The sequence below is a fragment of the Salvelinus fontinalis genome, chromosome 42 (assembly GCF_029448725.1).
Source record: "Salvelinus fontinalis isolate EN_2023a chromosome 42, ASM2944872v1, whole genome shotgun sequence".
NCBI classification, from domain to species: domain Eukaryota; kingdom Metazoa; phylum Chordata; class Actinopteri; order Salmoniformes; family Salmonidae; genus Salvelinus; species Salvelinus fontinalis.
The window spans coordinates 11,704,351-11,776,439 of record NC_074706.1 but is presented as its reverse complement, the minus strand read 5'-3'; the positions used below and the strand labels follow the sequence as shown (position 1 = coordinate 11,776,439).

Genomic DNA, 72,089 nt, shown 5'->3' with positions numbered 1-72,089 from the left:
TGTTCTCAACTAGCCTACCTGGTTAAATAAAGGTGAAATAAAAATAAAATACTTTCAAAACATACTAGTTCAAGTCTTACCAGATATGTGTCTGCACTGCACAGTAATACAGTTCCAACCCAGCACTGACACCTGACTCAACTAATCAACTCCTCATTTTAGTTGAATCAGGTGTGTTTTGAGGTAGGCTAGAACAGCCTTTCTTAAGCCATTTCCCGGGCGCTGCAAGGCATTTCATATTTACTGTATTCCAACACTTTGCACACCTTAACTGTTGCTGGATGTGCTAGTGTTAGGGTATATCAAATATATGGAACAACTGATGGACCCTTACTGGGTCGACAAAAAGGCTGTGCTAGAACACATGAAGATTATTAAGAATTATAAACGGGGTGGTTCGAGCCCTGAATGCTGATTGGCTGACAGCCGTGGTATATCAGACCGTATACCATGGGCATAACAAAACATAGATTTTTACTGCTCTAATTACGTTGGTAACCAGTTTATATCATCAATAAGGCACCTCGAGGGTATGTGATATGTGGCCAATATACCACGGTTAAGGGCTGTATCTAGGTTGTACTCCGCAATGCGTCGTGCATAAGAACAGCTCTTAGCTGTGGTATATTGGCCATATACAGTGGGGCAAAAAAGTATTTAGTCAGCCACCAATTGTACAAGTTCTCCCACTTAAAAATATGAGAGAGGCCTGTAATTTTCATCATAGGTACACTTCAACTATGACAGACAAAATGAGAAGAAAAAAATCCAGAAGATCACATTGTAGGATTTTTAAGGAATTTATTTGCAAATTATGGTGGAAAATAAGTATTTGGTCACCTACAAACAAGCAAGATTTCTGGCTCACAGACCTGTAACTTCTTCTTTAAGAGGCTCTTCTGTCCTCAACTCGTTACCTGTATTAATGGCACCTGTTTGAACTTGTTATGAGTATAAAAGTCACCTGTCCACAAGCTCAAACAGTCACACTCCAAACTCCACTATGGCCAAGACCAAAGAGCTGTCAAAGGACACCAGAAACAAAATTGTAGACCTGCAGCAGGCTGGGAAGACTGAATCTGCAATAGGTAAGCAGCTTGGTTTGAAGAAATCAACTGTGGGAGCAATTATTAGGAAATGGAAGACATACAAGACCACTGATAATCTCCCTCGATCTGGGGCTCCACGCAAGATCTCACCCCGTGGGGTCAAAATGATCACAAGAACGGTGAGCAAAAAAAACAAAGAATGGTGAGTTGCATCCAAAGAACACCATACCTACTGTGAAGCATGGGGGTGGAAACATCATGCTTTGGGGCTGTTTTTCTGCAAAGGGACCAGGACGACTGATCCGTGTAAAGGAAAGAATTAATCTCAGTATCGTGAGATTTTGAGTGAAAACCTCCTTCCATCAGCAAGGGCATTGAAGATGAAACGTGGCTGGGTCTTTCAGCATGACAATGATCCCAAACACACCGCCCGGGCAACGAAGGAGTGGCTTCGTAAGAAGCATTTCAAGGTCCTGGAGTGGCCTAGCCAGTCTCCAGATCTCAACCCCATAGAACATCTTTGGAGGGAGTTGAAAGTCCGTGTTGCCCAGCAACAGCCCCAAAACATCACTGCTCTAGAGGAGATCTGCATGGAGGAATGGGCCAAAATACCAGCATACCAACCTTGTGAAGACTTACAGAAAACGTTTGACCTCTGTCATTGCCAACAAAGGGTATATAACAAAGTATTGAGAAACGTTTGTTATTGACCAAATACTTATTTTCCACCATAATTTGCAAATAAATTCATAAAAAAACCTACAATGTGATTTTCTGGATTTGTAACGGCAGATTACCTCCTCTTCGTCTGAAGAGGAGGTGTAGCAGGGATCGGACCAAGACGCAGCGTGGTTAGTGTTCATCATGTTTAAAAACTTCTTCTGGCTGCAAGCCCTAAGTCGGGATCAATATGACAACAGCCAGCTCAAAGTGCAGGGCGCGAAATTCAAAATATATATTTTTTAAATATTTAACTTTCACACATTAATGAAACTGAAACTGAACACTTTAAATTACAAAACAACAAATGTGAAAAACCGAAACAGTCCTATCTGGTGCATAGACACAAAGACAAAAAACAACCACCCACAAAACCCCAACACAAAACAGGCTACCTAAATATGGTTCCCAATCAGAGACAATGACTAACACCTTCCTCTGATTGAGAACCATATCAGGCCAAACATAGAAACAGGAAAACTAGACACACAACATAGAACGTCCTGACCAACACTAAAACAAAGAAAACACAAAAGAACTATGGTCAGAACGTGACAGGATTTTTTTTTCTCATTTTGTCTGTCGTAGTTGAAGTGTACCTATGATGAAAATTACAGGCCTCTCTCATCTTTTTAAGTGGGAGAACTTGCACAATTGGTGGCTGACTAAATACTTTTTTGCCCCACTGTATGTCTTACATATTCCAACCTGAGGATTCTACTGTTAAGATATTCACAGACAGCGGCCCCAAACCCCTTTATCATGCAAAACCCGGGAGTTTTTCTCCTGCGCTGCGTATGAGAGAATGGCTTAAAGATAAGGCTAGCACTCTGTCAAATTGAACAGGCCCTGAGTGGTACAGCCCTGCCAGGATATGCAATGGAAGAACTTGTGTGCGCCGGCGCAGTGATTTGAAGGCCCTAAGAATCGCTTCAATTGCATATAGCCCCGACTCCAAAGTGACAATTTTAGAATGTGAACAATTTGATAGTACAAATGCGACGAAGTCTGTCAGTTCACATGTATTTTCCAAAGCCTGGAGGATGTAAACGCTTTTATGCCAGTGTTTAGCTTTAAATGGATTGATTACCCTATATTCATAACCCTGATGAATAAGCTGGACAGTCTTTTCCATAATCATGAACAATTACGGCACTGGCCGCGTCTATCCTTAAGACATACCCAGGATCTACATGCCAGACGTTTGATCTATCCCTGGAGTGAAAACTTACAGAGCCTTGACGGAGTGTGTGTGGGATATCTTGCGAGTAAGAGAGCCTGTCTTGACGCGGGTGAATTGGAGACGGATGGGGGTCAGGGCTAACCGGCCCCTTTATCTGTAATAAATGAATAGTAAAATTGTTTTTGATTAATTATAAGATGTTTTAAAAAGGTCTGTACTAAATATTATGAATTAAATAAATGGTTTTAAAGAGGTATCTCACCTTTAACGAAGGGGCTCTGTCTTTTAGATCTATCATCATGCATGTCTCGGAGAAAAATAATTTCGGACAAGACGTGTGCAGGTGTGCGTGTGCGGGAATGTAGGTGTGTGTGTTTCAAAACAAAAGGGGGTGGGGGTGTGTGTCTCTGCATGGGGCGTTTGAAACCAAAAAGATGTGTGGGGGCTGTTTTAGAATTGGGTGTGCGTCTCTTAAAATGGGCACTTTCGATTCATTAACACACATGACTTTCAAATACGTATTTATTTCACCCCCAAGGACGTAGGGTGCTAAAAAGTCAAACAACCCCGGCAGAATATATCTTGTCTAGACAACCTCCTACGGTTTAATACATATGTTATTTATTGTCACGTTCCTGACCTTGTTTTCCTTTTGTATAGTTGTGTTTAGTGGGTCAGGATGTGAGCTGGGTGGGCAGTCTGTGTTGTTTGTTCTATGTTAAGTGTCAGTGTTATTTGACCTTGTATGGCTCTCAATCAGAGGCAGGTGGTTGACGTTTTCCTCTGATTGAGAACCATATATAGGTAGGTTGTTTCACATTGTTTGTTGTGGGTGGTTGTCTTCCGTGTCTGTGTATATTGCACCACACGGGACTGTTTCAGTTTGTCGTTCGTGTATGTAGTCTGTTCCTGTTCGTGCGTTCTTCGTATATTGTGAGTTCTCAAGTCCAGGTCTGTCTACATCGTTTATTTGTTTTGTAGGTTGTTGAAGTGTTTTTCGTCTTTCGTCTTTACTTCAATAAACATCATTATGTCCACATTCCACGCTGCGCTTTGGTCCAATCCCTACTCCTCCTCTTCAGACGAAGAGGAGGAGAATGACCGTTACAGAACCACCCACCTAACAAGGATCAAGCAGCGTGAGAGGAACCAGCAGCAGCGGCCAACAAACCAGGACTCGTGGACTTGGGAGGAAATATTGGACGGAAAGGGACCCTGGGCTCAAACAGGGGAATATCGCCGCTCTTTTGAAGAGAGGGAGGCAGCTAAAGCCCAGGAGCGGTGGTATGAGGAGGCAGCAAGGAGACGTGGCTGGAAACCCGAAAAGAAACCCCAAAAATGTCTTGGGGGGGGGGCTAAAAGGGAGTGTGGCGAAGTCAGGTAGGAAACCTGCGCCTACTCCCTGTACTTACCGTGGAGAGCGAGAGTACGGGCAGACACCGTGTTATGCAGTAGAGTGCATGGTGTCTCCTGTACGTGTGCATAGCCCGGTGCGGTACATACCAGCTCCTCGTATCGGCCGGGCCAGATTGAGGATTGAGCCGGATGTCATGAAGCCGGCCCAACGCATCTGGCCACCAGTGCGTCTCCTCGGGCCGGCTTACATGGCACCAGCCTTACGCATGGTGTCCCCGGTTCGCCTACATAGCCCGGTGCGGGTTATTCCACCTCCCCGCACTGGTCGGGCGACGGGGAGCATACAACCAGGTAAGGTTGGGCAGGCTCAGTGCTCAAGGGAGCCAGTACGCCTGCACGGTCCGGTATTTCCGGCGCCACCTCCCCACCCCAGCCCAGTACCACCAGTGCCTACACCACGCACCAAGCCTCCTGTGCGTCTCCAGAGCCCTGTTCCTCCTCCACGCACTAGCCCTATGGTGCGTGTCTCCAGCCCATTACCACCAGTGCCTACACCATGCACCAAGCCTCCTGTGCGCCTCCAGAGTCCTGTGCGTCCTGTTGCTGCTCCCCGCACTAGCCTGAAGGTGCATATCCTTAGCCCGGTACCTCCAGTTCCGGCAACACGCACCAGGCCTACAGTGCGTCTCAGCCGGCCAGAGGCTGCCGTCTGACCAGCGGCGCCTGAACTGCCCGTCTGCCCAACGGCGCCTGAACTGCCCGTCTGCCCAGCGGCGACTGAACTGCACGTCTGCCCAGCGGCGCCTGAACTGCCCGTCTGCCCAACGCCGTCTGAACTGCCCGTCTGCCCAACGGCGCCTGAACTGCCCGTCTGCCCAACTCCGTCTGAACTGTCCGTCTGCCAAGCGCCGCATGAACTGCCCGTCTGCCATGAGCCTTCAGAGCCGCCCATCTGCCATGAGCCGCTAGAGCCGTCCGCCAGACAGGAGCCGCTAGAGCCGTCCGCCAGACAGGAGCCGCTAGAGCCGTCCGCCGGACAGGAGCCGCTAGAGCCTTCCGCCGGACAGGAGCAGCCAGAGCCTTCCGCCGCACAGAAGCAGCCAGACCCTTCCGCCAGACAGGGGCAGCCAGAGCCTTCCGCCAGACAGGAGCAGCCAGAGCCGTCCGCCAGACAGGATCAGCCAGAGCCGTCCGCCAGCCATGACCAGCCAGAGCCGTCCGCCAGCCATGACCAGCCAGAGCCGTCCGCCAGCCATGACCAGCCAGAGCCGTCAGCCAGCCATGACCAGCCAGAGCCGTCAGCCAGCCATGACCAGCCAGAGCCGTCAGCCAGCCATGACCAGCCAGAGCCGTCAGCCAGCCATGACCAGCCAGAGCCGTCAGCCAGCCATGACCAGCCAGAGCCGTCAGCCAGCCATGACCAGCCAGAGCCGTCAGCCAGTCCGGAGCTGTCCCTCAGTCCGGAGCTTCCCCTCAGTCCGGAACTGCCCCTTATCCCGGTGCTGTCCATTATCCCGGTGATGCCGTACCATATATAGGTAGGTTGTTTCACATTGTTTGTTGTGGGTGGTTGTCTTCCGTGTCTGTGTATGTTGCACCACACGGAACTGTTTCGGTTTGTCGTTTGTGTATGTAGTCTGTTCCTGTTCGTGCGTTCTTCGTATATTGTGAGTTCTCAAGTCCAGGTCTGTCTACATCGTTTATTTGTTTTGTAGGTTGTTGAAGTGTTTTTCATCTTTCGTCTTTACTTTAATAAACATCATTATGTCCACATTCCACGCTGCGCTTTGGTCCAATCCCTACTCCTCCTCTTCAGACGAAGGGGAGGAGAATGACCGTTACATTTATAATCAGCCCATATACAAACGGCCCCCACCCAGGACTATAAATTTATATTGGACACCCCCCACGCTGCTACCCATGATGTTGTAGGAAATCAAAAGGAAATACAGGCAGACAGAATATGTCGAGACAAACACCTGTGGTTTTGGTGTCTCTAAACATTCAGAGGCAATATATGGCCATTTTTTTTGCATACAGGATGTCGCCCGAAAAAACGTCACCCCCGCTCTGTAAGATCATTACAGAATATCTCTCCTTTGAGCCAAGACCGCAGAGCGAGGCTAGTGAAACAGATACTATCCCATCTGTACGAACGACTAAAAGCGCAACTCCAGACACCAGGCCAACAGCCCAGAACAGCTAAAAGATCATCCGTGAATCCGTCCTAATGGAGCTTTCTGAAGGTGAGTTAGTGAAAATAACTCAGTGAAAATTATATATTAGATTTGAAGGCTAGGTATTTTCAGGGAATGATATGGATATTATTGATATTATTGTAATATTAAACCAGCGTGATATGTTTTTTTAAACCGGGGGCAATGATTTTTTAGGTAATGTGTCAAATGCACGTATTCTTATAATATAAAATGTATATATATTTCGTATAAATACCTGTTAATATTATCTAATGTGTGTAGGGTATACATCCTTTACGCAGTTGGTCAGGGGAATAAATGATCTGGAACAGCCTTTGTTAGAAGGGGGTTCAGAGGAGCAAAACGCATGCAGACAGTCCCCATCACATTATTGTAGACGTAAGTCCAAGAATAAAATACGTAAGAATATTTATACATTAAAAACAAAAAGTGTGCAAAAAAAGTCAAGAAAAAGAAAAAAGTCAAGAGCCCCCGGTTTCCGCGATTCGTCAGAACAGCCCTCGTCAAAAAAGCCGAGGTAATTTAATTATGTATTGTTAATATATAGTATTATACCTGAAATGTATTTTACATTTTTTATCTAACATATTTTATGTTTAATAACCTATTTTGTATGTATTATTTTCTTTCAGACTCCTCCCCGGCGTATTAAGGCACAGACCTAGAGCACGCAGAGGATTTCGGCTCACCGGACATTCACAATAAAACATCGAAACCGGAGGATTTCACCGTTTTAAATGACATTTCAGAGGTAGACGACCTGTTATTATGGGAAGCGGCCAACCTTCTTGATTCCTCCAATTCTTTGGTGGAAACACCGAACCTGAAATAGAACAAGCTAGGTTTTTCACAGCCTTTTCCAGGGCTCTAAAATCCCGAAAGGTTTTGCTCCACAAACAAATGGGGGGTTTACTCGAACGACAATACAGTCAGGATCTATCCTTCTGGCATAGAACAATGCCACGTTTGTTAAACAGCAAGCCGATTAAAAAACGCAAATACAGGCGCTAAAAACATATATGTAACATGTATCCTTCCAGAATACCACAAGAACACACATCATTAATTATCCAAATGGCTGAGCCAACAGACATAATTGAGACAGTTGAAAACCTGTTATCCCAGATACCGCCCGAACTCCAAGCTATAATTAACCAGATGAATGAGGCTGGGGTAACAGACATAATACCGATAGATGAAACCCTGTTATCCCAGATACCACCAAAATAATTAATCGTATGAATGAGTCAGGGGCGACCGATGAAAACCGGTTATCCCAGATTCCTGAAGCCCTCATATCGTTAATTACCCAGATGAATGAGAGCCTAAGATCTTCTACACCGGACCCCCCACAAACCCCGCCATTAACGCCCATGTCCGAAGTCTGAAACGCAATACGATGTTTTTGAGGAATTGGAAAAATGTCTAATAAATCAGGAGGGAGATGGTATTGATAGAAGTGTCCGGGTTGTGCACCGAAATAAATTCTGCAATACAGAGATTCGACAGTTTTTCAATTTCACATGGGTGAATCAGAATCTTGACTATGCAGTGTTTATGTAATGATATTGGATACTCTGAACGAACTGTTAGACAGGGTAAGAGATTATGGTGAACCTCGTGATGTCTTACAGTTGGAAATTTGTGGAGATAGCCTGTATAACACTGTATCTCTTATTTTACCCAATGGCGAAGCAGACCTTGAACAATTTATAGCCCTGCTGGAACGACTTGATCAGTCAAATGTATCCATCATAGCCGATAGGACCCTCGAGCTTGTAGTGCAAATAATACGTCAACACCTGGGTGGCGGGGGTCAGAGAAGGAAACTAGATAGCCTAATGCAATCAGAAATCATATGCAATAAAAGGGCATACCTCATAAATGTTCACAATCCAGGTAATAAGCTATGCTTTGCAATAGGCCTAGCGCATTTACTCAACCCTGGATGTACGGATCTAGCGGCGTTACACAAGGCTAGAGAGCTCCAAAACGGCCGTGGGTCTAGGTATACAGGATGCGGTGGCTTTCTCGGACATAGTCAAATTTGAAAACTTCTGGAACATCAAGATTGTGGTTTTGTACCACAGTAGAGCTAATGCAGCTCTCTTGAAATTCCAAAACAATCCCCAACCTCATCCTCAGATTCTGTACTTTTATGTGCAAAACGCCCACTATTATGCTATTACTAACATCACAGCGTTTATAGGCGCACCATATGTGTGTCCATCCTGCCATACCGGTTACACCCGAAAGGGGGGGGAAGGCACTCGTGCCATTATAACTGTTCAGTATGTCTGGCTGAAACTTGTCCAATGCAGCCCTTAAACCTGACACCCTGTGCGGATTGTCACTGCACATGTCGTTCGGCCTACTGTTACAAAAACACAAAATTGAAACATGGCACCCCAAGGCCTGTAAATCTGTAAGCAGTTGTGACATTAACTTCTTTGGGATAGGGGGGCGCTGTTTTCACTTTGGGAAAAAATCGTGCCCAATTTAAACGGCCTCGTACTCTATTCTAGATCGTACAATATTCATATTATTATTACTATTGGATAGAAAACACTCTCAAGTTTCTAAAACCATTTGAATTATATCTGTGAGTAAAACAGAACTCATTTTGCAGCAAACTTCCTGTCAGGAAGTGAAAAATCTGAAATCGAGGCTCTGTTCCAGGGCCTTCCTATTCATTTGCTTGAAATCTATGGATATACATGCACTTCATAGATCTGAGGTCGAATAAGAGCTCTTGGAATGACGTGACCACTATTTCCTTTATTCCGCAAGGCGCGGGAAGGAACCCTGGATTGCCTTCTGAAAAGCTTTCGTTATAGACGGCTAATATCTCCGGCTTTGATTTTATTTGATACATGTAATAATATCATCGTAAAGTATGTTTTTTCAATATAGTTTTATCAGATTATTGAAAGTTTATCGGGAGTTTTGGCTTTTTCTGTTCTCTGCGTTTGGTGAAGATGGACAGCTTCGCGCCACTTGGCTAGCTTTGGTTGCTAATTCGACAGGAGAAAAGGACATTCTAAAACCAAACAACGATTGTTCTGGACAAAGGACCCCTTGTACAAGATTCTGATGGAAGCTCAGCAAAAGTAGGAACCATTTATGATGTTATTTCGTATTTCTGCGGAAAATGTTTAGTACTATTTTCCGCCCTCATTGCAGGCGCTGTCTCGCTATAACGTAAGCTGTATGTCGTACTAAAGTTAGTTTTAGAATTCTAACATGGCGATTGTATTAAGAACTAGTGTATCTTTCATTTGCTGTACAACATGTATTTTTTAGTAAAGTTTATGATGAGTTATTTGGTCGGATTAGGTGAGTGTCAGAAATATACCCGGAGATTCTGGGAAAAAGTTGCTACGTTTTCACAATGTATAACCACGGATTTCAGCTCTAAATGTGCACATTTTCGAACAAAACATAAGTGTATTGTATAACCTGATGTTATAGGACTGTCATCTGATGAAGTTTGTCAAGGTTAGTGAAAAATTATATATCTTTTGCTGTTTTTTTGCGATCGCTAACTTTTGCTGCTGATAAATGGGTTGTGTTTTTGGCTATTGTGGTAAGCTAATATAATGCTATATTGTGTTTTCGCTGTAAAATACTTAAAAAATCAGAAATATTGGCTGGATTCACAAGATGTCTTTATCTTGGCCAGGTCGCAGTTGCAAATGAGAACTTGTTCTCAACTAGCCTACCTGGTTAAATAAAGGTGAAATAAAAATAAAATAAAAATAAATGTTTATCTTTCATTTGCTGTACACCATGTATTTTTCATAAATGTTTTATGATGAGTATTTAGGTATTTCACGTTGGTCTCTGTAATTGTTCTAGCTGCTTTGGTGATATTTGTGATTGTAGCTGCAATGTAAAACTATCATTTATACCTGAAATATGCACATTTTTCGAACAAAACATAGATTTATTGTATAACATGTTATAAGACTGTCATCTGAGGAAGTTGTTTCTTGGTTAGTGACTAATTCTATCTCTATTTTGGGGTTTTCAAAATGGTTGGAGTACCATTCAATGGTTGGAGTACTTGGCCCAGGATAAAGACATTTTTATTCAACATGCTTTGAATAGGGGTGAGAAGGCATTTGGGACTTATCATGTAGATGGATACACACAGATTGACGGTGTTGAGACAGTGTTTGAGTACAACGGTTGTTTCTTCCACGGGTGTAAATCTTGCTTTGTGCCCCAGGCCATGTGTGTCCTAACCCAAAATACTTTTGGGGAAATGTACCAAGAGTTTCAAGACAAATTGGATTCTTTACAGGCTACTTACGGGTTAAAAGTGAATGTGATGTGGGAGCATGAATGGATCGCACTCAAAAAGTCTGATCCTCATGTTCGAGACTTCCTTTCCAGCTTTGACACACCAGAACCCTTGGAACCACGACAGGCCTTGTATGGAGGCCGTACCAATGCTTTGACGTTGAGGTATGTAGCGCAACCCAACGAGACAATAGGATATGTAGATTTTACATCCCTTTATCCTCATGTAATGAGTTCCTCCTGCTATCCTATGGGGCATCCTGAAATTATTCACCGCGACTTTGACTTACACCAAAACTATTTTGGTCTGATCAAAGTAACTGTCTACCCTCCTAGGGGTTTGTTTATACCAGTGTTGCCTTACAAGGGACCTCAATGAAAACTTTTCCTTCCCCTTTGTCGCACCTGCAGTGAAAACAACAACCAGGAAAACCCTTGTGATCACTCAGATCAAGAAAGAGCCCTGACAGATGTATGGGTCACAGTTGAATTCTCTAAGGCTCTAGAGATGGGTTATCGTGTGGCCAAAATCTTTGAAGTGTGGAACTTTTCCAGGAAATCAGACACTCTTTTTAAAGAGTACATCAAGACCTTCTTGAGATGCAAGCAAATGGCTTCAGGCTATCCTGCATTGGTCACAGATCAAGAAAGCAAAGACAAGTACATTCAAGACTATCACGACAGAGAAGGCATACTTCTTGACCCTGACAGAATAGAGGTCAACAAAATCAAAAGAAATGTGTCGAAATTGTACTTAAACTCGCTTTGGGGGAAGCTTTCGCAAAGATGCAATATGCTAACAACGTTGATCATTAAAGACACCGAAGAATTTTTGGAATTTGTTTTTTCGGACCAATACGAAATTTCACATTTTTCATTCTTGAGTCAAGACATTGCCCTGGTGCAATGGAGGCGTAACAAGAGTGGGTTCTACCCCCGGGTAATGTAAATGTGTTTCTTGCAGCATTTACCATGGCCTATGGCCGACTTGAACTGTACACCCTCATGGAGCAGCTTCAGAGGCGGGTTCTTTACCACGACACAGACTCTGTGGTCTATGTAAGCAAACAGGGTGATTGGAACCCCCCACTTAGCAACTATCTGGGTGGTTTAATAACAAGTGAACTCAAAGATGGTGACCATATCACAGAATGGTCCTCCTGTGGTCCCAAAAGCTATGCTTTTAGGACTAAAGACAATCACGTGGTGTTGAAAGCCAAAGGCATGACTCAAAACTATGAAAATGCCCCGCGTGTAAACTTGGAATCAATCACACGTTTGGTCGAGGGGTTCATAAACGACCGGAATAGTGACTTGGAAATTTTGAGTTCCTACAAAAAATTGTTAGGGATAAAAAGGGCTTCCATCTAAGGAATGCCCCACTTACTAAAAGGTTCAGGGTTGTCTATGACAAGAGACTGCTTTTACCTGACAGGACCACATTGCCCTTTGGCTACTGACTTATGCTACAAGCCCCAGTGTGTCTTAAAGCTTAAGATATAATGACTGCTGTAGAAGGTTTTGACCCCCGGTTGCAACTACCATTTTCGGCCTTAATCGCAGGCCCATACAATAGTGGTAAAACTTGTTTTGTAAAAAGTAGTTTAGAGAATTCTGAACATGTGTTATCTCAAAAGCCTGATAATATTGTGTGGTGTTATTCGTGTTATCAACCTTTGTATGATGAATTGTTGAAGAAAATAAAAATCAAGTTTGTTGAAGGAATAACTAAATCCCTGTCTGATGATGAACTTCTCCCTCCTCATAAAAACAATCTGCTGGTTTTGGAGGATATGCTATTTGCAGGTAGCGAACATCCCGAAATTGCACAAGCTTTTACCCAATATACCCATCATAGAAACCTGTCCGTGCTTTACTTGGTGTAGAATGTGTTTCACCAAGGTAAAAATAGTCGTACCTTTAGTTTGAACGCCAATTACATGGTTTTGTTCAAAAACCCTAGAGACATACTACAAATTAACACTCTAGCTCAGCAGATGTACCCGGGAAGGAAATGCTACTTTATGGAGAGCTATGAGGACGCTACCAAAGCGCCATTTTCTTATTTAATTGTGGATTTAAAAGCAAATACTCCAGAACACCTGAGGCTACGAACCGGTCTGTTCCCATGGGAGTGGCCGGCTGCGTACATTCCTAAAAAGTAACCGCTATGTCTCTTCTTCAGGCTGCAGGGTGAATATTGAAAAAACTGGAAAATATGCGCACATTTTCAAACGGCCTCTTAAGAATTTTTTGATCTTCCAATATGCATATATTTACTATTATTGGATAGAAAACAGTCTATAGTTTCTAAAAACGTTTGAATTATTTCTCTAAGTTGAACAGAACTATTTTTACAGCCCATTTCCTATCCAGAATTGAGATTTCCAAAATGCTATGTCTCTCTTTAAGACTATATAAGGTCATGTCACTTAGGACCGTAGAAACACGTCACACGCCTTCATCTGGGTGTAATGCGGAAGTGAGAGTTGAAAGGAGTCGAATATCTCTTCCAGAGACTGAATACCACACCTTCTTGTGAGACCTGCGCAGTTTAATTTTTTTTCCGGTCGCGAGTCAGAACCTGGACTCGGCTCCTGTAATACGCTCGTTTAAGGTGAATTGGACCTCTGCCTACGATATTATTTGATACATGTCACAAAATCATCCTAAAGTATGTTTTTTCAATATACTTTAATTATATTATTGCAATTTATTCTGGACTTTAGGCGTGATGCTTTGGAAGAATTTTTTGAAGAAAGACAGATTAGCGCCGCACGGCCGTTGTGCTTGCTAACCAAAGAGGGAAATATTTCGTTCTGGAACCCAACTAAAGACTGTACTGGACATTGGACCCCGTTACAACATTCTGATGGAAAATCAAAAAAGATAAGGACCCAATTTGGGATGCTTTTTCATATATCTGTCGAACTGTGCTATGCTAGCGCTTGACTAGAATCAATGCTGCCGTATGCTAGCTAATGTTGTAAGCTAATATAACGATATATTGTGTTTTCGCTGTAAAACACTTCAAAAATATTGGCTCTATTCACGGAAATATTGGCTCTATTCACACGATATTGGTCTTTCATTAGCTATCCACCATATGTTTTTCTGAAATGTTTTATGAGGTGTAATTAGTAGTTGACGTTGGTGTCTGTATTTTCTCTGGCTACTCCCGTCTGATTTCAGACTGTAGCTATGCTGTAGCAATGATGGGAGCAGTAATGTAAAACTGATTCATAGCTAAAATATGCACATTTTATGAACAAAACATAGATTTATTGTGTAACATGTTATAGGACTGTCATCTGAGGTAGTTTTTTCTAGCTTCTTTAGGTTGGTTTTAGGTTATTTCGGTTGGCTTGTGCATGCTACTTGAATCATAATTCATACATCATAATCATAATCATACGTGTCTGTCCACTTTTGTATTTGGTGGTGAGCTAACATAAATATATGTGGTGTTTTCTCTGTAAAACATTTAAAAAAATCGGACATGTTGGCTGGATTGACAAGATGTTTATCTTTCAAATGCTGTATTGGACTTGTTAATGTGTGAAAGTTAAATATTTTAAAAAAATAGCTTTTGAATTTCGCGCCCTGCACATGAGCTGGATGTTGTCATATTTTTACCGGCGTCGGGACAGCCCGCCTAACAGGTTAAAAAGAAACCTGCCCCTCTTGAGAAGCCCAGTTGGGGCTACAGCTAAAGAACGGAAGGCCATCTTGGGTCACTGTTCTTCAGATCTCATATTATACCTATGTGAGATTGCCGTGTATAGCCGTGGCCCTTCATCACCAGCCTTATTTCTGCCAGACGTGGGGGTTGAACACAGAGTGTGATGGCCAATAAAATGTACTTGGTGCCTCAACAAGAGTTGGATAGACTTAAAAAACAAATGCAGGGTCCTGAAAATATCAGACAAACAGCGGGAAATGATTTGGATACGGCCATGAAGGATATTTTCAACCGGAAAGGATTGAACCCTTATGATAAGGTCCAAAAATACACAAACCTATTGCAAAGGTATTTGACTCTGGTAAAACAAGGTGAGAGAGAGACCAACCATTTAACGCTTTCCCTACCGGACCCTTTAAAAGATGACGTGCCTAGCGAGAGCCAAGCCCCTGTAATGCCTGTACCTGCGATCTTACCGGCTGAAGATCAAATACCTGTTGAAGATAAAGTTATGCATGACATGTTGACACATGTTCCGGCACGTAACAGGAAAAATGTTAGATACATTATGAACAAGATAAAAGACTCAAAGGGTACCGCTACTTGGAATGACTAAGGAGAGTTTATCCTTCAGGGCACTGTTGTCAAGGGTTCACATGCTTGATTTGCTTAAAAGTACCACGGCTGCCCACAAGGTTGCTGATGACAGAAGACCTCCCGGGTGGCGTCAGTTTCTTAAGGCCCTGGCAATCCTCAACATTCCCCTCTCAGGTGTACCCAACTTCATCAACAGATTCAAGCTTTAAAACAAAAACCTTCAACGAGATACAGCACCCCTAAAGATGCCCCAACAACCCCTCCCCCCTATGAAAGGGATGATGATAACTAATTTACCCCCCTGAACGTCTTTGGACCTTTTCCCAATCCCGATCTCTCAGGGTGGTTAGACTTTTGAATGACTATGATTAAATTCAAAAACATTTTTTTGAAAAAATAGGCAATTTAACTTTTGTGTCATTCTTGAAACATTTGACGTGAGCATACACGGTTACACGGTCTTAAAGGACACATTTGAACACTTTTGATATTTTCTAACAACACAAACTACAACATTATCATTACTTCTTAAATCATCATTATAAAGAGACATAACATCTTCAAAAGAAACTCCCCGGGCTCTTTGGCATAGGTAGAATACACAGTGTTGATCACATGTAGTGGAAAGGCTATCTTGCACTTGTTTGATGCTGTAGTATATCTTTGATCCGTTTTTGGTCAAAAACTCTTTAATAGATTTGGGGAAATGTGAAAAACCGGGGGGAAAGCCGTAGGAATCAAAAAAAGTTGAGACTTTTCTTCCTCCTTCGTCTTCTAATGTCACAGCTAGCCAATGTTCCCCCGGCATGTGTTTAGGATGGGTATTGACAATAAACATGGACGGCCGCTCCGGCCATTTCTCAGTGGGTAATTCATCACAAGCCAACACTCCACAAAATTGTTTTCCAATCACTCGGCTCATGAGCCCTTCCAACTCTTGGGTATTCATGTCTTTGCTCAAAGATCCTTAATAATAATCCACTAAGACCTTCGGGCATTCACTTCCAAGATTGAATCAGAGCATGCATAAACAATCATGCTAACTGTACAGGCTAAAGGTGTACGAAAATGCATTTCCAGCCTGAGGTTACCTTGGGACACCACAGACAGATTTCCTGAGGTGCCATCATCAGGTGATAAATTGAAAGCATACAATGTGTAACCCTCTGCAAAATCATTTCTGTCAATAGGTAAAGAGAGATCTTTTAGATGCCTCCCTGTAGCCAGGAATAGATTGTAAAATTCTCGCACAGATATGTTGTTATTAAATTGTGGTTGGAAAGCCTTAGCAGGGACCTGACGTCCGTCCTGACAGAGAGCTACATACTCTGCAATGAAGTGTTGAAAATTAAATGGGTTTTTATCTAAGCTGCCCATATTAGAGGCGTGATCAACCAAACCTATAACCATGTATCGGGGTAAAGGGCCTAGAAAAAGGTTTTCTTGACTGCAGATTCTACTGCCCACAGGTATGCTAAAGGTTTTCATGGTAATTCTTTGGAGAGGGCCTGTGAGTGACCCAGACAAACTGTCGGAGATACAGACACGTTTTTAATAAAAAGCGTTGCCCCCAACACTTTTAAACTAAAGTCACCGTCCTGGACAGACATCAGACAAAACTCATCCTTGGCCCTGGTTAATTTTAGTCTTAAATCAACCGAATTTAAGAGTAAACGTTCTAGAAAGAAAATGTCAGAGTGTATAGGCCCTAGCAAATGAAACTCTCGAGATTCGGCACTGTCACGGTCGTGTGGAGGATTGACGGACCAAAACGCAGCAGTAGGAAAATAAGCCATCTCTTTTATTGATGACGACGGCAAAACGAAAACAAAACACTTACAAAACTAACAAAACAAACAAACGACCGTGAAGCTAATAACGTAGTGCACATACAGGCTACAAACGTATAACATAGACAATTACCCACATCACATGAAAGCCTATGGCTACCCTAAATATGGCTCCCAATCAGAGACAACAGAAATCAGCTGTCTCTAATTGGGAACTCATTCAGGCAACCATAGACTCTCCTAGACAACTAAACCAACATAGACAACGCTAGACACATGCACTCAACACAAACCTATACACTACACCCAACACCCCCTTTACCATATAATCACCCAAAACCAACAAAACACAAACATTCCCCATGTCACACCCTGACCTAACTAAAATAATAAAGAAAAATAAAGAATACTAAGGCCAGGGCGTGACATAACCCCCCCCTTAAGGTGCGAACTCCGGGCGCACCATTACACAGTCTAGGGGAGGGTCTGGGTGGGCTTCCTTCCACGGTGGCGGCTCCGGCACTGGTCGTGGTCCCCACCCCACCACAGTCACTAACCGCCTCCTTAGCTTCCTCCAAATGACCCCCCTCCACATTAACCCCACTGAATTAAGGGGCAGTTCCGGACTAAGGGGCAGCTCCGGACTAAGGGGCAGCTCCGGACTAAGGGGCAGCTCCGGACTAAGGGGCAGTACCAGGGTAAGGGGCAGCACCAGGGTAAGGGAGAGCACCAGGATAAGGGGCAGCACCAGGATCAGGGGCAGCTCCGGACTGAGGAACGGCAGCTCCGGACTGAGGGACTGCAGCTCCGGACTGAGGGACGGCCCATGGCTGGCTGACAGATCTGGCTGCTCATGACTGGCTGACGGATCTGGCTGCTCATGGCTGGCTGACGGATCTGGCTGCTCATGGCTGGCTGACGGATCTGGCTGCTCATGGCTGGCTGACGGATCTGGCTGCTCATGGCTGGCTGACGGATCTGGCTGCTCATGGCTGGCTGACGGATCTGGCTGCTCATGGCTAGCTGACGGATCTGGCTGCTCATGGCTAGCGAACGGATCTTGCTGCTCATGGCTAGCTGACGGATCTGGCTGCTCATGGCTAACTGACGGATCTGGCTGCTCATGGCTGGCTGACGGATCTGGCTGCTCATGGCTGGCTGACGGATCTGGCTGCTCATGGCTGGCTGACGGATCTGGCTGCTCATGGCTAGCTGACGGATCTGGCTGCTCATGGCTGGCTGACGGATCTGGCTGCTCATGGCTGGCTGACGGATCTGGCTGCTCATGGCTGGCTGACGGATCTGGCTGCTCATGGCTGGCTGACGGATCTGGCTGCTCATGGCTGGCTGACGGATCTGGCTGCTCATGGCTGGCTGACGGATCTAGACGCTCATGGCTCACTGACGGCTCTGGCAGATCCTGTCTGGTTGGCGGCTCTGGCAGATCCTGTCTGGTTGGCGGCTCTGGCAGATCCTGTCTGGTTGGCGGCTTTGGCAGATCCTGTCTGGTTGGCGGCTCTGGCAGATCCTGTCTGGTTGGCGGCTCTGGCAGATCCTGACTGACGACTGGCTCTAGCGGCTCCTGACTGACTATCGGCTCTGACGGCTCGGAACAGACGGGCGGCTCAAATGGCTCGGGACAGACGGATGGCTCAGACGGCGCTGGGGAGACGGATGGCTCAGATGGCGCTGAGGAGACGGATGGCTCAGATGGCGCTGGGGAGACGGATGGCTCAGATGGCGCTGGGGAGACGGATGGCTCAGATGGCGCTGCGGAGACGGATGGCTCAGACTGCTCCTGTCTGGCGGAAGGCTCTGGCTGCTCCTGTCTGGCGGAAGGCTCTGTAGGCTCATGGCAGACGGGCAGCTTTGCAGGCTCATGGCAGACAGGCAGTTCATGCGCCGTTGGGCAGACGACAGACTCTGGCCGGCTGAGGCGCACTGTAGGCCTGGTGCGTGGTGCCGGAACTGGTGGTACCGGGCTGGGGACACGCATCTCAGGGCTAGTGCGGGGAGCAGGAACAGGGCATACTGGACCCTGGGAGCGCACATTAGGCCTAGTGCGTGGTGCCGGAACTGGTGGTACCGGACTGGGGACACGCATCTCAGGGCTAGTGCGGGGAGCAGCAACAGGACGCACAGGACTCTGGGGACACACAGGAGGCTTGGTGCGTGGTTTATGCACTGGTGGTAAAGGGCTGGAGACACGCACCATAGGGCTAGTGCGTGGAGGAGGCACTGGTGGTACTGGGTAGGGGCGGGGAGGTGGCGCCGGAAATACCGGACCGTGCATGCGTACTGGCTCCCTTGAGCGCCGAGCCTGCCCAACCTTACCTGGTTGTATGCTCCCCGTCGCCTGACCAGTGCGGGGAGGTGGAATAACCCGCACCGGCCTATGTAGGCGAACCGGGGACACCATGCGTAAGGCTGGTGCCATGTACGCCGGCCCGAGGAGACGCACTGGTGACCAGATGCGTTGGGCCGGCTTCATGACATACGGCTCAACGCTCAGTCTAGCCCGGCCGATACGTGGAGCTGAAATGTACCGAACCGGGCTATGCACGCGTACAGGAGACACCGTGCGCTCTACTGCGTAACACGGTGTCTGCCCGTACTCTCGCTCTCCACGGTAAGTACAGGGAGTAGGCGCAGGTTTCCTACCTGACTTCGCCACACTCCCTTTAAGGCCCCCCCCAATAAATTTTTGGGTTGTACTCACGGGCTTCCAGCCTTGTCTCCGTGCTGCCTCCTCATATCGCCTCCTCTCGGCTTTAGCTGCCTCCAGCTCTTCACGAGGAAGGCGATATTCTCCCGGTTGTGCCCACGGCCCCTTACCATCCAGTATCTCCTCCCATGTCCAAGAATCCTGTGTAGGTGGGTCCTGTTGCCGCTTTACATGCCGCTTGGTCCTGTATTGGTGGGTAATTCTGTCACGGTCGTGTGGAGGATTGACGGATCAAAACGCAGCAGTAGGAAAATAAGCCATCTCTTTTATTGATGACGACGGCAAAACGAAAACAAAACACTTACAAAACTAACAAAACAAACAAACGACCGTGAAGCTAATAACGTAGTGCACATACAGGCTACAAACGTATAACATAGACAATTACCCACATCACATGAAAGCCTATGGCTACCCTAAATATGGCTCCCAATCAGAGACAACAGAAATCAGCTGTCTCTAATTGGGAACTCATTCAGGCAACCATAGACTCTCCTAGATAACTAAACCAACATAGACAACGCTAGACACATGCACTCAACACAAACCCATACACTACACCCAACACCCCCTTTACCATATAATCACCCAAAACCAACAAAACACAAACATTCCCCATGTCACACCCTGACCTAACTAAAATAATAAATAAAAACAAAGAATACTAAGGCCAGGGCGTGACAGGCACAGTAGCGAGCGCGTGCCTCCAGTCCTTTGTTTGCACTGGTGGAAGGGTCTGTCGATTCCATAGAGACTCCTGCAGTATCCTCGCTGAATTGTGTCTTGAGAGTGTCTTCGGAGTAGTTGAGTAAACACTCCATGATGGACCTATAAGGGTATGTGGCACTGCTTTGACAGATTAGGCGTTCACCCAAAGTCACATCCACTTGGGAGAAGACGGTGGCCACTGGGTAATTAATGAGACTCACTTTGGCATCGTCTGCAATATTAGTACCATCTCTTTTGGTCACTTTTAGACGTAAATGCACCAAGGTGTTGTTGAGGTCCAGATAGTTGTCACCGTGGCCTGGTATGAAATATTCTATAGGAACGTTGTCTGTAATGGCAGAGAGTGGTGCTATCTCCAGATAACTGGACCTATCTATTGAATGTTGGGTTAAGGGGGCCGTGAAAAGATCGAGCTCTGTCTTTATAGCTTCAGAGGACATGCGGTGTTGCTTGTTCTTTTAGAAAATACTTCAGAGTATTCCTTTTGTCGTTTTTGGTCCGGACCTCCTCACTTTACCACGTCTTTGATTTACTGAGTTTCTTTTAACGGTTAACCTCCACTTTTTAGGGGCAGGCCTGCGCCTTATACCCAGAGGTCTCTTTTTTGGTCTTCGAGACAACATCATAAGCCCCGAGCCTTCTTGATGCTCGGCATCTGGTGACGCCCTTCTGGTCATAGCATTGGCTACAACCTCACTTACTATATTTTTAGCCGCTGATTTTAAATGTGGTTTGGCTATGCTGAGGCCTCTCTTCATAAACGGTAAAACCATCCTAAAGAGGTTACGAAATATACCTCCTATCCTTGAACCGTACATGGTCGGGGATCCATAATAGCCGGGTAACCCATTACCCACTTGAGCAACATAGTATGAGACATAGCAGTTAGGGTCGAGATGTTGGTGGTCCATAACCCTTTTAATTTATTTGTATTATGTTTATAAAAATATATAATACTAATATTATATTATATATGTAGAGAGGTTTTGGTGGGTATAAAGTGGAGTTTTACAATCGTTTTACCATAAGTAAATTCGATGTTTTCGTTCTGATCCGTTTTAAGCTCAACCAGAATGTTTTTAATATATTTCTTGCTTATAGGTACGTAGTGTGGCTTGTCGTAGTTGACAGTGACTATATCTGTCACGTTCCTGACCTATTTATGTTAGTTGTTATGTGTGTTAGTTGGTCAGGACGTGAGGTTGGGTGGGCATTCTATGTTTTCTGTTTCTATGTTGGTTTTGGTTTGCCTGGTATGGCTCTTGATTAGAGGCAGGTGGTTTGCGTTTTCCTCTAATCAAGAGTCATATTTAGGTAGGGCATTCTCACTGTTTGTTTGTGGGTGATTGTCTCCTGTGTCCGTATGTTATGTTCGTACCACATGGGACTGTAGCGTTTGTTTGTTTCGTTTTCGTTTCGATGTCGTCTGTTTCCTGTACGTAAGTTTATGTTTAGTTATGTAAGTTTATGTTCAGGTCTCGTCAACGTCGTTTTGTTATTTTGTAGTTTTGAAAGTGTTTGTTTCGTTTCGTGTTGCCATCTTTATCGTTGTTATAATAAAGAGGGCTTATTTCCCACAAGCTGCGTTTTGGTCTGAAGATCCTTCTCTCCTCACCTCTTCCGAGGATGAGGAGAGCACAAGCCGTTACAATATCGCCATTCTTTCCATCTATATGAACTGTTCTCAGGAGAGGCACACAACTGTCTCCGACCCTTTGATAGGATATGATGTCGGTATACACAAATATGTTGTAAAATCCTGCATGTATATCCGCAGGGAATGGGAATAATTTATCTTTCACATACGTCCATTTATTGGGACCCATCCCCAACATGTAGGCTAAATTACCGCTGGTCTTTATACCCCCACCAGCATCCCCTGAGATGTGTACATGTTTATGTATAGGGTTGTAGATCAAGAGTATTTCCATATTGTTCTGGGTTAGGAGTTCATTAAACTCTGAGACAATCCTGACGACGGTTCTATAGAACCCTTTTTTAAGCTTAATAAATTTTGCAGGTTCCGATATCCTTTTGCAATAAAAATCACGGTCCTTATCCTTGATATTATACCAACTATGGGGGTATGTAATCTCGCTGAGACCTACTTCCCAGGCCTCTGATAACTCTATAGGATTTGGAAAATTGGTTGTATAATTCGAACTTTGGTTATTACGATATATATGTGCAGACACATTACTGGGGAGAGTCAGGTAGAAGCCGTTGTGTTCCATGATGCACTCCTGTGTACATGCGAATTATGTTGTATTTATCATGCATGAGTGTTTAAGTTAACCCCCGATGCCTCCACCACATCATGCTCTAATACCCAACTGTTGAATTTTTGGTGTCACGTTCCTGACCTGTTTTCTGTTGTTTGGTATGTGTTTAATTGGTCAGGGCGTGAGTTTTGGGTGGGTAGTCTATGTTATGTGTTTTCTATGTTGGGTTAATGGGTTGCCTGGTATGGCTCTCAATTAGAGGCAGGTGTTTGGCGTTTCCTCTGATTGAGAGTCATATTAAGGTAGGTTGTTTCACATTGTTTGTTGTGGGTGGTTGTCTTCCGTGTCAGTACATGTTACCACACGGGACTGTTTTCGGTTTGTCTGTTCCTGTTCGTGTGTTCTTCGTTGCATGTAAGTTCGTAAGTTTAGGTCTGTTTAGTTCGTTTTGTTATTTTGTTTTCTAAAGTGTTATTTTGTGTTTCGTCGTTTGTCTAATAAATCATTATGTCCACATACCTCGCTGCGTGTTGGTCTGATCCATGCTCCTCCTCATCCGAGGAGGAGGAATATGACGACGATCGTTACATTTGGGGACAGTTTTTCCAGCGGACCAGCACCAATTTTTTACCCTTTTCTCTCTTTTGATCCAGAATCTCCTCCACGTGAAAGACTTTGTCTTTACCCAACTGTACCTTCTGTAATTACTTTTCATAAAAAGATCCCTCTATAAGCTCCCTGTCATAATCTTTTAACTTGAAGACTGGGGGTATGCGCGGTAGACATTCGGTAACGGTGAACACCTCATCGCTGTAACCTTGCTCATATTTTTTGTCGAAAACACCCCTCAACTTGGATATACGCACCAAGTCCCCCACTATGAATTTAATTAAATTTTTCTTCTTAACGGCGAAGGGGGAACAAACCACACAGATTTTTAAAGACTTGAAAAGAGTTTTCAGAAGAGACCTCGGAGGGCTTCATCCGTATATTCTTATGGTAGCTGTTGTTGTACCCCTTTACTAAATCTTGAACTATATCGATATATCTATGCGTGTTGTGAGTTGGAAAATATCGCCACATCCGCTCCTTCAGAGTTCTGTTAAAGCATTCAACAACTGAAGTTTTCAAATCCGAGCATGTAGCAAAATGTACTATATTGTGCTTCTTCATGAGTTTCTGAAAAGTATTATTAAAAAAATATTTTCCGCCATCAGTCTGCATTTTCTTGGGGGCTCCTCCTTCCTTCAAGATAGAGTCAGATAGAGCCCCGCTCTTATTTTTTAAGACCCTTACAAATGCTATTTTAGAGAAAATATCTATAACTGTTAGCATGTAGCGATTTCCATCATTTTTATCTGCAAGGGCCTGCATGTCACATAGATCCGCTTGAAATTGGGACAAGGATGGAGTAGAAAAAAACTCTATTTCTTGGAAATTGTTTTCGTACAGGTTTATGTAGAGTATGAGCATCCTGCTCGGGTAACCACTCATTCACTTTAGCAGCGCTTAACCGGCTACCTGTTTCTTCGGCTATAGCTCTCTGTAAACGCTCCTTACCCCCATAAGACCCTGGGTTAGAGGGGGAATAATAAATGTTTTTCAACATCTGCTCCGCCATCCTTCTTGCCTCTCTGAGGTACAATAACGTTAATGAGCCCCTTTCAAATAACGACCACATTTCATTTTCATTTTTGAATTTTTATTTTTTGAAAACATCAAGTATTACGTATACAGACAATTCAGGATTCGTTGCAGGATACTTGTCCCCGTTTTCTCAACGATCCAAGCATGCAACACCTTGTATATTTGGTTTAGATTTACAGGCTTGTGTCGCTGAATTTTTAAAACACACACATCCGCTATATAAGTATATAAACAACAAACAAATAAAGTAAAATCTTAGACAAAGTTGTTTCTAGTTCTTCAGAATCATCCACAAGACGGGATAGCAGTTGTGTCCATTGTAGACTCTCGCCCGTATGTTGTACATGATTCATGATTTGCTCCATTTTTAGCACACGCTCTACATTAGCCCAGGCATTGTGTGTTGTGTAGAACGATACATTGTTCACATTATTTTCAATAATTTGATGCATAACATTTGTAAGTTCTCTCAAAAGAAAAAATGTATTTATTCTCTCTAACATCGTATGCATATAGTTGCCCATTGCTTTACATCTAAATAACAAATAGGTATTGTCACTCGGTCTCTTGGGGTTTATTGAGCCAGAAAGTCATCACATCAGCCACCACAGCTTCCCGGTATTTGTTGTCGTCTACCAGGGTGTGTCGGATTTCTTTGAGTTTCTCGTTGATGTAGATCACCTCCTTCAGTTCACGTAGGAAAGCCTCGGTTACCCCGTCAACTCTGGGAATAGACGGCACAAGACCCATAGACTCCAGGGCTCTGACCAGCGAAGGTATAAACCTGCAGGACCACAGTCTTTTCACCAGCTCCTCAAAATGGTTGTAGAAGTAGTATCTTGGGGGCTCGTATAGGCACGGATGACGGCGCTGGCTGGGGTGATTGATCTCACAACCGATGCATTTTTCTCGTATATACTCTCCGATCACCACGTCTAAAAGTGTGGCTACAGAGGCCTTGATGGTGTCCACAAAAATAGTACTGACCAGCTGTCATGAGAATTTTCAGTCCCAATGATAATAACAATCAATCAATACGTTCTAAAGTCCACAATACCAAGACATCCATTTTATAGCGGCTCACATACTTCCACACAAACAGTAGATATCACACGCACATACATACACACGAACAGTAGGTATCCTACGCACATACTGTATCAATACCCAGCCGACAAAGATTAGGGGCCGTGAGAAGCACTCCCTGTCCTCCCTCAAATCTCTCAGAGGCCCCTAGCAAGGTCGGCACAGAATTTTGTTCAGACAGTCTGTGTTTAAGATACTATAAAGACATTTTGTACAGAGATATAATTTCACTGACTAAACCTACACACCTCATTACTAGTAACTTGTGATTCTAACTAGTGACTTTATGATTCTAATCAATTTCATACAATTATATGGTTTCAGGGTGGAATATTCTAATCATTCATTTAAACATATAAATTCCATCAACACCACCCCATCAAACACATCCTCAGGCTGTGTACATGTAGGTGGTGTCGTGGGTCTTGCCTGGGGGGAGTAGAATGGTGGGCTGCGAGGCATGGAGTCCTTAGGGTCTGGCCCCCATGACATATCTGAGTATGTTGTATGAATATCCATGGTATATGCTGAAATGAAGAACTGGAGTCTTTAAGGGCACTCCTTTTATTGTTGAACCAGTCCTTTGGGTATCAGGGCGTGGTTAACGCAGCCGCCTACTTAGTTTTCTTCGGGGGCTGACCCTTCAGAGGATGTACCTTCTTGGGGTTCCTTTGAATCATAATCCTCAGGATTCGTATATATTATGCACTTCCTTACCTTAACAATGCTCTGCCGCTGTTGGCTCTGTACAAAAAGAGCGTCCAACAACTAACATTTTCAATTCCATTAGATCCCAACTTTGAAAAGGAATAAGCATTCGCAACCTAAAATCCACAGTCAGGCCACCATCACGAATGTTTTGGTTGCGGGTTTCCTTGTTGCTGATATAGAACTCCACGCATCCACATGGAAGTCCATTCTTTCTTTGTATTTTCACCCTGTGAAATACTCTTCCTGAGGAGTCATGGGTAACTTCCCAACAGGTTTCGTAGCCCTTGAACACGCTATACCCCTTTGTGATAACTCTCAGTTCGGGACACACAACCTTGCGAAAAACCGGCCAGTCTTCAAGCCCGTAGTCCACTCCTAAAGTCCGGTCTGTATATTCTTCTCCCTTGGCTACGGTATAGAGCTTCACTCTACAGGCCTGGTAATTAAACTGATACCCCCATTGCTGTCCATTAGACATCATCACTTGATCTTTCAGCGCAGTTGTGGGTGGTATTTGGGTTCTATACACACTTAGAAACCGCTTTTTTGGTGCATCGTATAATGTGGCTTTATACTTGGCCCGTTCTATTTAAAATATTTATTGGAGCATTTTTATTTTTGTATTGCTTGTAACTGTTTCAGGTAATGCAAGTTATTGTGCTGTTAGTAGAATCCCTTGCATCACATTTTCATACTGGGCGAACAAAATACAAAAATACAATACAAAATATAACGTGTAAATTATTATATTTTTTTATACTTTATATCAACAAGGAACACAGACTGACACCAAGGTCTCTTTTACAGCTGGGCCTTGTGTATACATGTTTACACATACAGTTTAGGTACAATGATTAAAAAACTAAACAAGATAAACAAAACAATCACAGATAACACAAAAAAATACAGCAACAGATTACATTTACACATAGGGGAATAACCTAACAGCACAAGAACTTGCATTACACGAAACAGTTACAAGCAATACAAAAATAAAAATCCTCCAATAAATATTTAAAATGGGCAAGGGGGACAAGAGTCTTAAGTTTAAGTTTAGTCTGCAAGCTATTCCATAGGCAAGGAGCATAAAAGGAAAAGGCAGCCATACCCAACTCTGTGGAAATCGCATGGGCCTCAAGTGTAATCCATGCTTGAGACCTGGTTTTAGGAATTATAATTATAATATTGATGAATGATGATAAATAAGAAGGTAGCTTACTCAGAAGTGCTTTATAGACTGTGGTAAACCGTGGGGTGTTGGGTTGAGCGTGCAGAGATTGACACAGAGACAGGGAGGCTTTAGTCTGAAAAACAACTTTACTTAAGACAGAAAAAAATAACTTAGATTTGCTCGGTCTTCCTTCTCTCTCTTCTCTGGCGTCCGTCTCTCTCCCTTCTCTCCCGCGGTGTGCCATCGTGCTCCTTTTATTTAGCCTCCACGGCTGGTTGGCACTTTCCTCTAATTACCTCCACTTAGCTGTCCATGTCGGGGTGCCCAGCTCCCGTATTCCCAGCAGAGGGAGCCAACGTCGCCTCACGTACCTCCCCTCTATTACCATCCCCCGGGGTAGACCTCCTGGGATACCACAAGACAAATGGGGCAGCAGCATAGCCTAGTGGTTAGAGTGTTGGACTAGTAACCGAAAGGTTGCAAGATTGAATCCCTGAGCTGACAAGGTCTGTTGTTCTGCTCCAGAACAAGTCACTGTTCCTAGGCCGTCATTGAAAAAAATTATTTGTTCTTTAGTTAAAAAAATAAAGAGAGCATGTCGTTCTTGTCTCATGGACAGTGAAGTCCAACCCACATTTTGGGTTCTGTAGCTAGCATCCAGCGATTTAAGCGTTGATGCCGTAGCATGCATGTAAATAATATCCCCATAATCTATAACAGACATAAAAAGTAGCTTGCACAATTTGTCTTCTATATGTAGAGGACAAACATGTCCTGTTTCTATAGAGGAAGCCTGATTTTTAGCCGTTTACCAAGTTCATCAATATGCATTTTAAAAGACAGTTTATCATCCAACCATATCCCTAAGTATTTATATGCAGAGACCTGATTAATTCGAGAACCATCTAAGCTCGTAAGTGCAAGTGTATTTTCAACCAACTTTTTGAACCTATTAAAAATCATAAAATGTATTTTCTTTGCATTTAAAACAAGTTTCAGCTGTATAAAAGACCCTTGTAATATCTTAAAATCTGTCTCCAATAGTGATAATGCTTGGTCAGCTGTTGAAGCGACATGACAGTGTCATCAGCATATAAATGAATTTGACACTTTCTTATCTCATCACCGATATTGTTTATGTAGAGAGTGAACAGTAATGGACCAAGTATAGATCCTTGTGGGACCCCTTTAACCAACTCCAATGGCTCCGACTGGATGCTGTCGACTCTAACAGTCTGACTCCTATACTTTAGATAGTCATGAAACCAACAACAGGCATCCAATCCCAGTCCTATTGACGACAGTTTACACAAAAGTATCGCATGGTCTACAGTGTCAAAAGCTTTAGATAAATCTATGAACAAGACGGCACAGTACTTTCTATTGTCTAGGGCATTAGTAATATAATTTACAACACGTACAGTGGCCGTAATAGTACTGTGTTTAGGTCTAAAGCCAGATTGATTACTAGAAAGAGTATTGTTAACAGTTAAAATAGATCGTAGTTGCCTATTCACCAATTACTCTAGAATTTTTGCCAAACAGGAGAGCTTAGAGATGGGCCGATAATTATCCAATTCACTACCATCACCTCCCTTGAGGAGTGGTAAAACAAAAGCTGTTTTCCAAGATTCAGGAATCTATCCTATGAAAAATGTTTGATTAAAGATATGCGTCACTACACCAGCAATAATAGGTGCCGCACACTTGAGTAAAAATGGATCCAGATTGTCAGCGCCTAATGATTTCTTAGAATCTATAGCAGATAGTGCAGATAAGACCTCATCTTCTGTGACTTTTTGAAAATTAAAAACCGGCTTACTGTTTTCCACATCAGCTGAAGGCCGAGGGACTGAAACAATAGACCGGTCAGGATCATGTTGGCCATTTTTTCTTTCAAAAAGAAAACCAGTAGAAATAAAATGCTTATTAAAAACATCACACATTTCAGTTCGGTCACTGATTCCGATGTAATTCCAGATTCCGATGTAATTTGCTTCGGCAGGGAAGTCAAGGAGTTTCCTCGTTTAAGTGAGTTGACAGTTTTCCAGAATTTAGCGGGATCACCAGCAGACTGTCATAGCATCAAGAAAATACCTAGATTTTGCCTTTTTTATTCCTCCGGTCCATTTATTTCTCAATTGCCTAAAAAGCAGCCAATCAGCTGTTTCACCAGTTTTCCTCGCCAAGGCATATGCTTGATTCTTTTGCAGAGAAATTATTTTCAAATCACAGGAGAACCAAGAATTAGTTCGATTTTTTACCCTAAGTCGCTTTAACGGGGCGTGTTTATCAGCCATGAAGGTAAAAATTGATGAAAAGAAAGAGAACGCTAAAACTGGGTCCATTATACAGTTTACGGATAAAAGCTCTGAATAATAAAGGTCATGGATAAAGGCTTGCTCTGAGAAGTGTTTATAGTTTCTCTCTAGGCAGAGTTGCAAAGAAAAGGCTGTATCTCAGACAGGCCAATAAAAATGTGGGCAAAAGAACACAGACACTGGACAGAGGAACTCTGCCTAGAAGGCCAGCATCCTGGAGTCATCTCTTCTCTGTTGACGTTGAGACTGGTGTTTTGCGGGTACTATTTAATGAAGCTGCCAGTTGAGGACTTGTGAGGCCATTCACAGTCTACATACATTACATTCTTGGATACAATATTGCAAAATTGGGAAAAAGGAAAATTACCCTACCACCTATTAGTCCTCTCTAAAATAAACACCACTTGTTTCACTATTTAACCCTACCTAGTCCTACTCCAGACCAACGATCTGAGATGACATATCACTACCACTCAACACCCCCTACAGCTGTTCTGCAGTAAATCCTCGCAATCCCAAGTACTTATCTGCCACTGCTACTACAACTTCTATTTTCTGTCACTTTCGATTAATTTCACAGACACAGGGAATCTTCCATTTCAACTGCTCCTCCTCAAAGCTTAATGGCACTCCCATTATCATTCCTTTCAACGGTGGCCTGCTATGGAGAGCAAAGCACATCAAGATTCTTGTCCCTAATCTCGAAATCCGGAGTGCCCTCTCTCACTGGGCGGAGGACACACAATAAATCATCACAAGTCCACTCTGAGTTACCTTGACCAACTCAACAGTCCCCAACCTGACACCACATATGGATCAACCAAACAGCAAGGATCCATTCTCTCTACAAATCTCACTCCCACTGGACCAAAATCATCCTTATCATCCTTGGGACGAGGCCCAAAATCAGTGATCCTCACTGCAGGTAGTTCACCCTCACTCTCAACAAGTTCCATCTCTGAACTACTAGAGCACGTATCCCTGTTTTTGCATTTGACGCCCACCTTCCTCACCTCACTACTTCCCTCTACACTCAACTTCTTCTCAGCAGTCGGTCAGCAAACCAATGTTAAAGGTGCATGCAGCAACCTACTGTGCTGGAGTGTGTGGTCAATCACAGTTTATATATATATATATATATAAAAAGAAAACCAGCCCCGTTGCGGACATCAACGTCTTGCTCCCAGACAAATTAATCAATTTCTTTGCTCGCTTTGAGGACAATACAGTGCCACTGACATAGCCCGCTACCAAAGCCTGTGGGCTCTCCTTTTCCGTGACCAATGTGAGTAAAACATTTAAACGTGTGAACCCTCGCAAGGCTGCCGGCCCAGACGGCATCCCTAGCCATGTCCTCAGAGTATGCGCAGGATAGCTGGCTGGTGTGTTTACGGACATATTCAACCAATCCCTATCCCACACTGTTGTCCCCACATGCTTCAAGATGACCACCATTGTTCCTGTTCCCAATAAAGCTAAGGTAACTGAACTAAATGACTATCGCCCCATTGCACTCACTTCTGTCATCATGAAGTGCTTTGAGAGACTAGTCAAGAATCATATCACCTCCACCCTACCTGATACCCTAGACCCACTCCAATTTACTTACCGCCTCAATAGCTCCACTGACGATGCTTTTGGGGCGATAGTCATTTAGTTCAGTTACCTTAGCTTTCTTGGGAAGAGGAACAATGGTAGCCATCTTGAAGCATGTGGGGACAACAGTGTGGGATAGGGTAAAGGAAGGGAACAACATCTTCACCCTGCTGATCCTCAACACTGGGGCCCCACAAGGGTCCGTTCTCAGCCCTCTCCTGTACTCCCTGTTCACCCATGACTGAGTGGCCATGCACGCTTCCAACTCAATCGTCAAGTTTGCAGACGACACTACAGTGGTAGGCCTGATTACCAACAACAACGAGACGGCATACAGGGAGGAGGTGAGGGCCCTCAGACTGTGGGGTCAGGAAAATAACCTCTCACTCAACGTCAACAAAACAAAGGAGATGATCATGGACTACAGGAAACAGCAGAGGGAACACCCCCCATCCACATCGACGGGACAGTAGTGGAGAAGGTGTAAAGTTTAAAGTTTTAAGTTCCTCGGCTTACACATGACGGACAAACTGAAATGGTCCACCCACACAGACAGCGTGGTGAAGAAGGCGCAACAGCGCCTCTTCAACCTCAGGAGGCTGAAGAAATGTGCCTTGTCATCTAAAACACTCACAAACTTTTACAGATGCACAATCGAGAGCATCTTGCCGGGCTGTATCACCGCCTGGTACGGCAATTGCACCGCCCTCAACCGCAAGGCTCTCCCGAGGGTACTGCGGTCTGCACAACGTATTACCGGAGGCAAACTACCTGCCCTCTAGGACACCTATAGCACCCGATGTCACAGGAAGGCCAAAAAGATCATCAAGGACAACAACCACCCGAGCCACTGCCTGTTCACCCCGCTATCATCCAGAAGGCGAGGTCAGTACAGGGGCATCAAAGCTGGGACCGAGAGACTGTCAAACAGCTTCGATCTCAAGGCCATCAGACTGTTAAACAGCCATCACTAACATTGAGAGGCTGCTGTCAACATACAGACTCAATCTCTGGCCACTTAAATAAATGGACTTAATAAAGCTATCACTAGTCACTTTAAATAACAACACTTTAATAATGTTTACATATCTTACATTACTCATCTCATATGTATATACTGTACTCTATACCATCTACTGCATCTTGCCTATGCCGCACGCTATCGCTCATCCATCTATTTATATGTACATATTCTATTCATCCCTTTACATCTGTGTGTATTTGTGTGTATAAGGTAGTTGTAGTGAATTTGTTAGATTACTTGTTAGATATTACTGCATAGTCAGAACTAGAAGCACAAGCATTTCGCTACACTCACATTAACATCTGCTAACCATGTGTATGTAGACATCAAGTTTTTCCAACACTTTTGATGAACAGGGTAAAATAGAAATAGGCCTATAACAGTTAGGATCAGCTTGATCTTCCCCTTTAAATAAAGGACGAACCGTGGCTGCTTTCCAAGCAATGGGAACCTCCCCAGAAAGGAGAGACAGATTAAAAAGGTTGGAGATAGACGTGGCGATGATAGGGGCAGCAACCTTAAAGAAGAAAGGGTCTAAAACATCTGATCTAGATGTTTTTTTGGGGGTGAAGTTTCAGGAGTTCCTTTAGCACAGACTCAGTGACTGCCTGCAAGGAGAAACTTTGTAGCAGGCAAGGGAAAAAGAGGGAGGAGCATCGGGGATAGTCCCATTAGAAGGGTTGGGAGATGAGGAAATGTTGGATGGGCAAGGAGGCATGGCTGAGTCAAATAGGAATCCTGACTTAATGAAGTGGTGATTAAAGAGCTCAGCCATGTGCTTCTTGTCAATAACAACCACATCATCATTAAGGGACATGGGCAGCTGTGAGGAGGAGGGTTTATTCTCCAGGTCTTTAACCGTTTTCGAGAACTTCTTGGGGTTAGACCCACAGAGAGAGAACTGCTCCTTAAAGTAACTTACTTGACCCTCCCATCCCCAAAATCACTTTCAAATCACCCCCACCCCAGTCCAACCTCAATGACGCTACACTTCGATCTTTCCCTCTCTTCAGCATACTTACAACAATATAACAACCCATGCTCCACCGTTTCATGGACCATACAGTCCAGACACAAACCATTCACATGCTTGCCAACCAGATGTAATGACGAGTTCAATGTACAATGTCCTAAGCACAATTGAGAAAACACCACCTCTTCCTTCCTAATCTGACCTTTGAATCTTGGTCCACAACCTTTCTTTGGAGGGCATATAAATGCCGGCGCTTGGGCTCCGAGTCCCATCTTTTCTGCCACACATCTATCAAAATGACTCAGATCTAACATTTGGCCTCACCTCTACCCAGTGGAACATTAATATCAATTATATCTTGTTTCAAAGTTGTTTCAAAGTTTTCGCTAACTGGTCTACAATTTAATTTGCTGTAATTCTTCTTCTTCTTCTGTGGATTTTATATGGCAGTTGGCAATCAACTTCGAGGTGCATTATCAACTGGACTGGAGTGTGGACCAGAGACAGGGAATGTCTAAATTCTACCCATTATTCTCGTCTCCCAAAAGAAACGGAATACATAATTAAATACTACATCCCCTGAAGATTTCCTTAGCATTTTACTTAATCTTGGCTCTTCCACCCCATTACTCCTTAAATCTACCTTTCCCTCCATGTTTCTGGCACTAAGTGTGGTGTAATCTCTGGTAGGCCTACTCTTGAATACAGCAACAAATTGTAACACATGCATGATGATGCAGAGGTATACTTTTCCAGGCAGACAAATATTATCAAATCATGAATTTTGTGAATTACAGCATATTGAAAAGCCTATAGTTAACAATAAAGAAAGATGAAGACCTTGTTGATGATGTGCTCCTGAGTGGCGCAGCGGTCTAAGGCACTATATTTCAGCGCAAGAGGCATCACTACAGTCCCTGGTTTGAATCCAGGTTGAATCAAATCTGGCCATGATTGGTCTAGGTTTGGCCGGGGTAGGCTGTCATTGTAAATAAGAATTTGTTCTTAACTGACTTGCCTGGTTAAAAATATATATTACTAGAGACCAGGTTCATGGAGGATTTAGTTTTATATTTACATGTTTCATTTAGGAGTATTAAACTGAATGTTTCCATTACATTTATGCATGCAGTTTAAAATGCTGATGAATCATCTATAAGTCTTTGCTAGGTAAAGCTCCGCCTTATCTCAGCTCACTGGTCTCGATAACAACACCCACCCGTAGCACGCGCTCCAGCAGGTATATCTCACTGGTTATCCCCAAAACCAACACCTCCTTTGGCCGCCTTTCCTTCTAGTTCTCTGCTGCCAATGACTGGAACGAATTGCAAAAATCGCTGAAGCTGGAGACTTATATTTCCCTCACTAACTTTAAACATCAGCTATCTGAGCAGCTAACCGATCGCTGCTGCTGTACATAGCCCATCTGTAAATAGCCCATCCAATCTACCTACTTCTTCCCCATATTGTTTTTATTTACTTTTCTGCTCTTTTGCACACCAGTATTTCTACTTGCACATCATCATCTGCACATCTATCACTCCAGTGTTAATTTGCTAAATTGTAATTACTTCGCTACTAAGGCCTATTCATTGCCTTACCTCCTCACGCCATGTGCACACACTGTATATAGACTTTCTTTTTTTCTATTGTGTTATTGTAGGCTTGTTTATTCCATGTGTAACTCTGTGTTGTTGTTTGTGTCGCACTGCTTTGCTTTGTCTTGGCCAGGTCGCAGTTGTAAATGAGAACTTGTTCTCACCTAGCCTACCTGGTTAAATAAAGGTGAAATAAAAATAATAATAAAAAATGATTCATATGAGAAAAACGCAACGTTGTAACTTCATCACGTGTTATCGCGATAGCTTATGTTGCCTATGTGAGACTGCGAGGCGGACATCCGGTCTCTTTTCGGTGGCAGGCTGTTGTTGAGTTAGTTTTACAAAATGAAGGTAAGAGAAGTCAGCTCATCTTCTAAATAACAAATCTCTCCCAGTTAATGTCCAGGCCTAATTGAAGTAGTCCATTCAAATATTATTAAACCGTATCTCGTTTAGTCAAATATTGCATCGTCTTTTAGGATGCATATAGATTTTGTTGCTAGCTAGCTATGGCTGACAACGTTAGTACGTGAACCTGAAAATATGTCCGTGTGCATGCATGTTTGCCGGGCGTCATTCATATAACGGCAACAAAGTATCTTATGCTGTTCTTGGGGGGGGATACGAATATTATCCTTGATGTGGGATTGTTCACACGTCCATTTTTCGCAACGTAGTCACCCTCAAGGCTACTTCCAGCCAGCTAACGTCAGCTTCCAACATCGCTTTTTAACTGCGTGTCATTTGATCGTTCCAAATAGTGTAGCTGCCGAATTAGTTTCCCGGGAATAAAATTCACGCGCATCCCGTGTTCTGTATAACTAATCTTGTTTCTAGGAAACTAGCCAACAAGAGTTAAACCAATTGCATTAACTAGCCAACATGCTAGTATCTGCCAATTGCCAGCATCCCGTTTACAGCTGCATCATGTTGAACTCAATTCAGAGTTCTCGCCATACTGACATGTGGTTAGGTTGCTGTAGTAGTTAATTATTCGACTCATCTAAATTTGTTATGGATGGGTAGCTTAGGTGCAAGGTGATCGTCTAGCAAGTAATCTGCCTGATGTACATTACTATGTCCTCAACTAGGAAAGCTTGCTACATCTGGTCAATCTACAACACTGATCTGTTTCAGCTGAATATCTCGTTTCCTGCCACTGGCTGTCAGAAGCTCATTGAAGTTGATGATGAGCGCAAGCTGCGAACCTTCTATGAGAAGCGTATGGCCACAGAGGTGGCTGCTGATCCCCTGGGAGATGAGTGGAAGGTAAGCTGTGGTCCCTAAGTAAGCTGCTCAGTTTTCAGATCCTTCTGTTTTTTTTATATTGTTAAATTAATTAGTCCCAAGCTAGTGATTGTGGTCTTCACTTTATGTCAAGCTCATTGACTAACTTTGGGTAATTTTGGAATAGTCAACTTAATGCCTTGGATCCCAGTGTCTTGAAACAGAATGTTGATACTGCTCATGTTCAACTCAACATGATCTTGCACACCTTAGTAGACCCTTTCTGGCTGGTCTAGCCTCAACGGGGGGACAGTGTTGTGCCACAGAAACTGCAGAGCTGCTTTACCAGATGCAACCTGACCCTCTGACCATGGCTGGTTGAACTGCATTGCTCTCCCAAGCCTTTGCCTATTAAATTCCACTAAACAAATGTCTAACTGTTGTGTGATCAACAGGTCCTTGTACAGAACAAGTTTTTCTTACTTAATTTTGGCACTTCTCTCCCAGGGCTACATGGTGCGCATCAGCGGAGGCAATGACAAACAGGGCTTCCCCATGAAGCAGGGTGTGCTGACCCACGGCCGTGTGCGCTTGCTGCTTGCCAAGGGCCATTCCTGTTATCGCCCCCGTAGGACAGGAGAGCGCAAACGCAAGTCTGTCCGTGGCTGCATCGTTGATGCCAACCTCAGTGTGCTGAACTTGGTTATCATCAAGAAAGGTATGGAGTTGTAATGATGGTAACCACTTGCTCTGGCACACCTTAGTAGACCCTTTCTGGCTGGTCTAGCCTCAAAGGGGGGACAGTGTTGTGCTACAGAAACTGCAGAGCTGCTTTACCAGATGCAACCTGACCTTCTGACCATGGCTGGTTGAACTGCAATGCTCTCCCAAGCCTTTCCCTGTTTAACATTTGGTTGTTTTGAAGGTTATACATTTTTTTATTAAACCTTTATTTTGACAGGGAAGTCCTACTGAGACTAGGGCCTGTATTTTAATTGCAAATTTTTTTTTTTTTTTTTACAGATGAGTCCTGCATCAAACACATACAATATACCTTATACAAAATGACAAAACATATTAAGGAAAACGACATGTGCATGTTTCACGACTATTTACCATTGAAACTACCTTGAACATCATCAGTGCTGTTGTGCTCCCGCTGCCAGCGCTTGGATGTGGTTAACCATTTGGGTGGTGATTCTGTATAGACTGTTTTGAATCTAGTGGCCTCACACTTTTTCCTCCATCTCCCAGGTGAGAAGGACATCCCCGGCCTGACCGACAGCACCGTGCCCCGCCGCTTGGGACCCAAGAGGGCCAGCAAGATCCGCAAGCTCTTCAACCTGGCCAAGGAGGACGATGTCAGGCAGTACGTTGTGAGGAGACCACTGACTAAAGAAGGTGAGGCCGACACTGCTTCTAAGTGGTTCTGTTAATTAATGGATTGGTAACAAGCTTAGCACATCGGTGCTTGTAAACTCTTGACTGTGATTTTTATTTTTTAAAACTCCTAATATTTCTACTTGCCAAAGTTGTCTGGCACACCAGTAGACCCTTTCTGGCTGGTCTGTAGTCTCTAAGGGGGGACAGTGTTGTGCCACAGAAACTGCAGAGCTGCTTTGCCAGATGCAACCTTACCCTCTGACCATGGCTGGTTGAACTGCAATGCTCTCCCAATAAGTCGCCATTCAATAAGTGTATTGTCTAAAACCTGATTTGAGGCAACTTATAATTTTGTGTGGGACATTTTAGAAATGAATGTCATATGTGAACATTGGTTGGGCAAATGAGTTGACACGCACAACATGGTCAAACTATTTGGGAATACTGGCTAGAATGAATAACAGCTACAACTCTCAATCGCTAAGCTGGACAGACATTTCATAAATATTGAAACCATAACTATTGTTCCCTTGTTCATGCTTTGTAGTAAATGCCACTGGTAACACCTCTCCTCCCCCACCTTTTGAAGGTAAGAAGCCCAGGACCAAGGCTCCCAGGATTCAGAGGCTGGTGACACCCCGTGTGCTCCAGCATAAGCGCCGTCGCATTGCCCTGAAGAAACAGCGCACACAGAAGAACAAGGAGGAGGCTTCCGAATACGCCAAGCTGCTGGCCAAGAGGATGAAGGTATGGAAAGGGAGACCACTAAGGCATTTAGCTATAATATTAGTCATCTGTTCTAATGTGTAATGAATTGCCCTGAATGTTGTGAATCCCATTCATTTTATTCCTACGATTGCAAGCGAGTTGATATGGTTGCAAGTTGATTCATAAAATGGTTACAATATTACAATTGAAATGTCCATAGGTGTAAAATCACCCATGAAGTCAGCAACATTGCCATTGAATAACTTTTAGTCTGTGGGAAGACTAACAAATCTCGTTTGTTTGTAGGAGGCTAAGGAGAAGCGCCAAGAACAGATCGCCAAAAGGCGCCGTCTCTCCTCCCTTAGGGCCTCCACATCCAAATCTGAGTCCAGCCAGAAGTGAAATGTGGAATTGAATTAAAAATGTTTTGCTGAATTGCTGTTTCTGGTTTCTTTATTCAGTGTTTCATACATCAAAAAGAATGTCCATGCCTGAAACACATCCTGATTTGTATTTCTATTGATCAGTCACATCCCTAAGAGGCTCCATGGCTCTCAAAATGGCTAAATAATTGGTGAACACTAAAATCTAATCTGTAAAGGGGCTGTAGAGAACAATACTTGTGATGGTATGTTTTAATGACAGCCAAAAGGCAATCGTAAATAAATGTAGGTACCCACTGCTATGATCTGGAGGGGATTCTCATTACACTGGCCATCCTTTGGATGCCATGGTAATGAACAAAGATCGCATGACACTGTCATGCTAATGTGCCTGAAGCTGGGGCCAGACTGAAAAAAAAAAACGGTTTGTGTGTCAACATTGAACTGACTTGGAACTTTTGCATAGACATAACTACATTTCAGATTCTCTTCTGTTAAATTCAATTGTCCCCTTAGTGTTTCAATATTAGTCCTGCACGTCCACCGCCTGCTGAAACGGAGGATCTGAAAGTGGTGATGTTTGTGGACAAGAGACTAAGGCTGCTTTAAGTCAAGCAGTCCCATTCTGATCTTTTACAGTTGGTATTTTGACCAGATATACTGACTAGGGAGAAACTACTGGATGCTCTGGTAGAAAATTCGAGGAGGATGTCCTGAGGCATGGATAACATCCACAAAGAACAGGATGAAAATATTCTGTCAAATTAGGAATTAAAAAGGTTGGCAACTCTGGATCATTCATGCTGGTGTTGTATACCAATAGAGTATGATTTAATTTGAATGAGGTAACGGTCAAGTGGTACACAGTATTGTAGGAAGGATCCCATGGCTGCATTTGGCTTGGTTAACAGCCTGGCTTGGTTAACAGGCTAGACCTTTGACGTAACCTCATTCCACTCCTTATCATGCAAAACAGTTTTGCATGACCGTGTATTTGCACCACTGGTGTAAAGTACTACATTCTTAAGGACTTATGAATGTTCTACTCTGATTTTACTGACCCAAAAGTACTCTACATTTTTTTATGCTTTCCACCACTGGTTTGCACCGTCAAATCGAGTGCTTATCAGTTGTTCATACACCTCTGGTGATAAGTGCATACTCAGAGAGAGAGCTGTGACTGTTCAGCTGAACTCCAGGCCTGCAGTTGATACAGGTTAGTTACTGTTTGGTATAGCACAGCGAATTTGACCAACCTTAAATTGGCAATACTATCTTCGTTCTCGATTCGGCCAAGCGTATCTTCTAAAATGTGTCCAGTTGCAGGTGGTGCATTTGAATTTAGAAAATGCTGTGTTAAAATAGGTAATCAACAATTGTACGCTGCCATCTTGTCTATTTAAAATCTTCTCTCATTGAGACGGGTGGGTCCACCCCAAAGTGCTGCATGTCATGATCAATGAGAGAAGATTTGAAATAGACAAGATGGCTGTGTACACCAGGCTTGAAAATTTTCCTGGCATTTTACATATGTCCCAGCCTGAGAATCAATCACTTTTCTTCTGGGTAACCCGGTATGTCATTCAAAAGCATAACGCACATAAATATGTCTGGAGGGCCTCCCGAGTGGCGCAAGGCACTGCATCGCAGTGCCACGAGATTCTGGGTTCGAATCCAGGCTCTGTCGCAGCTGGCCATGACCGGGAGACCCATGGGGTGGCGCACAATTGGCCCAGCGTTCTCCAGGTTAGGGGAGGGTTTGGCCGGCAGGGATGTCCTTGTCCCATCGTGCACTAGCGACTCCTGTGGCAGGCCGGGGGCAGTGCACGATGACACGGTTGCCAGGTGCACGGTGTTTCCGCAGACAAATTGGTGTGGCTGGCTTCTGGGTTGTGTCAAGAAGCGGTGGGGCTTGGTTGGGTTGTGTTTTGGAGGACGCACGGCTCTCGACCTTTGCCTCTCCCGAGACAGGGGCGGAAGATGCAGCGATGAGCCAAAAAATAAATGTCTGGATTTGATTAGAGCTTTGATCAACATAAATGCTAACCTGATGCTACCTGAGCCAAATATAAAATACATTTTAGAAGCCCTACATTAATGACATGTAACGAGCCCAAGCCCAAAAAAAGATTACATGATTGTGCATTTGGAAAGTATTCAGACCCTTGCCTTTTTCCACATTTAGTTACGTTACAGCCTCATTTCTAAAATAGATTAAATAAATAAAATCCTCAATGACAAAGCAAACAGTTTATTTATTTTTGCAAATGTATAAAAAGTAAAAACCAAAATATTTACATTAGTATTCAGACCCTTTGCTGTGAGACTCAATTGAGCTCAGGTGCATCCTATTTCAATTGATCATCCTTAATGTTTCTACAACTTGGAGTCCACCTGTGGTAAATTCAATTGATTAGACATGATTTGGAAAGGCACACACCTGTCTATATAAGGTCCCACAGTTGACAGTGCATGTCAGAGCAAAAACCAAGCCGTGAGGTAGAAGGAATTTTCCGTAGAGCTCCCGAGACAGGATTGTGTCTAGGCACAGATCTGGGCAAGGGTACCAAAAAACTTCTGCAACACTGAAGGTCCCCAAGAACACAGTGGCCTCCATCATTCTTAAATGGAAGACGTTTGGAACCACCAAGACTTCCTAGAGCTGGCCCCCCGGCCAAACTGAGCAATTGGGGGAGAAAGGCCATTTTCAGTGTGGTGACCAAGAACTCGATTGGAGCTTTGTCAGAGCTCCAGAGTTCCTCTGTGGAGATGGGAGAACCTTCCAGAAGGGACAACCATCTCTGCTACTATCCACCAATCAGGCCTTTATGGTAGTGGCCAGGCGGAAGCGACTCCTCAGTAAAAGGCACATGACAGCACGCTTGGAGTTTGCCAAAAGGCAACAAGATTCTCTGGTCTGATGAAACCAAGATTGAACTCTTTGGCCTGAATGCCAAGTGTCACATCTAGAGGAAACCTGGCACCATCCTTACTGTGAAGCATGGTGGTGACAGAAACATGATGTGGGGATGTTTTTCAAAGTACAGAGAAATCCTAGATGAAAACCTGCTCAAGAGTTCTCAGGACCTCAGACTGGGGCTAAGTTTCACCTTCCAACAAGACAACCCTAAGTACACAGCCAAGACAAAGCAGGAGTGGCTTCGGGACAAGTGTCTGAATGTCCTTGAGTGGCCCCAATCAAACTCCTCTGGAGAGACCTGAAAATAGCTGTTCAGCGACGCACCCTATCCAACCTGACAGAGCTTGAGAGGAATGAGAGAAACTCCCCAAATACAGGTGTGCCAAGCTTGTAGCGTCATACCCAACAAGACTCGAGGCTGTAATCACTGCCAAAGGTTCTTCAACAAAGTACTGAGTAAAGGGTCTGAATTAGGGCTGGGCGATGTGGCCGAAATATCATATGGTATTTTTCAAATTTTGACCCTATTTTATGTTTTTGATTAAAAGTTCTAAATTTGCTTTATGAGTAGTGCGCGACCCTTGGGTGGCAACACATATATTCTAAATTATTTCAATGGGTCTTTCTCCATTTGGATTGTTTTATACTGTTCAATTCAACATCAACCTAAAATAATTTCCTTCACTCATTTGAGATCATTTCCACTGCCACAATATGGGCAAAAATACTAGACTTTATTTTTAACCAAATGTTGCGATTTAGATAAACACTTGGGTGAACTTTTGGAATTCTGGAAATATAATGTTTATTATAATTCTATAGTTAGAATTTAAATAATAGTGGGCACTTTGAATAAAGTGTTTGACATGACGAATGAAAATGCCATGGACGAGTTATTAGCTAGCCAGCTAACTAGCGATTAGCATTAGTGGCTAACACGATTTAGCTTAACTTGCTAAGAAAATACAAACTAGCTGTTTGCAACACAAAACTAATATTGTAATTATAGAACGCTTGTGGATTTATATTAAATGGAAACAACATTGTTGCATGTGCTGCATTGACCATGCAGACTGAACGAAAGTGTCTCGTGGTCAAGCAACAACATATGCGTTCCTTGAATGATGGGGTGGGACGAGGTCTGTGTGGAAGCGGCATGGAGAGAGAGCGGAGTAAACTATAAAAATGGACGTTACACACGGCGTATCACATTTAACAAACCAAACATTAAAATACCGTTGTTTTTGCTTTGTCATTATGGGGTATTGTGTGTAGATTGAGAAAAAAATAGAATTTAATCAATTTTAGAATAAGGCTGTAAAGTAACAATATGTGGAAAAAGTCAAGGGGTTTAAAGTTCCGTTGTTCCCCCTGTCCTGTCCCTGAATCACTGCCTGGAGCAGCGGAAGCCTCAAGTACATTTCCTGAGCGGCCTGGTCAGAAGTCTCCAGAACAAAACATTTCTTGGAATCTTGATCAATGTGAAAATAGCCAGGACACAAGATGGAATCACTGCTCCTTTCCAGATCCAGTCTACCTCAAAGCAGCTGCCTTGGATCTAGCTTTTTCTCTGTGAGTGGAGCACCATGTGCTGGTCAAGGAGGAGGTGGCACAAAGAGTGAAAGGTAACTTGTTATCATAATTTAATCCAATTGACTGCAACAATAATACTTTTTCAGTTTAACCCACTGCATCACCAATACTGGCCTTTTTGTTTCTGCTTTTACATGTTTTCCCAGAACTGATTCTGCAAGATGCTGCAGGGACTGAGCAAGCTATGCCTCTTGTTGATGAGGAAGAGCGAGAGGACCATAGTCTTGGACAAGAAGGGCTGTTTGCAACATACTGTAAGAGGCAGAAGAAAGCTGTTGGGACCACCCCAGCTAAGTCACTACCTTGACATATGCGAAGGACAGAATGCCCTCTTGTTCTGGGCAATGAACATGAAGGCTCTTCCTTCACTGTCCCGAGTGGCCATCAGGGTCTTGGCAGTGCCTGCCTTCAGTGCTCCGGTGGAGCGTGTCTGCAGCCATGGTGTCATCGTGCACAAATGACTGACAGACTTATCGATTTGGTCTTTTGCAAATGCAGTGCATCATAGGGCCCGGAGATAAGAGGAAAAAATTCAACTGTTTATGCATTACACACACACGTAGTCTCCATGTTCAGGTTTTATCTCCCATCTTTGAGATCTGTATTTCTCTCAGACATTCAGGCCAGTGTTGAAATTGTAGGCCTACCCGAAGTTCAGTAGCAGTTGTTTTGATGTACCTTTTAATAAATGTATGGCAGGATTGTTTTAGGTGCCTAGAGTATATCTGGAGAGAGAGGGAGAGCACTACAATATTTTGTTTTATTGATGTCTTTCTCATGGCTACCCATGTATTTCCATGGAAAAGCATTCATGATTTGTATATACTAACTTACTCGTTAAAAATATGAAATTGTATTAAATTTGGTGAAGAGCACATTGACTTGTTTAGGACTCGAAACTTGACTTGTCGGTCTTTACTTCAGACTTGACTTGGGACTTGAGTGCTAAGACTTGAGACTTACTTGACTTGTAAAACAATGACTTGGTCCCACCTCTGCCATTTACTGAGGTAAAAGGTATGAGACTTCAAGAATGGAATACTTTCAACTTGGCATTAAGTTTACACCCAAGACACCTAAAATAATTGTGACATTCACAGCACATAGATACCAATAGCAGAACGGCTTGATGCCTATTGAAAGTTTATTTACAGTTTGACTAATTCCCATGAAGAGTGGTAGAATTAAACAGATTAGACAACTCTAGATCGTACAAATGGGGTAAATAACTTTTTCCATCATCAGTTGAACATAACCAAGTATGCCATACTACAGAAGATAGGATGATTCGGATGAAGAACCACAAGGTCAATGTGCATTTCATGAAATGGAGATAAACATGCATCATTACATCATTATTAAAAATGAATAAAAACTAAATAGTGTAATATTTGGCAAGTATCTTTCAACTATGCTAATGTGGAATAGAAAAACATTTAATTATTCTAAAATGGAACAATATGCACAAAGGCCTATATGGTTCCTCACTGCGAGGATTCAATTAGGCAACATGAATTATAGCTTCCAACTATCTTCTTTCGTGACCTTTGGATGCCAAAAAAAAAAAATATATATTTTTTTTGCCAACGGTACTCACCGTGACGTCAAAGCAAAGACAGCGGGTGTTCAAAACCTGCTAATATACAAACACTTTAAAAAAAAGTCAGTGACAGCATCCATAGCGCTTCCAAAATCTCAATCTAAGGAATTTAACCAGAAATCCATTTCAGCCACTCAGGCACACGATCCAAGTAAAAGGCAGCCGAGTCGCATTGGAATGTAGATCCAGGTATCCGGCCCAAAGGACCGCTTCAGCACAGCAGTTAGCATTGTAAGTTGAGAGAATAAAAAATGTATATGCAGATTGTGCATGTATCCAGAGGGGCCTGGGGTTAGAGGTGAGGGGGCTTATGAGGTCTGGCACTGGACCCCACCAGCAGATGGGTAGTCATCCTCCACCATGTAGTGGTATTGACTGCGTCTTACTCTGGCCGGGTCGCAGTCTTCCAGGTCGGCGTAGATGTAGAGGTTGTCGTCCATACTCTCGGGCTGCTCCGCCTCACTCTTGGCAGGAAGGTAGTGCTCTAGCTCCTTCAGCTTGTGCTTGGGGAGGAAATTGGCTGCGGGGAATACCACCTTTGGAAAAAACAAAACAAAAAGGAAAATGGTTTTAATTTCTACACCATAACTTTTTCTTGAAATGTCATGAAATTAAGAACCAACTGAAACAGTAACAAAGCAACACAAACATGGCACGAGTTAACACAGGTTACAAAGTGCAGACTTTATAGTGTCAATTACATAATCACAATAAAAGTGCTACTACAAAATGGCCACTGACCAGTAGTTTTCCAGTGGTTTAATAAAACAACAATACTGTCTGCGGCAGTTTAAAACTGAGGGAGTGAATTAGGATACCATTTTTTAAATATATATTTTTTTAAATATCTTTTAGCTTACGGCACTTGGTATTCCCAGATGGTCTCCAATCCCAGTATTAACCAGACCCTGTGTTCTCCCCGAATTTGGTCCCTTGGCTCATCTCTGCAAGTCCTCAATGGGCTTGGGAGAAGCGAAGGTCGAGTCATGCGTCCTCCGAAACATGTCCCGCCTGGCCGCCTACTTCTTATCACACTGCTCGCTTGACCCGAATGTCATCCACACCAATGTGTCGGAGGAAACACCATTCGACTGACGACCGAGCAGAGTTAGCTCGCAGGCGCCCATCATAAGGAGTGGCTAGAGCACGATGAGCCAAGGAAAGCACACTGGCCAAAACCTCCCCTACCCTGGACGGCCCTGGGCCAATTGTGCGCCATCCTGTAGGGGTCACAGCCTAATTAGGACGCCATTTCAATAAGATAACCCAATATAAACTCAGCAAAAAAATAATCGTCCCTTTTTCAGGACCCTGTCTTTCAAAGATATTTCATAAAAATCCAAATAACTTCACAGATCTTCAAGGGTTTAAACACGCTTGTTCAATGAACCATAAACAATTAATGAAGACACAGCTTACAGACGGTAGGCAGTTAAGGTCACAGTTATGAAAACTTAGGACACTAAAGAGGCCTTTCTACTGACTCTGAAAAACACCTGCTCATCTGCGTGAAAGTGCCTTAGGCATGCTGCAAGGAGGCATGAGGACTGCAGATGTGGCCAGGGCAATACATTGCAATGTCCTTACTGTGAGACGCCTAAGATAGCGATACAGGGAGACAGGACGGACAGCTGATCGTCCTCGCAGGGGCAGACCACGTGTAACAACACCTGCACAGGATCGGTACATCTGAACATCACACCTGCAGGACAGGTACAGGATGGCAACAACAACTTCCCAAGTTACACCAGGAACGCACAATCCCTCCATCAATGCTCAGACTGTCCGCAATAGGCTGAGAGAGGCTGGATAGAGGGCTCGTAGGCCTGTTGCAAGGCAGGTCCTCACCGGCAACAACGTCGCCTATGGGTACAAACCCACCGTTGCTGGACCCAGACAGGACTGGCAAAAAGTGCTCCTCACTGACGAGTCGCGGTTGTCTCACCAGGGGTGATGGTCGGTTTTGCATTTATCGTCGAAGGAATGAGCGTTACACCGAGGCCTGTACTCTGGAGCAGGATCGATTTGGAGGTGGAGGGTCCATCATAGTCTGGGGCGGTGTGTCACAGCATCATCGGACTGAACTTTTGTCATTGCAGGCAATCTCAACGCTGTGCGTTACAAGGAAGACATCCTCCTGCCTCATGTGGTACCCTTCTTGCAGGCTCATCCTGACATGACCCTCCAGCATGCCAATGCCACCAGTCATACTGCTCGTTCTGTGCATGACAGAAATGTCAGTGTTCTGCCATGGCCAGCGAAGAGCCCGGATCTCAATCCCATTGAGCACCTCTGGGACCTGTTGGATCGAAGGGTGAGGGCTAGGGCCATTCCCCCCAGAAATGTCTGGGAACTAGCAGGTGCCTTGGTGGAAGAGTTGGGTAACATTTCAAAGCAAGAACGGGCTAATCTGGTGCAGTCCATGAGGAGGAGATTCAATGCAGCTGGTGGCCACACCAGATACTGACTGTTACTTTTGATTTTGATCCCCCGTTTGTTCAGGGACACATTATTCCATTTCTGTTAGTCACATGTCTGTGGAAATTGTTCAGTTCATGTCTCAGTTGTTGAAACTTATGTTCAAACATGTTAAGTTTGCTGAAAATAAACGCAGTTGACAGTGAGAGGTTTCTTTTTTTGCTGAGTTTATATACACACACTGGTGAGGATGATGAGCATGCAGATGAGCTTCCCTGAGACAGTTTCTGACAGTTTGTGCAGAAATTCTTCAGTTGTGCAAACCCAGTTTCATCAGCTGTCTGGGTGGCTGGTCTCAGACAATCCCGCATGTGAAGAAGCTGGATGTGGAGGTCCTGGGCTGGCGTGGTTACACCTGCGGTTGTGAGGGCCAGTTGGAAGTACTGCCACATTCTCTAAAATGACATTGGAGGTGACTTATGGTAGAGAAATTAACATTACATTCTATGGCAACAGCTTTGGTGGACATTCCTGCAGTCACCATGCCAATTGCACGCTCCCTCAAAACTTGAGACATCTGTGGCATTGTGTGGTGACAACTGCATATTTTAGTGGGCTTATATTGTCCCCAGCACATTGTGCACCTGTGTAAAGATCATGCTTATTGATATGCCACACTTGTCAGTTGGATAGATTATCATGGCAAAGGAGAAATGTTTACTAACAGGAATGTAAACAAATTTGTGCACAAAATTTGAGAGAAACAAGCTTTGTGTGTATGGAACATTTCTGCAAACTTTTATTTCAGCTCATGAAACATGGGACCAACACTTTACATGTTATGTTTATATTTTGTTCAGAATAAATACTAAATAGTTCAACATCTACAGTATCAAGTTCTGAATGTTGTGTGTGTTTTACCGAAAAGAGGAGAATGAGGCGTCCCTTTTCAAACGGTCGGCGGTGTATGGGCATCCCCTCATTCAGGACACACTTCTTGTCGCCAGGTTTGATCAATTCCCCTGCAAAGGTAAAACATTGATCGTTTTTAGAAACTATCAACTTGTGCGGTCACAATACCAACATTTTACTAAACCGAGTAGTATAGCGATACCATTGGGAAAAAATTCTGAGTGGCCTAGCATCCTGTTCGCCCCCCGGACACTTGTTTTTGTTCCCAAAAACACTGTCACTGATATTCACACTTCTAATCAATACAACACAATGAATTAACTTCACACTGTTCACTGCATAATAGAATACTGCATAGAATGTCTGATTATCTCATATTTGCAAAGGCCTACCTCTAATCTGGCTGGAGCAATGGGAGGAAGGAATATACTCTACATGCATAATGATGTGCATGTCAAATAAAATCGAATATTATTTGTCACATGCGCCGAATACAACAGGTGGAGACCTTAGCGTGAAATGCTTACTTACAAGCCCTTAAGCCCTGAACCAACAATGCAGTTCAAGAAAAAGAGTTAAGAAAATATTTACTAAATAAAACAGAAAATAAATAAACAATAAAATGACATATCAATAACGAGGCTATATATAGGGGGTACCGGTTCTGAGTCAATGTGCAGAGGTACAGGTTAGTCGCGGTAGTTTGTACATGTAGGTAGGGGTAAAGTGACTATGCATAGATAATAAACAGCGAGTAGCAGTAGTGTAAAAACAAGGGGTGGCCAATGTAAATAGTCCTGGTGGCCATTTGATTAATTGTTCAGCAGTCTTATAGTTTTGGGGGTAGAAGCTGTTAAGCCTTTTGGACCTAGACTTGGCGCTCCGGTACAGCTTGCCATGCGATACACAAGTATATTGAAATGTAGAAAGTACATATTGCTCTACATTGTGGGTGTATGTCTGTGTGTCTGTGTCTCTATAATTATTACCTAATTGTTTACATGTATTTTCTATCTAAAATGGAATGGACAAAACCTCACCATAGGCACTATTTGTATATATAATATGTGTGTCTGTGTCTCTATAATTATTACCTAATTGTTTACATGTATTTTCTATCTAAAATGGAATGGACAAAACCTCACCATAGGCACTATTTGTATATATAATATGTGTGTGTGTCTTTATTTCACAGTCCCAGTGATTCTGATTGGGAGCCAATCTGCAAATCCCCCACTGAAGCTGGTCCATCCAGCTGGACCCCTGCTGTTTCCGGCACCACACCTACCCCCGCCCGGCCATCAAGGGGTGGTAAGCCAGCGGCAAAGAAGCGGAGGAAGGGCAGCGTGGAACCGTCCAGAGCGTTCAGCGTGGAACCTGCCAGAGCGGAGGAGGACCGTTGGCACTCTGTTCTGGAGAAGGATGTGGCCCCACCATCTCCACTTTTCCGCCCAAAACGCCCAGTAGGCCCTCAATTGGACCTGACTTCCAAATACACCCCCATGCAACTTTTCCAGTTGTTCTTCACCTCGGCAGTTGTTGATGCCCTGGTGATGAACACAAATAAATATGGCGCTAAGAAACAGGAAGGCAAGACAGAGACATGGAAGGCCATTTCCATTTCAGATCTGTTTTGCTACCTTTCTATGGTCATCTACATGGGGAAGGTGAAGTTGAAAACCCTGAAAGACCACTGGAAAACTGCACCCCTCTATCAACTGCCTTTCCCCTCAACGGTCATGTCTAGGAAAAGGTTTCTGACAATTTCATGGGCGCTTCACATCAGTGACCCAGAAGTTCATAAGGACAACGAGACGAAACGAGGCACGGCAGGGTTTGATAAGCTCTGCAAGATCAAACCTCTCTACCACGATATCGTTGAGGCATGCAAGACTTATTTTCAGCCCGCCCAGAACCTTTCCATAGATGAGAGAATGGTAGCCTCAAAGGCCAGAATTGGCCTAAAACAGTACATGCGCAACAAACCGACAAAACGGGGTTACAAGCTGTTTGTTTTGGCCGATTCTGCGTGTGCATACACGTGCAATTTTTTTGTCTATGAGGGGAAGAACACTTGTGCGAGCGGTAAGGGACTCAGTTATGACTCTGTGATGCAATTATTAGATTTACAGCTGCTGGGGAAGGGCTACAAACTATTTGTAGACAACTTCTACACAAGCCCTACCCTGTTCACAGACCTGAGGAAGCTGGAGATGTGGGCCTGTGGCACCATTCGGACCAACAGAGTGGGCTTTCCAAAAACCAGGGTGAACGACATGCCTAAGCGGGCTGAGCGGGGTACCATGAGATGGATCCGTAAAGATGGGCTGCTCTTTGTGAAGTGGATGGACACTCGAGAGGTAGTCATGCGCTCCACTATTCACAAGTCCTTCGGTGGGGATCACGTTGTTCGACGTTTGAAAGGTCCTACAGGCGCTTGGACCGCCAGAAATGTCCCCATTCCAGCTGCTGTGAAGGATTACAATAAGAGCATGGGAGGTGTAGACCTGTCGGATGCGCTGATAGGATACTATAATGTTCTTCACAAAACCATGAAATGGTACAAAACTTTGTTTTATCATTTTATTGACATTGCTGTGGTGAATTCCTTCATCCTCCAGAAGGAAATGGCCAAGAACTGTGGACAACCCCCAATCTCACAGCTAGCCTTCAGGGAGCTGCTCATCCAGGAGCTTGCTAACTACAGCAAGAACACTGTAGCACCTTCTGTCCCCTCTACCTCTGTCCCTTCTGCTCCAACCAGCGGTACGCACATGCTGAAATTCATCATTGCAGGCAGGGATGTGCCTCAGGGGAAAAAAAGGCTCAGTAGGGCGGCTTCGTTGTGCCCTGTGCCATAAGAAGTCCCCTGTCACCTGCACCACCTGTGCTGTGACCCTCTGTTTCACACCAGAGAGAGACTGCTATGGGATATGGCATCAGGAGCGCAACATTGTGTAGAGGACTGAGAGTCTTCACATGATTGAACATTGAAGTGTAAATAGTTACCCTTGTTAATTTATTTTTTATTTTTAATATTCATTTTTTTTGTTGAATTTTTCAAATATATATTTTTTGGGGGTATGTTAGAATAATTGTTTTGTATTTTGTATATAGTTATTTGTATCATTGTATCATTGTACCAATTCGGCCACTTGGGTACATTTGGGAAACTTGTGAGGGACACCTGGTTGACTTCATGCTCAATGGCAAGTACCTCACTCATTCCTGAAGGTATCCATCTGAAACTTTGGTCAAATACTGTTGCCTACTTATGTTCTGATTTGAAATGATCCCCAGTATCATTAATGAATGTTTGGCCTTTCTTGTTGATTTTTAAAGATGCAACAACAGTAAAAGAACAAAAAACGTCTGTTGATTTTCTTCTACCAGATCTATTGTGTTATATTCTCCTACATTCAATTCACATTTACACAAACTTCAGAATGTTTCCTTTCAAATGATACCAAGAATATGCATATCCTTCCTTCTAGGCCTGAGCTACAAGCAGTTAGATTAGGGTATGTTTTGAGGCGGAAATTGAGTAAAGGGGGGGGCAGTCCCAAACAAGTTAATGAATCTGCTAACTTCTGACATTTTTTACCGAAGCAAGAAAAACAGGCGAAGGGTTACAAAAATAGCTCTAGTTAAAGATTGCTAGCCCCGATTTGAAATCCGACCTCGTGCTTGAAAAGCAGACGAGTAGGGGTAGATTTTATATAGCAAAAAAAAATATCTGTAAAATGTTGGGAAAGGGGTCAAAATGGCAGTTGTTTGGGAAAGTTTAAAAAACACATGGTAGTGCATTTAGTAAAACTGCTGTAACGTAAGTTCCATACTGAATAAACCTTCTCCGCATTTGACAAGCAGAGAAGTAGAGGGAAGTTTTAATCCAATATATTTTTGTCAAACTCTTTGGTTTAGTGGTCAAAATGATAGTTGTTTTGAATTTAATGAATCTGCTAACTTCTGACATTTTTTACCGAAGCCAGAAAAACAGGCGAAGGGTTACAAAAATAGCTCTAGTTACAGATTGGTAGACCCGATTTGAAATCCGACTTGTTGCTTGAAAAGCAGAAGAGTAGGGGTAGATTTTATATAGAAAACTGTAAAATGTTGGGAAAGGGGTCAAAACGGCAGTTGTTTGTGAAAGTTGTTTTGAATTGAATGAATCTGCTGACTTCTGACATTTTTTACCGAAGCCAGAAAAACAGGCGAAGGGTTACAAAAATAGCTCTAGTTACAGATTGGTAGACCCGATTTGAAATCCGACTTGTTGCTTGTAAAGCAGAAGAGTAGGGGTAGATTTTATATAGAAAACATTGTTTTCTGTAAAATGTTGGGAAAGGGGTCAAAACGGCAGTTGTTTGTGAAAGTTGTTTTGAATTTAATGAATCTGCTAACTTCTGACATTTTTTACCGAAGCAAGAAAAACAGGCGAAGGGTTACCAAAATAGCTCTAATTACAGATTGGTAGACCCGATTTGAAATCCGACTTGTTGCTTGAAAAGCAGAAGAGTAGGGGTAGATTTTATATAGAAAACATTGTTTTCTGTAAAATGTTGGGAAAGGGGTCAAAACGGCAGTTGTTTGTGAAAGTTTAAAAAAACACATGGTAGTGCATTTAGTAAAACTGCTGTAACGTAAGTTCCATACTGAATAAACCTTCTCCGCATTTGACAAGCAGAGAAGTAGAGGGAAGTTTTAATCCAATATATTTTGTCAAACTCTTTGGTTTAGTGGTCAAAATGATAGTTGTTTTGAATTTAATGAATCTGCTAACAACTGACATTTTTTACCGAAGCCAGAAAAACAGGCGAAGGGTTAAAAAATAGCTCTAGTTACAGATTGGTAGACCCGATTTGAAATCCCACTTGTTGCTTGAAAAGCAGAAGAGTAGAGGTAGATTTTATATAGAAAACTGTAAAATGTTGGGAAAGGGGTCAAAACGGCAGTTGTTTGTGAAAGTTGTTTTGAATTTAATGAATCTGCTGACTTCTGACATTTTTTACCGAAGCCAGAAAAACAGGCGAAGGGTTACAAAAATAGCTCTAGTTACAGATTGGTAGACCCGATTTGAAATCCGACTTGTTGCTTGAAAAGCAGAAGAGTAGGGGTAGATTTTATATAGAAAACATTGTTTTCTGTAAAATGTTGGGAAAGGGGTCAAAACGGCAGTTGTTTGTGAAAGTTGTTTTAAATTTAATGAATCTGCTAACTTCTGACATTTTTTACCGAAGCCAGAAAAACAGGCGAAGGGTTACAAAAATAGCTCTAGTTACAGATTGGTAGACCCGATTTGAAATCCGACTTGTTGCTTGAAAAGCAGAAGAGTAGGGGTAGATTTTATATAGAAAACTGTAAAATGTTGGGAAAGGGGTCAAAACGGCAGTTGTTTGTGAAAGTTGTTTTGAATTGAATGAATCTGCTGACTTCTGCCATTTTTTACCGAAGCCAGAAAAACAGGCGAAGGGTTACAAAAATAGCTCTAGTTACAGATTGGTAGACCCGATTTGAAATCCGACTTGTTGCTTGAAAAGCAGAAGAGTAGGGATAGATTTTATATAGAAAACATTGTTTTCTGTAAAATGTTGGGAAAGGGGTCAAAACGGCAGTTGTTTGTGAAAGTTGTTTTGAATTTAATGAATCTGCTAACTTCTGACATTTTTTACCGAAGCAAGAAAAACAGGCGAAGGGTTACCAAAATAGCTCTAATTACAGATTGGTAGACCCGATTTGAAATCCGACTTGTTGCTTGAAAAGCAGAAGAGTAGGGGTAGATTTTCTATAGAAAACATTGTTTTCTGTAAAATGTTGGGAAAGGGGTCAAAACGGCAGTTGTTTGTGAAAGTTTAAAAAAACACATGGTAGTGCATTTAGTAAAACTGCTGTAACGTAAGTTCCATACTGAATAAACCTTCTCCGCATTTGACAAGCAGAGAAGTAGAGGGAAGTTTTAATCCAATATATTTTTGTCAAACTCTTTGGTTTAGTGGTCAAAATGATAGTTGTTTTGAATTTAATGAATCTGCTAACTTCTGACATTTTTTACCGAAGCCAGAAAAACAGGCGAAGGGTTACAAAAATAGCTCTAGTTACAGATTGGTAGACCCGATTTGAAATCCGACTTGTTGCTTGAAAAGCAGAAGAGTAGGGGTAGATTTAATATATGAAAACTGTAAAATGTTGGGAAAGGGGTCAAAACGGCAGTTGTTTGTGAAAGTTGTTTTGAATTGAATGAATCTGCTGACTTCTGACATTTTTTACCGAAGCCAGAAAAACAGGCGAAGGGTTACAAAAATAGCTCTAGTTACAGATTGGTAGACCCGATTTGAAATCCGACTTGTTGCTTGAAAAGCAGAAGAGTAGGGGTAGATTTTATATAGAAAACATTGTTTTCTGTAAAATGTTGGGAAAGGGGTCAAAACGGCAGTTGTTTGTGAAAGTTGTTTTGAATTTAACCTGTCTAGGATCAGCGTGGCGCTAGCGGCACACCCCCCCCCCCCCCCACTGAAAAACCAGTGCCGCGAAATTCAAAAAAAATATTTTTTTAAAATATTTAACCTGTCTAGGATCAGCGTGGCGCTAGCGGCACACCCCCCCCCCCCACTGAAAAGCCAGTGCCGCGAAATTCAAAAAAAATATTTTTTTCAAATATTTAACTTTCACACATTAAAGTCCAATACAGCTAATGAAAGACACAGATCTTGTGAATCCAGTCAACATGTCCGATTTTTAAAATGTTTTACAGGGAAGACACAATATGTAAAGATGTACATCTATTACCTAAAAACACATTAGCATAATCCACCATCTTTTATTTGTCCACCAACACCAGTAGCCATCACCAATTCGGCTAAACTAAGATATTTATAGCCCCTAACCAACAAAAAAACTCATCAGATGACAGTCTGATAACATATTTATGGTATGGGATAGGTTTTGTTAGAAAAAAGTGCATATTTCAGGTAGATGGCATAGGTTACAATTGCACCCACCGTCACAAATGGACTAGAAAAACTACTTAGAGCAACGTGTTTACCTACTTACTAATCATCAAACATTTCGTAAAAATACACAGCATACACGAATCGAAAGACACAGATCCTGTGAATACAGACAATATTTCAGATTTTCTAAGTGTCTTACAGCGAAAACACAATAAATCGTTATATTAGCATAGCACATAGCACATAGCACATAGCAGCCCAGCATTGATTCTAGCCAAAGTGAGCGATAACGTCAACATCGCCAAAAATATATTAATTTTTTCACTAACCTTCTCAGAATTCTTCAGATGACACTCCTGTAACATCATATTACACAATGCATATAGAGTTTGATCGAAAACGTTTATATTTAGCCACCAAAATCATGGTTAGACAATGTGAAATGTAACTCAGCTGGTCAGAATATGTCCTTGCGCCACTTAGACAGTGATCTTACTCTTATACATAAATACTCATAAACGTGACTAAAAAATATAGGGTGGACAGGGATTGATAGACAATTTAATTCTTAATACAATTGCGGAATTACATTTTTTAATTTATCCTTACTTTTCAATACAGTTTGCGCCAAGCGAAGCTACGTCAAAAAACATGGCGTCCTAAGCCACTAAAATGTTTCGACAGAAACACGATTTATCATAATAAAAATGTCCTACCTTGAGCTGTTCTTCCATCAGTATCTTGGGCAAAGGATCCTTTCTTGGGAGAAATCGTCTTTTGGTGGAAAGCTGTCCTCTTGCCATGTGGAAATGCCAACTGCGTTCGGGATGAACTGAAAGCGTGCCCAACTATTCACATCGTTTCAAAAATAAATGTCCCAAAATCGCACTAAACGGATATAAATTGCTATAAAACGCTTTAAATTAACTACCTTATGATGTTTTTAACTCCTATAACGAGTGAAAAGATGACCGGAGAAATATAACAGGCTAAACTAACGCTTGGAACAGGAGGGGGTCGGTGTCCTCCACGCGCGTTACGCAGCAAGAAAAGACTTGCTAGCCTCAGGGTTTTTTCATTTGTAGTGCCTGTGAACGCGCAATCGACCCCATTGAAATCGTCATCACGTAAAGGCATCCAGGGGAAGACGTAAGCAGTGTCTGTATAGTCATAGCAATAACAGTGCCCTTTTAACTGACTTCAGAACAGTGGCCAACATTTCTGAAATCTGACTCCATGTCAGGGAAATTGCTGTAGAATGGGCTCTGTTCCACTTAGAGACAAAATTTCAACTCCTATAGAAACTATAGACTGTTTTCTATCCAATAATAATAATAATATGCATATTGTACGATCAAGGATTTTGTGGGAAGCCGTTTCAAAAATTACCCAATTAGCATAAATAGTCTCAACAGCGCCCCCATCCCCAACAGGTTAATCAGGATGTTAGGAACACTGTGGACAGTTTTCAGCAAGTTGCAACATTGAAATACAGAAATAAACACTTTTCCAAAAACAAGCTTCAAATCATGTTGAAATACAGAAATTGACACTTTTCCAAAAACAAGCTCCAAATCATGTTGAAATACAGAAATAAACACTTTTCCATAAACAAGCTCTAAATCATGTTTGATGCACTCTGGAAGTTAATTTTTTTTCAGTACTGTTTAATCAGGATGTTAGGAACACTGTGGACAGTTTTCAGCAAGTTTCAACATTGAAATACAGAAATAAGCACTTTTCCAAAAACATGCTCTAAATCATGTTGAAAAACAGAAATAAGCACTTTTCAAAAACAAGCTTCAAATCATGTTTGATGCACTCTGGAAGTTAATTTTTTTTCAGTACTGTTTAATCAGGATGTTAGGAACACTGTGGACAGTTTTCAGCAAGTTGCAACATTGAAATACAGAAATAAACACTTTTCCAAAAACAAGCTTCAAATCATGTTGAAATACAGAAATTGACACTTTTCCAAAAACAAGCTCCAAATCATGTTGAAATACAGAAATTGACACTTTTCCATAAACAAGCTCTAAATCATGTTTGATGCACTCTGGAAGTTAATTTTTTTTCAGTACTGTTTAATCAGGATGTTAGGAACACTGTGGACAGTTTTCAGCAAGTTGCAACATTGAAATACAGAAATAAACACTTTTCCAAAAACATGCTCTAAATCATGTTGAAAAACAGAAATAAGCACTTTTCAAAAACAAGCTTCAAATCATGTTGAAATACAGAAATTGACACTTTTCCAAAAACAAGCTCCAAATCATGTTGAAATACAGAAATTGACACTTTTCCATAAACAAGCTCTAAATCATGTTTGATGCACTCTGGAAGTTAATTTTTTTTCAGTACTGTTTAATCAGGATGTTAGGAACACTGTGGACAGTTTTCAGCAAGTTTCAACATTGAAATACAGAAATAAACACTTTTCCAAAAACATGCTCTAAATCATGTTGAAAAACAGAAATAAGCACTTTTCAAAAACAAGCTTCAAATCATGTTGAAATACAGAAATAAACACTTTTCCATAAGCAAGCTCTAAATCATGTTGAAAAACAGAAATAAGCACTTTTCAAAAACAAGCTTCAAATCATGTTGAAATACAGAAATAAACACTTTTCCATAAGCAAGCTCTAAATCATGTTTGATGCACTCTGGAAGTTAATTTTTTTTCAGTACTGTTTAATCAGGATGTTAGGAACACTGTGGACAGTTTTCAGCAAGTTGCAACATTGAAATACAGAAATAAACACTTTTCCAAAAACAAGCTTCAAATCATGTTGAAATACAGAAATTGACACTTTTCCAAAAACAAGCTCCAAATCATGTTGAAATACAGAAATTGACACTTTTCCATAAACAAGCTCTAAATCATGTTTGATGCACTCTGGAAGTTAATTTTTTTTCAGTACTGTTTAATCAGGATGTTAGGAACACTGTGGACAGTTTTCAGCAAGTTGCAACATTGAAATACAGAAATAAACACTTTTCCAAAAACATACTCTAAATCATGTTGAAAAACAGAAATAAGCACTTTTCAAAAACAAGCTTCAAATCATGTTGAAATACAGAAATTGACACTTTTCCAAAAACAAGCTCCAAATCATGTTGAAATACAGAAATAAAAACTTTTCCATAAACAAGCTCTAAATCATGTTTGATGCACTCTGGAAGTTAATTTTTTTTCAGTACTGTTTAATCAGGATGTTAGGAACACTGTGGACAGTTTTCAGCAAGTTGCAACATTGAAATACAGAAATAAACACTTTTCCAAAAACAAGCTCTAAATCATGTTGAAATATAGAAATTAACACTTTTCCAAAAACAAGCTTCAAATCATGTTGAAATACAGAAATTGACACTTTTCCAAAAACAAGCTCCAAATCATGTTGAAATACAGAAATTGACACTTTTCCATAAACAAGCTCTAAATCATGTTTGATGCACTCTGGAAGTTATTTTTTTTCAGTACTGTTTAATCAGGATGTTAGGAACACTGTGGACAGTTTTCAGCAAGTTTCAACATTGAAATACAGAAATAAACACTTTTCCAAAAACATGCTCTAAATCATGTTGAAATACAGAAATAAGCACTTTTCAAAAACAAGCTTCAAATCATGTTGAAATACAGAAATAAACACTTTTCCATAAACAAGCTCTAAATCATGTTTGATGCACTCTGGAAGTTAATTTTTTTTCAGTACTGTTTAATCAGGATGTTAGGAACACTGTGGACAGTTTTCAGCAAGTTGCAACATTGAAATACAGAAATAAACACTTTTCCAAAAACATACTCTAAATCATGTTGAAATACAGAAATTAACACTTTTCCAAAAACAAGCTCCAAATCATGTTGAAATACAGAAATTGACACTTTTCCATAAACAAGCTCTAAATCATGTTTGATGCACTCTGGAAGTTAATTTTTTTTCAGTACTGTTTAATCAGGATGTTAGGAACACTGTGGACAGTTTTCAGCAAGTTGCAACATTGAAATACAGAAATAAACACTTTTCCAAAAACAAGCTTCAAATCATGTTGAAATACAGAAATTGACACTTTTCCAAAAACAAGCTCCAAATCATGTTGAAATACAGAAATTGACACTTTTCCATAAACAAGCTCTAAATCATGTTTGATGCACTCTGGAAGTTAATTTTTTTTCAGTACTGTTTAATCAGGATGTTAGGAACACTGTGGACAGTTTTCAGCAAGTTGCAACATTGAAATACAGAAATAAACACTTTTCCAAAAACATACTCTAAATCATGTTGAAAAACAGAAATAAGCACTTTTCAAAAACAAGCTTCAAATCATGTTGAAATACAGAAATTGACACTTTTCCAAAAACAAGCTCCAAATCATGTTGAAATACAGAAATAAAAACTTTTCCATAAACAAGCTCTAAATCATGTTCGATGCACTCTGGAAGTTAATTTTTTTTCAGTACTGTTTAATCAGGATGTTAGGAACACTGTGGACTGTTTTCAGCAAGTTGCAACATTGAAATACAGAAATAAACACTTTTCCAAAAACAAGCTTCAAATCATGTTGAAATACAGAAATTGACACTTTTCCAAAAACAAGCTCCAAATCATGTTGAAATACAGAAATAAAAACTTTTCCATAAACAAGCTCTAAATCATGTTTGATGCACTCTGGAAGTTAATTTTTTTTCAGTACTGTTTAATCAGGATGTTAGGAACACTGTGGACAGTTTTCAGCAAGTTGCAACATTGAAATACAGAAATAAACACTTTTCCAAAAACAAGCTCTAAATGATGTTGAAAAACAGAAATAAGCACTTTTCAAAAACAAGCTTCAAATCATGTTGAAATACAGAAATTGACACTTTTCCAAAAACAAGCTCCAAATCATGTTGAAATACAGAAATAAACACTTTTCCAAAAACATACTCTAAATCATGTTGAAAAACAGAAATAAGCACTTTTCAAAAACAAGCTTCAAATCATGTTGAAATACAGAAATTGACACTTTTCCAAAAACAAGCTCCAAATCATGTTGAAATACATAAATAAAAACTTTTCCATAAAAAAGCTCTAAATCATCATCATCAAATCAATCATGCACTCTGGAAGTTAATTTTTTTTCAGTACTGTTTAATCAGGATGTTAGGAACACTGTGGACAGTTTTCAGCAAGTTGCAACATTGAAATACAGAAATAAACACTTTTCCAAAAACAAGCTCTAAATCATGTTGAAATATAGAAATTAACACTTTTCCGAAAAAAAGCTTCAAATCATGTTGAAATACAGAAATTGACACTTTTCCAAAAACAAGCTCCAAATCATGTTGAAATACAGAAATTGACACTTTTCCATAAACAAGCTCTAAATCATGTTTGATGCACTCTGGAAGTTATTTTTTTTTCAGTACTGTTTAATCAGGATGTTAGGAACACTGTGGACAGTTTTCAGCAAGTTTCAACATTGAAATATAGAAATAAACACTTTTCCAAAAACATGCTCTAAATCATGTTGAAATACAGAAATAAGCACTTTTCAAAAACAAGCTTCAAATCATGTTGAAATACAGAAATAAACACTTTTCCATAAACAAGCTCTAAATCATGTTTGATGCACTCTGGAAGTTAATTTTTTTTCAGTACTGTTTAATCAGGATGTTAGGAACTCTGTGGACAGTTTTCAGCAAGTTGCAACATTGAAATACAGAAATAAACACTTTTCCAAAAACATACTCTAAATCATGTTGAAATACAGACATTAACACTTTTCCAAAAACAAGCTCCAAATCATGTTGAAATACAGAAATTGACACTTTTCCATAAACAAGCTCCAAATCATGTTGAAATACAGAAATAAACACTTTTCCAAAAACAAGCTCTAAATGATGTTGAAAAACAGAAATAAGCACTTTTCAAAAACAAGCTTCAAATCATGTTGAAATACAGAAATTGACACTTTTCCAAAAACAAGCTCCAAATCATGTTGAAATACAGAAATAAACACTTTTCCATAAACAAGCTCTAAATCATGTTCGATGCACTCTGGAAGTTAATTTTTTTTCAGTACTGTTTAATCAGGATGTTAGGAACACTGTGGACTGTTTTCAGCAAGTTGCAACATTGAAATACAGAAATAAACACTTTTCCAAAAACAAGCTTCAAATCATGTTGAAATACAGAAATTGACACTTTTCCAAAAACAAGCTCCAAATCATGTTGAAATACAGAAATAAAAACTTTTCCATAAACAAGCTCTAAATCATGTTTGATGCACTCTGGAAGTTAATTTTTTTTCAGTACTGTTTAATCAGGATGTTAGGAACACTGTGGACAGTTTTCAGCAAGTTGCAACATTGAAATACAGAAATAAACACTTTTCCAAAAACAAGCTCTAAATGATGTTGAAAAACAGAAATAAGCACTTTTCAAAAACAAGCTTCAAATCATGTTGAAATACAGAAATTGACACTTTTCCAAAAACAAGCTCCAAATCATGTTGAAATACAGAAATAAACACTTTTCCATAAACAAGCTCTAAATCATGTTTGATGCACTCTGGAAGTTAATTTTTTTTCAGTACTGTTTAATCAGGATGTTAGGAACACTGTGGACTGTTTTCAGCAAGTTGCAACATTGAAATACAGAAATAAACACTTTTCCAAAAACAAGCTCTCAAATCATGTTGAAATACAGAAATTGAGCACTTTTCCAAAAACAAGCTCCAAATCATGTTGAAATACAGAAATAAAAACTTTTCCATAAACAAGCTCTAAATCATGTTTGATGCACTCTGGAAGTTAATTTTTTTTCAGTACTTTTTAATCAGGATGTTAGGAACACTGTGGACAGTTTTCAGCAAGTTGCAACATTGAAATACAGAAATAAACACTTTTCCAAAAACAAGCTCTAAATGATGTTGAAAAACAGAAATAAGCACTTTTCAAAAACAAGCTTCAAATCATGTTGAAATACAGAAATTGACACTTTTCCAAAAACAAGCTCCAAATCATGTTGAAATACAGAAATAAACACTTTTCCATAAACAAGCTCTAAATCATGTTTGATGCACTCTGGAAGTTAATTTTTTTTCAGTACTGTTTAATCAGGATGTTAGGAACACTGTGGACTGTTTTCAGCAAGTTGCAACATTGAAATACAGAAATAAACACTTTTCCAAAAACAAGCTTCAAATCATGTTGAAATACAGAAATTGACACTTTTCCAAAAACAAGCTCCAAATCATGTTGAAATACAGAAATAAAAACTTTTCCATAAACAAGCTCTAAATCATGTTTGATGCACTCTGGAAGTTAATTTTTTTTCAGTACTGTTTAATCAGGATGTTAGGAACACTGTGGACAGTTTTCAGCAAGTTGCAACATTGAAATACAGAAATAAACACTTTTCCAAAAACAAGCTCTAAATCATGTTGAAAAACAGAAATAAGCACTTTTCAAAAACAAGCTTCAAATCATGTTGAAATACAGAAATTGACACTTTTCCAAAAACAAGCTCCAAATCATGTTGAAATACAGAAATAAAAACTTTTCCATAAACAAGCTCTAAATCATGTTTGATGCACTCTGGAAGTTAAAATTTTGTCAGTACTGTTTAATCAGGATGTTAGGAACACTGTGGACAGTTTTAGCAAGTTGCAACATTGAAATACAGAAATAAACACTTTTCCAAAAACAAGCTCTAAATCATGTTGAAATACAGAAATTGACACTTTTCCAAAAACAAGCTCCAAATCATGTTGAAATACAGAAATTGACACTTTTCCATAAACAAGCTCTAAATCATGTTTGATGCACTCTGGAAGTAATTTTTTTTTCAGTACTGTTTAATCAGGATGTTAGGAACACTGTGGACAGTTTTCAGCAAGTTTCAACATTGAAATACAGAAATAAACACTTTTCCAAAAACATGCTCTAAATCATGTTGAAAAACAGAAATAAGCACTTTTCAAAAACAAGCTTCAAATCATGTTGAAATACAGAAATAAACACTTTTCCATAAACAAGCTCTAAATCATGTTTGATGCATTCTGGAAGTTAATTTTTTTTCAGTACTGTTTAATCAGGATGTTAGGAACACTGTGGACAGTTTTCAGCAAGTTGCAACATTGAAATACAGAAATAAACACTTTTCCAAAAACATGCTCTAAATCATGTTGAAAAACAGAAATAAGCACTTTTCAAAAACAAGCTTCAAATCATGTTGAAATACAGAAATTGACACTTTTCTAAAAACAAGCTCCAAATCATGTTGAAATACAGAAATTGACACTTTTCCATAAACAAGCTCTAAATCATGTTTGATGCACTCTGGAAGTTATTTTTTTCAGTACTGTTTAATCAGGATGTTAGGAACACTGTGGACAGTTTTCAGCAAGTTTCAACATTGAAATACAGAAATAAACACTTTTCCAAAAACATGCTCTAAATCATGTTGAAATACAGAAATAAGCACTTTTCAAAAACAAGCTTCAAATCATGTTGAAATACAGAAATAAACACTTTTCCATAAACAAGCTCTAAATCATGTTTGAAGCACTCTGGAAGTTAATTTTTTTTCAGTACTGTTTAATCAGGATGTTAGGAACACTGTGGACAGTTTTCAGCAAGTTGCAACATTGAAATACAGAAATAAACACTTTTCCAAAAACATGCTCTAAATCATGTTGAAAAACAGAAATAAGCACTTTTCAAAAACAAGCTTCAAATCATGTTGAAATACAGAAATTGACACTTTTCCAAAAACAAGCTCCAAATCATGTTGAAATACAGAAATTGACACTTTTCCATAAACAAGCTCTAAATCATGTTTGATGCACTCTGGAAGTAATTTTTTTTTCAGTACTGTTTAATCAGGATGTTAGGAACACTGTGGACAGTTTTCAGCAAGTTTCAACATTGAAATACAGAAATAAACACTTTTCCAAAAACATGCTCTAAATCATGTTGAAAAACAGAAATAAGCACTTTTCAAAAACAAGCTTCAAATCATGTTGAAATACAGAAATAAACACTTTTCCATAAACAAGCTCTAAATCATGTTTGATGCACTCTGGAAGTTAATTTTTTTTCAGTACTGTTTAATCAGGATGTTAGGAACACTGTGGACAGTTTTCAGCAAGTTGCAACATTGAAATACAGAAATAAACACTTTTCCAAAAACATGCTCTAAATCATGTTGAAAAACAGAAATAAGCACTTTTCAAAAACAAGCTTCAAATCATGTTGAAATACAGAAATTGACACTTTTCCAAAAACAAGCTCCAAATCATGTTGAAATACAGAAATTGACACTTTTCCATAAACAAGCTCTAAATCATGTTTGATGCACTCTGGAAGTAAATTTTTTTTCAGTACTGTTTAATCAGGATGTTAGGAACACTGTGGACAGTTTTCAGCAAGTTTCAACATTGAAATACAGAAATAAACACTTTTCCAAAAACATGCTCTAAATCATGTTGAAAAACAGAAATAAGCACTTTTCAAAAACAAGCTTCAAATCATGTTGAAATACAGAAATTGACATTTTTCCATAAACAAGCTCTAAATCATGTTTGATGCATTCTGGAAGTTAATTTTTTTTCAGTACTGTTTAATCAGGATGTTAGGAACACTGTGGACAGTTTTCAGCAAGTTGCAACATTGAAATACAGAAATAAACACTTTTCCAAAAACATGCTCTAAATCATGTTGAAAAACAGAAATAAGCACTTTTCAAAAACAAGCTTCAAATCATGTTGAAATACAGAAATTGACACTTTTCCAAAAACAAGCTCCAAATCATGTTGAAATACAGAAATTGACACTTTTCCATAAACAAGCTCTAAACAATGTTTGATGCACTCTGGAAGTTATTTTTTTTTCAGTACTGTTTAATCAGGATGTTAGGAACACTGTGGACAGTTTTCAGCAAGTTTCAACATTGAAATACAGAAATAAACACTTTTCCAAAAACATGCTCTAAATCATGTTGAAATACAGAAATAAGCACTTTTCAAAAACAAGCTTCAAATCATGTTGAAATACAGAAATAAACACTTTTCCATAAACAAGCTCTAAATCATGTTTGATGCACTCTGGAAGTTAATTTTTTTTCAGTACTGTTTAATCAGGATGTTAGGAACACTGTGGACAGTTTTCAGCAAGTTGCAACATTGAAATACAGAAATAAACACTTTTCCAAAAACATACTCTAAATCATGTTGAAATACAGACATTAACACTTTTCCAAAAACAAGCTCCAAATCATGTTGAAATACAGGAATTGACACTTTTCCAGAAACAAGCTCTAAATCATGTTTGATGCACTCTGGAAGTTAATTTTTTTTCAGTACTGTTTAATCAGGATGTTAGGAACACTGTGGACAGTTTTCAGCAAGTTGCAACATTGAAATACAGAAATAAACACTTTTCCAAAAACAAGCTCTAAATGATGTTGAAAAACAGAAATAAGCACTTTTCAAAAACAAGCTTCAAATCATGTTGAAATACAGAAATTGACACTTTTCCAAAAACAAGCTCCAAATCATGTTGAAATACAGAAATAAACACTTTTCCATAAACAAGCTCTAAATCATGTTTGATGCACTCTGGAAGTTAATTTTTTTTCAGTACTGTTTAATCAGGATGTTAGGAACACTGTGGACTCTTTTCAGCAAGTTGCAACATTGAAATACAGAAATAAACACATTTCCAAAAACAAGCTTCAAATCATGTTGAAATACAGAAATTGACACTTTTCCAAAAACAAGCTCCAAATCATGTTGAAATACAGAAATAAAAACTTTTCCATAAACAAGCTGTAAACCATGTTTGATGCACTCTGGAAGTTAATTTTTTTCCAGTACTGTTTAATCAGGATGTTAGGAACACTGTGGACACTTTTCAGCAAGTTGCAACATTGAAATACAGAAATAAACACTTTTCCAAAAACAAGTTCTAAATCATGTTGAAATACAGAAATTGACACTTTTCCAAAAACAAGCTCCAAATCATGTTGAAATACAGAAATTGACACTTTTCCATAAACAAGCTCTAAATCATGTTTGATGCACTCTGGAAGTTAATTTTTTTTCAGTACTGTTTAATCAGGATGTTAGGAACACTGTGGACACTTTTCAGCAAGTTGCAACATTGAAATACAGAAATAAACACTTTTCCAAAAACAAGTTCTAAATCATGTTGAAAAACAGAAATTAACACTTTTCCAAAAACAAGCTCCAAATCATGTTGAAATACAGAAATTGACACTTTTCCATAAACAAGCTCTAAATCATGTTTGATGCACTCTGGAAGTTAAAATTTTGTCAGTACTGTTTAATCAGGATGTTAGGAACACTGTGGACAGTTTTAGCAAGTTGCAACATTGAAATACAGAAATAAACACTTTTCCAAAAACAAGCTCTAAATCATGTTGAAATACAGAAATTAACACTTTTCCAAAAACAAGCTCCAAATCATGTTGAAATACAGAAATTGACACTTTTCCATAAACAAGCTCTAAATCATGTTTGATGCACTCTGGAAGTAAATTTTTTTTCAGTACTGTTTAATCAGGATGTTAGGAACACTGTGGACAGTTTTCAGCAAGTTTCAACATTGAAATACAGAAATAAACACTTTTCCAAAAACATGCTCTAAATCATGTTGAAAAACAGAAATAAGCACTTTTCAAAAACAAGCTTCAAATCATGTTGAAATACAGAAATAAACACTTTTCCATAAACAAGCTCTAAATCATGTTTGATGCATTCTGGAAGTTAATTTTTTTTCAGTACTGTTTAATCAGGATGTTAGGAACACTGTGGACAGTTTTCAGCAAGTTGCAACATTGAAATACAGAAATAAACACTTTTCCAAAAACATGCTCTAAATCATGTTGAAAAACAGAAATAAGCACTTTTCAAAAACAAGCTTCAAATCATGTTGAAATACAGAAATTGACACTTTTCCAAAAACAAGCTCCAAATCATGTTGAAATACAGAAATTGACACTTTTCCATAAACAAGCTCTAAATCATGTTTGATGCACTCTGGAAGTTATTTTTTTCAGTACTGTTTAATCAGGATGTTAGGAACACTGTGGACAGTTTTCAGCAAGTTTCAACATTGAAATACAGAAATAAACACTTTTCCAAAAACATGCTCTAAATCATGTTGAAATACAGAAATAAGCACTTTTCAAAAACAAGCTTCAAATCATGTTGAAATACAGAAATAAACACTTTTCCATAAACAAGCTCTAAATCATGTTTGATGCACTCTGGAAGTTAATTTTTTTTCAGTACTGTTTAATCAGGATGTTAGGAACACTGTGGACAGTTTTCAGCAAGTTGCAACATTGAAATACAGAAATAAACACTTTTCCAAAAACATGCTCTAAATCATGTTGAAAAACAGAAATAAGCACTTTTCAAAAACAAGCTTCAAATCATGTTGAAATACAGAAATTGACACTTTTCCAAAAACAAGCTCCAAATCATGTTGAAATACAGAAATTGACACTTTTCCATAAACAAGCTCTAAATCATGTTTGATGCACTCTGGAAGTAATTTTTTTTTCAGTACTGTTTAATCAGGATGTTAGGAACACTGTGGACAGTTTTCAGCAAGTTTCAACATTGAAATACAGAAATAAACACTTTTCCAAAAACATGCTCTAAATCATGTTGAAAAACAGAAATAAGCACTTTTCAAAAACAAGCTTCAAATCATGTTGAAATACAGAAATAAACACTTTTCCATAAACAAGCTCTAAATCATGTTTGATGCACTCTGGAAGTTAATTTTTTTTCAGTACTGTTTAATCAGGATGTTAGGAACACTGTGGACAGTTTTCAGCAAGTTGCAACATTGAAATACAGAAATAAACACTTTTCCAAAAACATGCTCTAAATCATGTTGAAAAACAGAAATAAGCACTTTTCAAAAACAAGCTTCAAATCATGTTGAAATACAGAAATTGACACTTTTCCAAAAACAAGCTCCAAATCATGTTGAAATACAGAAATTGACACTTTTCCATAAACAAGCTCTAAATCATGTTTGATGCACTCTGGAAGTAAATTTTTTTTCAGTACTGTTTAATCAGGATGTTAGGAACACTGTGGACAGTTTTCAGCAAGTTTCAACATTGAAATACAGAAATAAACACTTTTCCAAAAACATGCTCTAAATCATGTTGAAAAACAGAAATAAGCACTTTTCAAAAACAAGCTTCAAATCATGTTGAAATACAGAAATTGACATTTTTCCATAAACAAGCTCTAAATCATGTTTGATGCATTCTGGAAGTTAATTTTTTTTCAGTACTGTTTAATCAGGATGTTAGGAACACTGTGGACAGTTTTCAGCAAGTTGCAACATTGAAATACAGAAATAAACACTTTTCCAAAAACATGCTCTAAATCATGTTGAAAAACAGAAATAAGCACTTTTCAAAAACAAGCTTCAAATCATGTTGAAATACAGAAATTGACACTTTTCCAAAAACAAGCTCCAAATCATGTTGAAATACAGAAATTGACACTTTTCCATAAACAAGCTCTAAACAATGTTTGATGCACTCTGGAAGTTATTTTTTTTTCAGTACTGTTTAATCAGGATGTTAGGAACACTGTGGACAGTTTTCAGCAAGTTTCAACATTGAAATACAGAAATAAACACTTTTCCAAAAACATGCTCTAAATCATGTTGAAATACAGAAATAAGCACTTTTCAAAAACAAGCTTCAAATCATGTTGAAATACAGAAATAAACACTTTTCCATAAACAAGCTCTAAATCATGTTTGATGCACTCTGGAAGTTAATTTTTTTTCAGTACTGTTTAATCAGGATGTTAGGAACACTGTGGACAGTTTTCAGCAAGTTGCAACATTGAAATACAGAAATAAACACTTTTCCAAAAACATACTCTAAATCATGTTGAAATACAGACATTAACACTTTTCCAAAAACAAGCTCCAAATCATGTTGAAATACAGGAATTGACACTTTTCCAGAAACAAGCTCTAAATCATGTTTGATGCACTCTGGAAGTTAATTTTTTTTCAGTACTGTTTAATCAGGATGTTAGGAACACTGTGGACAGTTTTCAGCAAGTTTCAACATTGAAATACAGAAATAAACACTTTTCCAAAAACAAGCTCTAAATCATGTTGAAATACAGAAATGAACACTTTTCCAAAAACAAGCTCCAAATCATGTTGAAATACAGAAATTGACACTTTTCCATAAACAAGCTCTAAATCATGTTTGATGCACTCTGGAAGTTAATTTTTTTTCAGTACTGTTTAATCAGGATGTTAGGAACACTGTGGACTGTTTTCAGCAAGTTGCAACATTGAAATACAGAAATAAACACATTTCCAAAAACAAGCTTCAAATCATGTTGAAATACAGAAATTGACACTTTTCCAAAAACAAGCTCCAAATCATGTTGAAATACAGAAATAAAAACTTTTCCATAAACAAGCTGTAAACCATGTTTGATGCACTCTGGAAGTAAATTTTTTTTCAGTACTGTTTAATCAGGATGTTAGGAACACTGTGGACAGTTTTCAGCAAGTTGCAACATTGAAATACAGAAATAAACACTTTTCCAAAAACATGCTCTAAATCATGTTGAAAAACAGAAATAAGCACTTTTCAAAAACAAGCTTCAAATCATGTTGAAATACAGAAATTGACACTTTTCCAAAAACAAGCTCCAAATCATGTTGAAAAACAGAAATAAGCACTTTTCAAAAACAAGCTTCAAATCATGTTGAAATACAGAAATTGACACTTTTCCAAAAACAAGCTCCAAATCATGTTGAAATACAGAAATAAACACTTTTCCATAAACAAGCTCTAAATCATGTTTGATGCACTCTGGAAGTTAATTTTTTTTCAGTACTGTTTAATCAGGATGTTAGGAACACTGTGGACTGTTTTCAGCAAGTTGCAACATTGAAATACAGAAATAAACACATTTCCAAAAACAAGCTTCAAATCATGTTGAAATACAGAAATTGACACTTTTCCAAAAACAAGCTCCAAATCATGTTGAAATACAGAAATAAAAACTTTTCCATAAACAAGCTGTAAACCATGTTTGATGCACTCTGGAAGTTAATTTTTTTTCAGTACTGTTTAATCAGGATGTTAGGAACACTGTGGACAGTTTTCAGCAAGTTGCAACATTGAAATACAGAAATAAACACTTTTCCAAAAACATGCTCTAAATCATGTTGAAAAACAGAAATAAGCACTTTTCAAAAACAAGCTTCAAATCATGTTGAAATACAGAAATTGACACTTTTCCAAAAACAAGCTCCAAATCATGTTGAAAAACAGAAATAAGCACTTTTCAAAAACAAGCTTCAAATCATGTTGAAATACAGAAATTGACACTTTTCCAAAAACAAGCTCCAAATCATGTTGAAATACAGAAATAAACACTTTTCCATAAACAAGCTCTAAATCATGTTTGATGCACTCTGGAAGTAAATTTTTTTTCAGTACTGTTTAATCAGGATGTTAGGAACACTGTGGACTGTTTTCAGCAAGTTGCAACATTGAAATACAGAAATAAACACTTTTCCAAAAACAAGCTTCAAATCATGTTGAAATACAGAAATTGACACTTTTCCAAAAACAAGCTCCAAATCATGTTGAAATACAGAAATAAAAACTTTTCCATAAACAAGCTCTAAATCATGTTTGATGCACTCTGGAAGTTAATTTTTTTTCAGTACTTTTTAATCAGGATGTTAGGAACACTGTGGACAGTTTTCAGCAAGTTGCAACATTGAAATACAGAAATAAACACTTTTCCAAAAACAAGCTCTAAATGATGTTGAAAAACAGAAATAAGCACTTTTCAAAAACAAGCTTCAAATCATGTTGAAATACAGAAATTGACACTTTTCCAAAAACAAGCTCCAAATCATGTTGAAATACAGAAATAAACACTTTTCCATAAACAAGCTCTAAATCATGTTTGATGCACTCTGGAAGTTAATTTTTTTCAGTACTGTTTAATCAGGATGTTAGGAACACTGTGGACTGTTTTCAGCAAGTTGCAACATTGAAATACAGAAATAAACACTTTTCCAAAAACAAGCTTCAAATCATGTTGAAATACAGAAATTGACACTTTTCCAAAAACAAGCTCCAAATCATGTTGAAATACAGAAATAAAAACTTTTTCATAAACAAGCTCTAAATCATGTTTGATGCACTCTGGAAGTTAATTTTTTTTCAGTACTGTTTAATCAGGATGTTAGGAACACTGTGGACAGTTTTCAGCAAGTTGCAACATTGAAATACAGAAATAAACACTTTTCCAAAAACAAGCTCTAAATCATGTTGAAAAACAGAAATAAGCACTTTTCAAAAACAAGCTTCAAATCATGTTGAAATACAGAAATTGACACTTTTCCAAAAACAAGCTCCAAATCATGTTGAAATACAGAAATAAAAACTTTTCCATAAACAAGCTCTAAATCATGTTTGATGCACTCTGGAAGTTAAAATTTTGTCAGTACTGTTTAATCAGGATGTTAGGAACACTGTGGACAGTTTTAGCAAGTTGCAACATTGAAATACAGAAATAAACACTTTTCCAAAAACAAGCTCTAAATCATGTTGAAATACAGAAATTAACACTTTTCCAAAAACAAGCTCCAAATCATGTTGAAATACAGAAATTGACACTTTTCCATAAACAAGCTCTAAATCATGTTTGATGCACTCTGGAAGTAAATTTTTTTTCAGTACTGTTTAATCAGGATGTTAGGAACACTGTGGACAGTTTTAGCAAGTTGCAACATTGAAATACAGAAATAAACACTTTTCCAAAAACAAGCTCTAAATCATGTTGAAATACAGAAATTAACACTTTTCCAAAAACAAGCTCCAAATCATGTTGAAATACAGAAATTGACACTTTTCCATAAACAAGCTCTAAATCATGTTTGATGCACTCTGGAAGTAAATTTTTTTTCAGTACTGTTTAATCAGGATGTTAGGAACACTGTGGACAGTTTTCAGCAAGTTTCAACATTGAAATACAGAAATAAACACTTTTCCAAAAACATGCTCTAAATCATGTTGAAAAACAGAAATAAGCACTTTTCAAAAACAAGCTTCAAATCATGTTGAAATACAGAAATAAACACTTTTCCATAAACAAGCTCTAAATCATGTTTGATGCATTCTGGAAGTTAATTTTTTTTCAGTACTGTTTAATCAGGATGTTAGGAACACTGTGGACAGTTTTCAGCAAGTTGC

At 40.5% G+C, this 72,089-nt stretch overlaps 1 protein-coding gene across 1 annotated transcript; it reads left to right on the top strand.

Moving 5' to 3' along the window:
• The first annotated feature begins 34,950 nt into the window (after positions 1 to 34,950).
• On the top strand, positions 34,951 to 38,460 carry LOC129841112 (40S ribosomal protein S6). The gene is made up of 6 exons (XM_055909221.1): positions 34,951 to 35,058; positions 35,845 to 35,976; positions 36,442 to 36,652; positions 37,189 to 37,335; positions 37,907 to 38,064; positions 38,332 to 38,460. Exons 1-6 carry the CDS (start codon positions 35,053 to 35,055, stop codon positions 38,425 to 38,427), a joined length of 750 nt encoding a protein of 249 aa, XP_055765196.1. The 5' UTR covers positions 34,951 to 35,052; the 3' UTR covers positions 38,428 to 38,460.
• The last annotated feature ends 33,629 nt before the right edge of the window (positions 38,461 to 72,089 follow it).

Excerpts from the sequence above, each read along its gene's own strand:
- LOC129841112 (XM_055909221.1), top strand. Across the intron at positions 35,977-36,441 it reads CCCTGGGAGATGAGTGGAAG|GGCTACATGGTGCGCATCAG; the intron begins GTAAGCTGTGGT and ends CTTCTCTCCCAG. Across the intron at positions 36,653-37,188 it reads CTTGGTTATCATCAAGAAAG|GTGAGAAGGACATCCCCGGC; the intron begins GTATGGAGTTGT and ends TCCATCTCCCAG.